Genomic DNA, 66,240 nt, shown 5'->3' with positions numbered 1-66,240 from the left:
ATTTATTACACGATTTTGATCCAAACACAATCCAAGATCCAAACTTTAAACAAAATTGAAACCCTAATAATATCAACCCTGAGATAATTTACATAGCATAGTGAAAACAAAGCATATCATTGAATTACCAATTAAGCTCCTAATCCGAACCAGGACCCAGACCTCAAGTTCCGCCACTAGATCGGTGGTGGTACAGCTTGCCGAACACATGAAGAGCCGTGATGAAGCCAATGAAGTAGAGGCTCATGACGACAACAGTTGGGGCACTAGCAGGGAGATTTAGAGCGATACTAGCAGATTGACGAAGATTGTTAAGTACAAACTCAGAGGGCTGAGAAGCTCACCATTATTGCAGTTTTCTCAGGAAAAAAATTAAAATAAGAAGTTAGAAGGAGAGAGAGAAAAGGAATCTTCCAGAACAATTACGAAAGGGAAAAAAGAACAAGGGGTAAATGAGAGGGAAAGGGTGAATAGAAAAACCTGTAGATGGCGAAGAACCGATGGGGAGTTTTCAAGTCGCCAATGGTAGGTGGGAGTCTGCCCAGAGAATAAAGAGGAAGCCACAAGAAATAGGAATTGAGAAGGATTTCACTTAAATTTTGAGAAGGGCGGGAATATTATTAAGTTTCATATATTTCAAATTTTGGGAAATTTGTAATCCTGCTTTCTGAATTTTTTTTTTTAATAATGTGTGTAATTCTACCGCACTTAATGATCGTAGTAGATAAAAAGAATCCAGAGTGGTTACGAACTATATACCACCTTGAAGGCCCGTGGTGGTTTAATATTTTTACTTGGTATTAGATTATTTTATCATAACGGGTCACTATTTGCTCGTTGTAAAATATTATTATCCACAACGTACTCACTAAGCCCGTGATAAATATTCACTTTTTATCACGCGCACTTAAAGTCCGTGGTAGAATTGTCGTGGTAGATGAGCTGCTGTGTTCTAGTACCTTCAAACTCAACCACATCAACAAGGTTTCGTTGGGTTTAGCTTAGAAAAACCTACAACTCGCCGGAAAACACAGTGGACTAGGAAATCGTCTATGTGTTCACCAAAACATGCATGCATGCATGAAACCTTGTTAGAATTTGAAGAAACCTTGAGAAAGAAGATCGAAGCTTACCGAGATGGAAGTGGTTTGATTCGTCGGGGTTTTGTCGAGTTACGTAACAAAAAGTTCATATTTTTCCCAAGCTAGCCATAGCCACAAGGTTTTGGACGAGTTATAGAGATTATTAGGAAGCTTTTGGGTGAGACTGAAATTTTTAGGAGTGGTGTGATGGTGTTTTGGTGTGTTACGGAGAGGATGAGAGTGAGGAAAGAGCAATGGGAGAGAGAACTGGGAAATGTGAGAGGGAGAGAAAGTTTAATGGGTGGAGAGAGAAACGGATAGATGTGAGGGAGAGAGAGAGAGAGAGAGAGCCGGCTAAGAGGGGAAAAGAACAGAGTGATGAGGAGTTATGATGTCTGATGGAATTGAATGAGGGGAACGGGGTTTTAAAATCTTTTAAAACTATTGTTTTAATGGCACTTGCATGCTTTTGGATTTCCAAAAGGAAACATGAGCAGGCCTTCACCTTGCACAAAGACACTCACACACTCAAATTTATTAAAATAATAATTAAAACCAACTTGCTTCTCTTTAATCACATCAGTCAATTCATGCAAGTTTTTACACTGTACGAATGGTGATTTCGTGTTCTAAATAGCACCCATGCACTGGTGACTGGTGTCTGTTGCATAAGAAGGAAATCCAGGTTCTGAATTTGTCTCAAGTATTTTTACACAACTTCAAACGTAATTTGTTCGTTATAACTCCGAATTGAAATCCGTCAGCGCTCACGTATTCATAAAAATAAGTACTGTTCAGAAATAGTAATATAAGAGTGGGAAAGTGAAAGGAAAATTGAGGTCCACGTGAAAAGCTTACATGGCATCTCAAGGGCATTTTAGAAATTTCATTGCTACTGGGAATAATATACATTAAATTTCAGGACGTGATGTCACAAAATATGTGATAAAGAAACAAAAAGATAATTCCACTTTGAAAATGTCATCACACAAACTAGATATTGTCTAATCAATACTTCAACAACATAAATAAAAATTTAACACAAATTACTTTTCTCACTTCAAAATTTAGGCACAAATTCAACGGAGATATGCATTCTACGAAACTAGTGAATAAATATCTAATCGTTATTATTCATTAAATTCAAGTTTTGTACATCTTCATACCAATTATACGGAAAAAATATATTATTCAACATGAATAAATATTTATTCGATAAAAAAAACATAAATAAATATTTGTTATATTAAATATTAACTAGTTTAACGAATATATTTAATTGACAATCTTTGTGACGACCCGTCCCTACTTTCATTGTGATTTATTTTCCGTTGTTGTTATATATAGGTATTTTCAACGGGACGTTAGTACATATAAATATTTTTGACGCTTTGTTTTTGTGAAAACTATTATATTATAGCACGGTACAGAAGAAGAGGGAAAGTATGAGTTGGAGGCATGAAAAAGGAATTAATGCACTCCGATCATGACAGAGCCGCATTTTCCCTTTTTGTACAACACTCTGACTTGATTTCTTCGTCACGTGCATATATTTTATTCTTCACATCTTTGAGTTTTGTGTAGCAAATGATTTTAAATTTCTGGGATGAAATTTTCTTAAGGGGGAAGATTGTGACGAATCGTCCCTATTTTCACTGTGATTTATTTTCTGTTGGTGTGTTTTGACATTTTTACCCTTTTTGGACAAAAGTGGAATCTGATGTGGACGTGGCTTTCAACTTTTATTTCTTTTTCCTGGTTCCGTACTTAATTAGTACTCGTCTTTACGAACCCATAAGCGAGTGTTAGACTTGAAACGGATCTGTAACGAAAAAGTTATGCTCTATTAAAGTATGTTAACCACATGTATTTTTGTACAAGCGCGTACAAATTCTCAGTGCTTGGAACATTGTCAGGAGGACAGATTTTGTGCATTTAAAATTGTGCAAAATCCATCCCTTCCTTAATTGGTGGATCCAATTCCCTTCACCAATCAAATCCCTCCAATCCCTCTCCACCACTCACATCTCTTCCCTCTCTTACCTCACCAATCAAAAAGCAACTCTCACTCTCTGACACACCCCGATCGAGATCAAGGCATGCTGGCCGTCACGTGGAAGTAACGTAACCATGTGCACAGTGCGGAAGCTAATAAAATAATAATATATATAGTACGAATAAATAAAAACTAGCTTTACACAAGGTAATAACGAACAAGTGCAAGCGTAGGTGTGAACGCTAGGTTCAGAGCAAGAAAGCCTAATGCAGTCCAGAAGAAAACGATACAACAAAAGCACAGCCGAAGGTGGTCCTACACTGGTGGTGGTCTGTCAGATATGCCGGGGAAATCCTCAGGGAAGCCACCAAACGTGCTAGCCAACTAGAACCTGGAGGGGCGCAAAACAAAAGCGTGAGTGGGCAAAAACAAAGCTCTTCGAAAACCATTTAATAAATAAATTCTAACCCCTCACCGTAAAACCTGTATACTTCCCAGAAAATATAACATACATACATATATATATATATATATATATATATAAATCATGCTCAGCAATATACTATGCCAAAACTCAAAGTAAAATGCAAGTGCTCCGGTAATATCGCATCACTATCATATAATCTGTCAGCCGGAGTCACCTAACGTGACCTGTACAGCTGAATCTAGAGCTCAAATCTCCATCTCACTAACTAGACCTGCACACGAGTCGGAACCACCTAAAGTGGTTTGTACGACAAGCCTGGGTGTAATATATATATACGCTAAAGTGCTACGATCACGTGAAGGCTGGGCGAATAATCGCGGGTCACCTACGAGTTGGAACCACCTAAAGTGGTCTGTACGACAGGACTGTGCACCTAACTTGGATCTAAGCTGAGCGAGTGGTGCGGGAGGTGAACATCACGTGAAGGACTGTGCCCAACTCTGGACGGGAGCACTAACACCGAGGGTGCAAGTTATGAGCTCTCTATGCATCTCAAATCACTACTGAATGTAAACATAAATCATAACTCACCTGGCACTTACCTGTGCGTCCACAGCACCAATACACACACAAACACACACATATATATATATATATATATATATATATATATATATGCAACTAACAATGCATAAACAAACGGCAATATAATGCATGGCATATAAACGAATAAACGTTTCATTTAACTTTATGGGAAAAGTATAAGTATAGAGGTATATACGGAAAACCAAAAGCCCACTCACTGGTACGTGGAAGGGTCGTAACCCCCCTGCCTCGAGTGACCACGCTCGTCCTCGGGATAGGTATCACCTATATGCGAAACAACTATAAAAACGTTAATTTTAAAGCACATAACCAACCTTAAGAAATAACGTCTCATACAATGCTCAAATGGGGTGTATGAATACACCAATGTGATCTACTCAACCTCAGGAACATCCCCATATTTTTAGAAAAAAATTTCACCGCCGCACGCGCCCCCACGCGCAGGCCAAGGCACGGCCACACGCGCCGCCCACGCGCAGGCAAGTGCCTGGCACGCTGACGGCGTCAGTTAACGCCGTCAGGAATATTCCGTTAACTTTAACGGAATCCGTCAACGGCGTTAGGAATATTCCGTCCAAACTGACGTAATATTCCGTCGTCTTCTCCGGCGAGGCTCCGGCGCCGTCGCCGGCGCCGAAAAATGGGGAAATCTTTAAATCGTCCTATCTTCTTCGTTTTTCAATCAAATTTCACAAAATTGGTACCAAATTGAAGCTTACAACGAGAGGAACAAAATCATACCACTTTCAAGTGCTAAAATCCACGAAATCCTGCCGGGAAAATACCCCCAACTCCGGCCAACCTCGAAACTCACGATCCCGACGTCCAAAACCTTCAAACGAACCACCCCGAGCCTTCTAAGGACCTCACCAAGCTTCCTACAAGCTTGAAATTCCCAAAAACATAAGAAATTACGTGTGCATGAACAGTGCCAAAAATCGGGTATCCCGAGTTCGACGTGAAAACGAAGGTATCCTTACCTGAAATGGGTATGGTTGAACTCCTACGGACCTCACGAGCATGGATATGTACTTTGTTTCTTCGATCTGTGAAGATTACATGGGTTTTGGAGTGTGTCCGTACACATGGATATGAAAATGGGAAGGGAAATGGCACGGGATAGGTGCAGGGATAGGGGGAAAGGGTGAGGGAAATTATGGGAGTGTGTGTGTGGTCCACAACCAGCCACACCAACTCAAAACAACCACACAACGTAAAAATCACACTAGGGGCAAAATCGTCTTTTCACGCGTACGTTTTAAAATTTTCGGAACGGGCTGTCACACTCTCTCTCTTCTCTCTCTCTCCCTGAAGACTTTCTCTCTTACCCACTCTTTGCAACTCTCTCACCAACGTCTAAACCACCCAAACGTGACTTGTAACCTACATCTTTGAACTCCCATCAACCCCACGAACACAACTTGGTAACCAAATCTTGATTTGGTTGAGGTTTGACTCACCAACTCGGAAGCTCCGACTCGGTGAGTTTTGGATCGATGATTTTCAAACCGAGTCACGGCATTTTAGGACTCGGGGAAGCTACTACTCAACTCCTTAAGGATCCTAGACTAGTTTTGGTGAAGAGTTAATGTAAAAAAAACACGAGGGTTCAAGAAGTTCCACTTTGGCCGTACCTTTCGAGCCATTTTCAGGCCACTTCCGTCCACTTTTTGGACCTTTGAAAGGTATAACGTGATTCCACCCTTCATAAGCTTCATTTCTATATAAATTTTGTGAAAAATGGTTGAGAAATGAAGAAGATATGAAGGTTTGAAAATTACCCAGTTTTCGACGACATTTTTCCAGATTCTGGCGAACCAGACGGCGGCCAGTGGTGATCAGCGAGGCTCGATGGAGAAGACGACATAATATTCCGTCAAAGTGAAGGAATATTCTAGCGGCATCAAGTAACGCAGTTAACTTCTTTTACCTTTTAACGAAATATTCCACAAAATATTCCTAACGGCCGTCAGGGTTAGCCTGCATGTGGTGGCGCATCCGGCCTCCAATTGACCTTCTATCAATTTGTATAGGTCCGTGACGTCGAGTGTATCAATTTCATATATTCAAACCCTATGTTTGAGCAATCTATGGAGGTTTTATTTAAGTTTCCATATATGTGTTATTAAACTAATTAAATTAGTAATTTCGCATATAGGGGAAACATATCTCGAGGGCGTACGGGATCAAGTAAGGTTTAGAGGCTTCATTTCGACTGCGTATTTGTGAGTGGGCAGTTTGTTTTTATACCTATACATAGTTATAGTTCCCATAAATACGTATTTACTTCATTTTTACGCTTATATTGCCAAGTATCGTTATTGTGCTATTAATTGTGATACATGCTCCTATATGGTTGGGATATTATTGTCATGACATTCATACATATTTGTACATGCTCATCTTGCTGCACCCTAGTGTTAGTAATCGCCATAGGGCCAAGGCTAGTCCCTCATATGTATGTTCACATCTGCACCGTTTGCTCGCCTTGGATCCAAGTTAGGTGCTAGTCCTGTCGTACATGTTGCATTAGGTAATTCTGACTCGTAAGTGATCGTGCTTCGGCACCAGCCTTTACATGATTGTAGTACTAGAGCGTATTGATTACACCCAATCCTATTCGTGTCATAAATTATCTGTACGAACTCTGTGTGTCAGCTTAGATGGATGAGCACTTAGTTATATTTGATTATCACATGATTATATTACTGCGGCATTTGATAGATCATGGCTTGGCATATTTTTGGTTATATTGTTGTTGTACTTTTGTTTACATACTTACATAGTATGTTTTACGGAAACTATACTTGTTTTACAGCGAGGGATTACTATATTGGAAAATAAAGGTTTTCTTACAAACGCTGTTTTGCTGACCCACTCAACTTTTTTTTTCGCCCCTTCAGGTTTAGTAATGGTGCTTACGTTTTCAAAGTAGATCTTTAGCAAGGTCTTTTCCAACCCTGGAACTTTCTAACCAAACGTTGATCCCATATTTTTCCTTTCGATGTTGTACTCGTCATTTGAGTGAGCATAAGCTTGTGAGTATAAGTTGTCATATCCTGGGAGTAACATAACTCCCCAAAAGCAGTAATCAAATCCTCCTAGAATCAACAAACTACTTCACTTGACCATCTCCTTTCCAATCACCTGAAGCTTTCTACTTGAACGGGCTCTAACCCGTAATCAGCCTATGGTGACACTACTAATTAACGATGCTGTCCGATATCCAGAGACCGTTGACAAGCATTCGGTGGTATGATTTCTGATACCAGACACATGTGCTAGTATCTAGGAGTGATACTTTTATGCCAGAATGCTGGTTCACAGTTTCAGGGTAACGAACAAAATTAAAATATCTTAAGCGCATTAATTAGCGGCGCTACTGATGTTGGAAATGTGCCCTAAAACCAATCATATGATGATACTTTACGAACATTTCACATGTTAAACTAATCTAGTTTAATATATAGGGCAAATATTATTGTTTAAAGGCGTCTCATATAAATGTTTTATGCTTAAACGATAAGTCCAAGGAATATGTAATTGGGAGAATGTGATCTAAAGAAGTTAGATTCATGGGACCATTCTCTTTCTTATACATATCCTAAAAGTTCATGATCATAGGATTACAAATTGGGCATTCACAGTCCATTAAGATCAGTACGTGCTATGTCTTCTCTTTGGGAGAATGACTGGTCTCGAGTCATTGGTGTGACTAACACCAAGACAAGCATGTAGGTGCTTAATAGAGAATGAGTCCACTGAACGCGATCAACAAGGAGTTCTCATACTCATGTCACATGAGAACTTATGGTTGGGATAATGCAAAGTAGTCCTTTGACCTGAGGCATCATAGTTTTCTTGTGGTTAGGTCCTTGATCTTTGACTATGTCAAAGTCACTCTGTCAGAGGGTGTCCACGGCATAGTTGGGGTTAAGCCACTTAGCCATGGAGGCAAATAAATGCACAACAATGGATCTCTAACCTTCAAACCGTTTAAGGGAGAATAGTCTATGATATGATTAAGAATCTTTGGCCAGAGTATGAATGAGATTTAGGAAGTCGTTCCAAATCACATTCAAGCTAATCATATAAGTAAATGAATCACATTGGATAGTAGACATAAATAAACTATCAAACCAAACAATGTGGTTAAGAGTATTGTATTAGAGAAAGACCGTATTGCATTGTAATCCCAAACTGAATAGGTTCTCCAACCTCTTCTGATTAGCTTGGGTAGCCATGACAAGCTGCTAGGTGTCACCCATGGTTTTTGGAAGCCCTAAAGGTGTATAATCGCTAAAGGGAGAATTGAAAATAAGTTTCAATTCACAATTGATTTGAAGAGTTCTAATCTGCCTCGCTAAAAGGAACCTAATGGATCGCACATCGTGTAAGGTAATGATTGAATGATATAACGAAGATGAGTAAGGAAAATTAAATAGTTTAATTGTATATGGCAAGGAGTGATTAAAAGTTAATTAATCTAGAACGAAAGGTTCGTTTTAGGCCTTAAGTTAGTTTTGTGTTTCGGGACACAAAAGGGTTTTGGTCCACAAGGCACATAAGGTTTAAATTGTATGACAACTAAAACAAAATGGGCAATTAACCCACTAACAATAGGGAGGCCGGCCATGCTTAGAGAGGGATTGGGTTTTGGACTTATTACAAGTTTGCCACTCCAATGAAGGTAGGTATAAATGTGACTTTATAGCCTTTCTTCATTAGTTTTTTCTTTGAGGAAAGATGATAGAACTTTGGCTCTTTCTTTTTCTCTAGAGAGGCCGGCCACCATGGGGGAATTTACTAGCATCTAATTCTTCCATGATCATTCATCTTCTTTCTCAACCATCCTTGGTGTCGGAACTTAGAGGTCTCCAACTTTGGGGACTTTTGGAGAAACCAATTCTTCCATCCATATCCAAGAAGACATGGAGCCACGAAGCAAAGTTCCTCCATCCACATCCATGGAGCCAAGGAGCAAGGTGACAAAGGAAAGAAGGCCCTCACATGGATGATTAACCTTTGCTAAGAAAAGAGGTGCTTCAAAGGTATAAAGAAATCTCAACTCTTTCTCTTAGATCTTGAGTTGAGTCTTGGTTCACCATAACTACTAGGCTTTGAATTTCATGGGCAAAGTTTTGTTTTTGAGTGCATACAAGCATGATTCCGCCTTTAATTGTTAATTACATGCATAGATGTTGCTCAAATGAACTAGTTTGCACAAATACTTCCTTCAAGTGGTATCAGAGCCTAGGTCTAGTAGTTGGTGAATCCTTTTGGGTTTTGTATTTTCATAGTTTATGATTTGAATGTTGTAATTGTTACAAGCTTTATTCTTGCTTCTTTGATTGTAGATTTTGTTAGAAAATTTGCCATCTCAAATGTTGTAGATGTGGTTCATATGAACATGAATTTTGGAGCTAAAATTAGGTGCCTTTTGTTTGGGGAAATTCGGCCAAATCCATGGGTGGATTTTTTGGGTTCTTGTTTGTCTTGTTAAAAGTGTTTTAAAGTGACATAAGGAAACCCTAAGTACCCTAGTATGCTAATTGATAGGAGCATATTTACGCACCTTAGTTTAGCTTGTTTTTGTGCATTTATAGTGTTTTTCCTTAGTAAAGTAGTCTTTTAAGCTAGTTCTATGTGTTTTCAGGTTTTAAGGGCAAAGTATGCAAAATGATGCATTTTGGAGCCTTTTGGAGCAAATTAGAGCTTGGAATGGACATCATATGCTTGGAGCCAAGATGATGGACGAAATTGAAGATTTGAAGATGATGTTTCCTACTTGAACAAGGTTTCCTAGTCGAAGTAGGAAAGCGCCTAATTAAAAGATGAAATCCTAGTCAACAAAGGATTCTTAATTGAAGAAGGATTCCTAATCAACGAGGGATTCTTAGTTGAAGATGGATTCCTAGAAGAATGAAGATTCCTACTCAAATAAGGTTTCCTACTTGATGAAGGAAAGTCAAAATCCAAATGGTCTCAAGTGAAGCAACAAAGAAGTTTTCCAAGTCCAAGAAGGAAAAGAAGTCCAAGATGAAGAAGGAATGATGAAGACAAGGTTTCCTAATCCTAATAGGCAAAGTTTCCAAGTGCAATGAGGAGTCCTTATCCATTTGGGGCACTTTATCCATTTAGGATACCTTATCCTTGTTCTAGAAACCTTATCCATCCTTGCCGTGAGTTTTCCTTGCATTAGAGGCATTCTAGAAGCCTTATCACCTCATCTCCTTACCTGCCGCACCTAGGAAGCATTATCCCTTTTTATTTCTGATTTCTAAGCCTATTTCCTTGTGGATTTGGGTTATTCAAGTCCATATCTGATTACCCTAGGGTTTTAAGTGCCTATATATACTCATATTAACCCCTAGATTAGGATACCACCTCTCATACACATTCATTCATTCCAGAAATTCGTCCAACCCTCTCCACACCCTTGCCGCAGCCACCAAACACCTTTCTCCTTAGTTTGAAGCTTTGCCGCACCATCCCCTTCCCCTAAACACTACTACATCCCTCCATGACCATGCATCCATACACCTAAGGCCCTAAACCTGTCCCTAGACCTTTGCCGCACCAAGGAGGAGGAGAAGGAAGCTCGGAAGTTCATGCAATTCGAGTTCGCGTCGCTGGAATTTCTAGGTGTTTCTTTTCCTTTGATTTCAATGTTTAATTTCAATTCTCTTTGTTTTGTGCGTATGAGGAACTAAACCCCCCCCCTTGGCTAGGGGGGATTCGAAATACATGTTTATGCTTGCGATATGATTTGATTACTTCTAATTGCGTTTCATAAGTTGTGAATTCAATTTACTTATCTATGTGAATTACATTGATTTGTGTGTGTTGGTTGAGAGTGCACGCTAAATTATCATGCATAAATTGGATGCTAGGATATAAGGAAATTTCACCTAATCGTTATGGAATTATATTCACAAGTAGTAAAAGTTGATGATCTCAATTGCGTTAAGTAAATTCCTGGCATAAGTTTCATGCAATTCATAGTAACGAGTGCTTCGTCAATGCTTATGGTTTTCAAAGAACTTAATGATTCTTGCTTGTATCTCTATTATGCAATTCATGTAGGGAACTTGTGGGGAATGCTTTGGGTTGTCGTGTGCAATCATCCAATTCAATAACGTTAGGAAAATCTGAGGGTTAATTAGTGCAATTCACGGTTAATCTGGGGCGTTGAGAATTCATGGGTTATTGAAAAACAATTGGAAATCGTTTTATATGCAAGTATAACATGTGTGGAGATGAACCCCTTAGCTAGCTTCCCATCCATTCAATTCCATCCAATTCGTTTTTACAATCTGTTCTAATTTAAAAAGTTTGTTTTGTTTTTAAATTCGTCCAAAACCAATCCCCCTTTACTTTGTTGAGTCATAGTAGTTAGAAATCACTTTAGTTTGTGTTTTTAAGTGTCTTAGGTCAAGTTAAAACCAATTTTCGTCCAAATTCTTCTCTAGTGCTCAAAACTGCTCAGAAAGTAGTTTTAAGGCAGTTTTGAGTGTTTTCTTGCTGTTTTGAGTCTTTTGGTTTGTCTTAGTGTTTTAAACTTTAGTTTTGCATTCTTTGGGTCTAGTTTGGTGTTTTATATTGTGTTTTTACGTTTTTGAGTCAAATCCAAGTGATTAACAATCCCTCCTAATCCCCGGTCCAGAACGATCCCTACTTACATTCTTCACTACAATTGATAAAAAGAGGGTTTAATTTGTGTGCGTATAATTCTCGCATCAAATTTTGGCGCCGTTGCCGGGGATTAGCAAAGTTGCTAATCCCTTGGAGTGTTATTTTCGTTTTCTTATTAGATCAGATTCTTATGTTATTTTGTTTCTTGTTTTAGGTACTTGTTTATGACTCGGAGTTCTAATCCGGTTCACGAACATATTTTAGACTTTGACGACGATTTTGAGCGTGAGTTGAGACGTAAGAGGAAGAACCCGGAACCTAGTGAATCAAGTGCAAGTTCCGAGTCCGTTTCTGAATTTGAAGAAGAAGTGGAAGTCATGGCAGCGGACAACCGAACAATCAAGGAGCTTTCCGCTTCGGGATTGGCCAATGCCGCACCCTTGTGCATCCAATACCCAAGGGCGGCTCAAGACAAGACTGCCGAGTTCAAATTGAAGTCAAGCCTGTTACATCACATTCCGAAGTACCATGGGCTATCCATGGAAGATCCGAACAAGCACTTGAAGGAGTTTGAAGTCGTTTGCTCAAGCATGACTCCGGTGAACGTGGATGAGAGCATCTTGAAGATGAAGGCCTTTCCCTTTTCTCTCCAAGAGAAAGCGAAAGATTGGTTGTACGAATTGGCTCCCGGAACTGTCACATCATGGGAGAGCATGAAACGAGCTTACTTGGAGAAGTTTTTCCCAACTTCTCGAGTCATCCTCCTACGAAAAAGGATAAGTGGAATTCAACAAGATGAAGGTGAATCCTTTCCTACTTATTATGAACGTTTTAAATCTCTTGTTGCTTCATGTCCACAACATCAAATGAAGGAGGAACTACTTCTACAATACTTTTACGAGGGACTTCTACCTATTGAACGTCAAATGCTAGATGCCTCAGTAGGGGGAGCATTGGTGGACAAGACCCCTACGGCTGCAAAGATGTTGATTGCTAATCGAGCGTTGAACGCTCAACAATACGAAGGTGTTGGACAAAGAAGCATGCCACGACAACATCAAGTCAATGAGGTAAGTGCCATAACCGAACTTCAAAATCAAATGGCTAACCTTACTACGTTGCTTTCTCAGGTGGTGGAAGGTCCAAAAGTCAAAACCGTAGCTTCTTGTGGCGTATGCTCCATGCAAGGACACCCTACGGACAAGTGCCCACAATTGATCGAGAATGGAGGGTGGGAGACACTCAATGCCGTGGGATATGGCAACCAATACCAAACACATGGTGATCCGTTTTCTAATACTTACAATCCTGGTTGGCGTGATCATCCGAATTTCAAATGGCGAGACCCCCAACAAGGTCAACAACAAAGCGGATTTAGGCAACAACCCCCGGGTTTCTATCAAAAGCCGTTGGCACCACCACAAGCCCAAGCACAACCTGCCCAAAGCAATATAGGTAATTCAAGTGATAATGATAAGATTTTTCAATTACTTACTACTTTGACGCAGGAAGTCCAAACTCAAAACAAAGAGAGGCAAATCCAAGACAAGAGGGTGGACAACTTGGAGAAGCAAGTGGGACAAATTGCCGAGTTCATGGGGCAATTTCGTGAGCAAGGAAGGTTGCCTAGCTCAACGGTGGTCAATCCGAAAGGTGGATTCGAATCTGCAAAAGCTATGCATTTGCGAAGTGGAAAGCAAGTCGGATCTGACCTCAAACCATCCAAATCACGTTCCAACTGGGAGGACGAGTTGAGAATTGAAGAGGAGGAGCAAAGGCCACTCACGGCCAAGGTGGAACCAAATGTGCCGCAAGTTCCCAGTGATCCCAAGTCGTCCAATTCATCCAATAAAGGTAAAAACGTGTCAAGTTCGGTTCCTACTAATGATTTTCCTGCGAATGTTCCTTTTCCTAGTAGGTTTAAGCAAACAAAGAAAGAAGAAGCGGAAAAGGACATTTTGGAGACGTTTCGGAAAGTTCAAGTCAATATCCCCCTTTTGGATGCAATCAAGCAAGTCCCGAGGTACGCCAAGTTCTTGAAGGAACTTTGCACCAATAGGAGGAGGATTTCGACCAAGGAGGTGGTCAAAGTAGGTGAAAACGTCTCAGCCATCTTACAACGCAAGCTGCCCCCAAAATGCAAAGATCCGGGTAGTTTTACAATTCCGTGTGTTATTGGTAATTCTAGGTTTGAATCTACCATGTTAGACCTAGGTGCATCTATAAATGTCATGCCATATTCAATTTATGCATCTATGAACCTAGGAGCGTTGAAAAACGATGGTGTGATCATACAATTAGCCGATAGATCTCATGCCTATCCAAAGGGAGTTTTGGAAGATGTGTTAGTGCAGGTTAATCATTTGATCTTCCCGGCGGACTTCTACGTACTTGAGATGGATGAATCGGACCATGCCCCTTCATTGCCCATCCTCCTCGGAAGGCCATTCATGAAAACTGCTTGGACAAAGATTGACGTCTATAATGGCACGTTGACGATGGAATTTGATGGGGAAGTTATTAATTTTAATCTTTATGATTCTATGAAGTACCCTAGTGAGAATCATTCATGTTTTGCTATTGATGTAATTGACTCTTTGTCGCAGGACTATTTTGACAAATTGAACAACGATGCACTTGAATTGGTCATTGCACAAGGCATGGACAAGAAAAACATTGAAGCCACAACCATGGGAACCTACGGCATGCATGATCATTCTTTTGCCGTGCCCCCTAATGATGAGGTCATTGAGATGGTGGCTGCCCTCGAGTCATTGCCATCACAATCGGGTAAGTATTCGGACCCTATTTTAAGTTCAGTTTCGGCTAATAAAATGCTTCCCTCAGTTGTGCAGCCACCCACACTTGAACTTAAGCCGTTGCCTAGTCATTTGAAGTACGTTTTCTTGGGCGAGGATGACACGTTGCTCGTCATTATTTCATCCTCACTCACGGCACAAGAAGAGAGCAAATTGGTGCGAGTGCTTAAGGAGTACAAAACGGCAATTGGATGGACCTTGGCCGACATCAAGGGAATTAGCCCTACTACATGCATGCATCGCATACTTCTAGAGGAGGGGTCCAAAACATCCCGAGAGGCTCAACGCCGTCTCAACCCTCCGATGATAGAAGTTATGAAGAAGGAGGTAATCAAGCTTTTGGATTGTGGAGTAATCTATCCAATCTCAGATAGTAAGTGGGTCTCACCCGTTCAATGCGTTCCGAAGAAATCTGGAGTGACTGTGGTTGCAAATGCCGAGAATGAACTTGTTCCTCAACGCATTCAAACCGGTTGGAGGGTGTGCATCGATTATAGGAAGCTAAACGCCGCAACAAGGAAGGATCACTTCCCATTGCCGTTCATCGACCAAATGCTTGAGAGGTTAGCCGGTTATGCTTTCTATTGTTTTCTTGATGGTTATTCTGGTTATAATCAAATTGTCATAACACCCGAAGATCAAGAAAAAACCACTTTTACATGCCCCTTCGGTACTTTTGCATATCGTCGCATGCCTTTTGGTTTATGTAATGCACCTGCTACATTTCAACGTTGCATGATGAGCATATTTTCTGATTATGTTGAGAAAATCATTGAAGTGTTTATGGATGATTTTAGCGTGTTTGGTGATTCTTTTGATGGTTGCTTGCATAATCTTAGTTTAATCTTAAAACGTTGCGTTGAAACTAACCTTGTTCTTAATTGGGAGAAATGCCATTTCATGGTTAAACAAGGCATAGTTTTAGGTCATATAGTCTCTGAAAACGGTATTGAGGTTGATAAGTCGAAAATAGATCTTGTACGTCACTTACCCTCTCCAACTTCGGTTAGAGAGGTTCGTTCTTTTCTTGGCCATGTAGGATTCTATCGTAGGTTTATCAAGGATTTCTCGAAGGTTGCACAACCTCTTTGCCGTCTCCTACAAAAAGACGTGACGTTTGAATTCACCAAGGAGTGCACGGCATCATTCAACCAACTTAAGGAGTTGTTGACCACGGCACCCATCATTGTTCCACCGGATTGGAGTCTACCTTTCGAGCTCATGTGTGATGCGTCCGACTATGCTTTAGGAGCAGTTTTAGGACAAAGAAAGGACAAGAGGCCGCATATCATCTACTACGCCTCACGGACATTGAACGATGCACAATTGAACTACTCCACTACGGAAAAAGAACTTATTGCCGTTGTCTTTGCTTTAGATAAATTTCGATCATATCTAATTGGTACTAAAGTAATTGTTTTCACTGATCATGCAGCTCTGAAGTACTTGCTCACTAAAAAGGAGGCCAAGCCACGGCTAATTCGATGGATGTTGCTACTTCAAGAGTTCGACATAGAGATTCGGGACAAGAAGGGAAGTGAAAACGTGGTGGCTGACCACCTAAGCCGAATGGTGCACAATGAAGAGGCCCTACCCATTGCCGAGACATTCCCCGATGAACAATTGCTGTCCATTAAGGTTAGTGCACCTTGGTATGCCGATATTGTTAATTTTTTGGTGTCAAAACGTATTCCAAGTGAGTTCACTAGGCACCAACGTGATAAACTTAGGCATGATGCACGGTTTTATGTGTGGGATGATCCGTACTTATGGAAATTTTGCCCCGATCAGATTATACGTCGTTGTGTGCACGATTCTGAATGTCATTCAATTTTGAGTTTTTGTCACACATATGCATGTGGAGGGCACTTTGGCACACAACGCACGGCCCTCAAAGTGTTACAATGTGGATTTTATTGGCCTAGTATTTTTAAGGATGCTAGAACGTTTTGCTTAACATGTGATAAATGCCAAAGAATGGGTGGTATTAGTGCAAAGGACCAAATGCCGCAGGTTTCTATCCTAAATGTTGAAATTTTTGATGTTTGGGGTATTGATTTTATGGGTCCCTTCCCTTCATCGTATGGTTTCATGTATATTTTGCTTGCGGTTGATTATGTGTCAAAATGGGTGGAAGCCAAGGCCACCCGGACTAATGATTCTAAAGTGGTTGCAGATTTTATTAGAACTAACATTTTTGCAAGGTTTGGAATGCCACGAGTGATCATTAGTGATGGAGGGTCACACTTTTGCAATCGGACCATTGAAGCGTTATTGAGGAAATACCATGTCACCCATAAGGTTTCTACACCTTACCATCCTCAAACGAATGGCCAAGCCGAGGTTTTCAACCGAGAGATCAAGCAAATACTTGAGAAGACCGTTGGGCCAACAAGGAAGGATTGGAGCTTACGGTTAGATGATGCACTTTGGGCGTATCGTACGGCGTACAAAACCCCCATTGGGATGTCCCCCTTTCGACTTGTCTATGGCAAGGCGTGCCATCTTCCCGTTGAATTGGAGCACAAAGCACTTTGGGCCATCAAGAAGTTTAACATGAACCTCGATGAAGCGGGAAGTCAAAGGAGATTGCAATTAAATGAGCTTGATGAGATAAGGCACGAGGCGTACGATAATGCAAGCATTTACAAGCAAAAGACCAAAGCTTTCCATGACAACATGATCCGTGGGAAATCATTCTCAATTGGGCAAAAAGTGCTATTGTTCAATTCCCGTTTACGTTTGTTTCCCGGTAAGTTACGTTCTAAGTGGATTAGACCATTTGTTATTACTAATGTTTTTGTTCATGGTGCAGTCCAAATCCAAAGCTTGAAAACGGGACACGAATTCAAGGTGAACGGGCATCGTTTGAAGCCCTATTATGACACCTTTGTGGAGCATGCCGTGGATGACATACCCTTGGAAGCCGTGGGCCCTAGTAAGGAGTGAATAAGGTCTTCGTCCGGCTGTACGACGTTAAAGCAAGCGCTACTTGGGAGGCAACCCATGCATTCAACAAAGGAAGACCGAGAAAGCACTCCAATTCCAGATTTGCGTTCCTAAACTCTTCTCTTTGTTGTTGATTTTGTTTCTGCCATGTTAGGTTGTTAGATGTTGTTTTGTTTGTTTGTTTGTTATTTGTGTGAGTCTATGCTTGAAACATTGAGGACAATGTTTGATATAAGTGTGGGGGGGGTAACCAAAGTGTTTTGATGCAAATTCGTAGGGTTTTATCACCCATAATTTCAAATGTTGTTTCTTGCTGTTTTTAGGTGTTTTTAGGCTGTTTTGGTGTGTTTTAGTATTTGTTGTTCTAAAAATCCGAAAATCCCAGAAAAAATTGAAAAAAAATTGTTTTGAAAACCCAAAAAAAAAGTTGTTTTTAAGTTGTTTTTGTGTGTTTGTTTGTGTCTTAGGGTACCTTCCAACACAATGATGAGGATTCAGTTTGTAATTGCATGACTGTTAAAGAGAATGATTAACATGGATGAAAGTTTGATTTACTCTTTGTTTATGCTTGGTTGTGGTTATAACTTATGACTTCACATGTAATAAAAAAAAAAAAAAAAAAAAAAAAAAAAATTAGTTTTTGTAACATGCTTGAAGGAAGGAACTCAAACAAATGCTACAACCTTGTGAGACTTGAGCCTAAACGTTTATTTGGAGAGTTAAAATCTGTGCATTCTTGTTTTCTAAAGTCGTTGCATGATCTCATTATTCTTTGCTTGGTTACTACTTAGAAGGCGTTTCATCATTTAGTTCCAAATACTAGAACTCATGCCAATTTCATTCAAAACATGTTATTGAATTGCATAACACATATTCAAGATGAAGTTAGTAGTTACCACCATAGCCCAAAAGCCATCATTCCATGCATGTGTTTTTGTAGGTTTAACCCCGTTGAGCCTCGTTTAGCCTATGTTGTTTGTTAACCCACATTATCCTCACCTAGCCTAGATTAGGATTATCCATACCCTTGTTCTTAGAACGTAGTTAAGAATGACTCATGATGAATTCCTTTGGATCATGGTATTGCAGAAAGCTAAGTGTGGGGGAAGGATTCTTGATATGGGTATGTGCCAAAACTCATATTGAGGCACGGGTTAGGAGAAAAGAAAAAAAAAAAAAAAAAAAAAAAAAAAAAAAAAAAAAAAAAAAAAAAAAAAAAGAGAAAAATTCGTGCAAAATAGAAAGAAAAAAAAAAAGAAAAAGTTGTGAAAAGTATGAAAAGGAGTTGGAAGAGCATAAAAGGAGCTCTAAGTTGTTGGTTATTGAAGAAAGGGTCCAAAACGTTGCATTTGACCCTAAGTATGCATGTGTATTCCCCTTTGTGTTTAAAGTTATTTTCTGCACTCTAAAGTGAATTCTAAGTATCAAGTTCATTGCTTTGCTTACTATTGTTTAAAGAACGTTTGTTTTATCCTTTACCTTTCTTTGTTAGCCAATACCCCTAGCCCCGTTACAACCCTTGACTTTAATCTTGAGTGTTATGTGTTTCAATTTGTGGAGTTTAAAATTGGTACGAGCATATGGTGTCACTGGTTCTCGCATCTAAGTAGTAGCATTCCATTCATGAGATCATATTGATAAACATGCTTTTTCACTCCGAAAAGTGCTTTCTTTGTCATACATATATGTGAGCATTCGTTTTCATATTTACATCTATCTTCTCACATATAACTAGTATAGGGTGTGTAGTCAGAAAATCTGTGTGAAAATTGAGTGCATATCTAGTAAGGAATTGAGGAAATTCTCTAAGGCATGTTACTACATTCAAAATCATGTTTTAATTGGTTATTTGTGAACTAATGAGTAGTGACCATGATTAAGTAAATGCTTAAGCGTAAAGATGGCTAAAATCTGTGGGAATGATGATTTTTAACATGTCATGTGCATTGGAAATCCCTGAGGCGATTGTTGGAAGGTGTAGGTTGTGTTTTACTCGTTTTACTTCGTTTATTTACTTTGTTTCATTTTGTTTTGCTCGAGGACTAGCAAAAGCTAAGTGTGGGGGAATTTGATAGGAGCATATTTACGCACCTTAGTTTAGCTTGTTTTTGTGCATTTATAGTGTTTTTCCTTAGTAAAGTAGTCTTTTAAGCTAGTTCTATGTGTTTTCAGGTTTTAAGGGCAAAGTATGCAAAAGGATGCATTTTGGAGCCTTTTGGAGCAAATTAGAGCTTGGAATGGACATCATATGCTTGGAGCCAAGATGATGGACGAAATTGAAGATTTGAAGATGATGTTTCTGTTGGAAATGTTCCCTAAAACCAATCATATGATGATACTTTACGGACATTTCAGAAAGTTAAACTAATGTAGTTTAAATGTAAAGGGCAAAGATTATTGTTTGAGCCGTCTCATATAAATGTTATATGCTTAAACGATAAGTCCAAGGAATATGTGATTGGAAGAATGCGATCTAAAGAAGTTAGATTCATGAGACCATTCTTTCGTTGACACATCCTAAACGTTCCTGATCATAGGATTGTCAATTGGGCATTGACAGTCCGTTAAGATCAGTATGTGCTATGTCTTCTCTCAGGGAGAGTGACTAGTCTCGAGTCATTGGTGTGTGTGACATCAAGACAAGCACGTAGGTGCTCAATAGAGAATGAGTTCACTGAACACGATCAACGAAGAGTTCTCATATTCATGTCACATGAGAACTCATGGTTGGGATAATGCAAATTAGTCTTTTGACCTGAGGCATCACAGTTGTCTTGTGGTTAGGTCCTTAATCTTTGATTATGTCAAAGTCACTCCATCAGGAGGGTGTCCATGGCATCGTTTGGGTTAAGCCACTTAGCCATGGAGGCAAGTGAATGCGCAACAAGGGATCTCTAACCTTCAAACTGTTTGAGGGAGAATACTCTATGATATGATTAAGAATCTTTGGCCAAAGTATGAATGAGATTTAGGAATGTGTTCCAAATCACATTCAAGGTAATCATATAAGCACAAGACTCACATTGGATAGTATACATGAATAAACTATCAAACCAAACAATGTGGTCAAGAGTATTGTATTAGAGAAAGACCGTATTGCATTTGTAATCCTAAAACTGAATAGGTTCTCCACCTCTTCTGATTAGCTTGGGTAACCATGACATGCTGCTAGGCGTCAACCATGGTTTGTGGAAGCCCTAAAAGTGTATTATCACTAACGGGAGAATTGAAAGTAAGTTTCAATTCACAATCGATTAGAAAGAGTTTTAATCGCCCACTGCCTCGCTAAAAGGAACCTAATGGATCGTTCACCGAGTAAGGTAGAGTTTGAAGAAACAACGGAGATGAGTAAGAATAATTAAATGGTTTAATTATTTATCTAAGGCTAGGATTAATTAATATGTTAATTAATCAAACGAATAAGTTCGTTAAAGACCTCGGGTTAGTTTTGGGCCGCAAGGCCCAATGGGATTTGAATGTCAAGCCCATTAACTCAAGTTGTATGACAACTTGAATAAACAAAGGGCTTGAAAGCCCAATAAACCCTATAGGCTTGCCATGTTAGAAGAATAGGGCTTTTGGTCCATTAGGTCACTTATTTGAAGGGACTATATAAAGGACTTTATAGCCTAAAATTTAGATATGGTAATTTTTGGGGAAAGGATGAGAACACAAGCTCTCCTTTCTCTCTAAAATTTAGGCCACCTTGGAGGGATCATCTAGCAATCAAACTCCTCAAAGGTCACTCATTTCTTCTTCATTATGCCTTGGTGATGAATCATTAGAGGTTCTCAATTTTGGGAACTTGGAGAAACCTTTTCATCCATCCAAATCCATGGATCTAAGATGCAAGGAATGAAGGCCCTCTCTTTGGGTGATTAGCCTTTGCTTATGCAAAGAGGAATCTACAAAGGTATTGATTTCTCAACTCACTTTGTTTTGAGTTGAGTCTTGGTTCACCTATCTACTAGGCTTTGAATTTCATGGGTAAATGTTTTGTTTTAAGTGCATACAAGTATGATTCCGCCTTTAATTGTTAATTGCATGCTATTGATGTTGCTTAAATGAACATGTTTTTCACAAATTTTCCTTCAAGTGGTATCAAGAGCCTAAGTCTAGTAATTGGTGAATCCTTTTGGGTTTTGTAGTTCATAGTTTGTGATTTGAATGTTGTAATTGTTACAAGCTTTATTCTTGCTTCTTTGAATGTAAATTTTGTTAGAAAATTTGCCATCTCAAATGTTGTAGATGTAGTTCATATGAGCATGAATTTTGGAGCTAAAATTTGGTGCCATGTTTTTGGGGAAATTCGGCCAAATCCAAAGGGTGGATTTTTGGGTTCTTGTTTGACTTGTTAAAAGTGTTTTAAAGTGACTTTTGGAACCCCTATGTACCCTAGTATGGTTGTATGTTATTTCCCTTAAGTTTGAGTGGTTTTGGTATGTTTTTGGGTGAAGAATGTTCATGGAGCTCTTATGGGTTTTCATGGATGTTCTTCATTGTTCTTGATATGTTCTTGCCAAGAACAAAAGGTTTGGTGTTTTGATTCAAAGTTTTGATTTATTTCATAAAGTTTTTGTTTTGAAATATTTCTTATGTTTAAATATATTAGATATTTATTTTGAAAAATTAAAGAAATTTAAGTGGGTTGGTGTGTAATGATTTATTCCATTACACACACCCACTTACAAAAAACTTTGAAATTTTTATACACTTTGTTTCAAAGTGACCACCCTACTCAATTAGGGTCCTTGTGGGGCTTTTATGCAATTATATAAAGTTTTGATACTTTTGTGTATTTGCATTTTGACCCAAAAGTTTACGTTTTTACGTAAAGGTCCAAAATCACTAAAAGGACAAATTGTTTTGCTCCTTTAATGAAGTTTTATTTTTTGTGGAAATTTTTGGGTTCTAGTTGTAATTACATGAAGTAGTGGACTTTTGTGTTTTTACAAAGTGACCCCAAAAGTTTAAGTTTTTGCAAAATAGCCCAAACGTTGAGGTTAATTGCACTATGGCCCAAACAAGTTGAGGTCATAGCATTTTGGCCCAAATTAGGTAGAGAACAAAAATTGTTTTGTCTCTTTAAATGAGAATTGGATTTTCATTTCATTTAGCTCCATCTAAATCAATTCTATGGATACAAAAACCAAATGAAAATGTTGCATTCAAGTTTAATTAGTTAAAGCGTTAATTAATTAAAGAAAGGGTGATTATGAACCTAAGCCTACGATAATTGAGCTATGTGAATGGCCGTTTCAAATTTGTTTGAACCATGGGAATGAGTAGATTAAATTTTGGTTGTAATTTGATATGATCAATTGTTGTAAAAGAGCATAAGCTCTTCTTTACTTTAAAGTAATTTGATTTGATCAATTGTTGTAAAAGAGCATAAGCTCTTATTTACTTTGAAGTACTCCTTTCTTGTTTTATTCGATATGCATGAAATTGGAGTAGTTGGGTCCAACGCCCAATAAGACAACACGCCTTAATGTGATTAAACGCGTAACTAAAATCAATCACCATCCCTAGACCAAGATTCAACACTAGGCTCGTGTTGAATCGAATCAAAGGTTCATAGTCATCCTAAGGCCCTAAGGCAACTATATAGTCCATCAATGAATGCAAATCTTATGTTAGTAGTACCATATAGTCTTGCTTTAAAAACCGTTTTAAAAGCATAGTGGGAGTATTATATACTACTAAATCAATCATATGGACCAATAGTTGTAATAGGACCAAAATGTTTTAATTGGATTAAAATGTATGTTTATATGTGATGAGACCTAAAACCCTCAACAAACCATTATTAAGTTGATAAACGAGAGATGTTTTGAACATTTCTTCGTAGGCCTTCCACCGTGGTGGGCTCCAATCGTTTGTGACTCATGCACCGGCTTCACCCTATAATGGGGAAGTACAAGTATGTGCTTACATCCAAGAGGAGTCCATAAACATATGATGAGGTGAGTGTAGACAACGAGTATGACCAACATGATATAATTCTGAGGTTGTGCTTGAACCTCTACATAAACTAAGCATGGTGGGAATAACTTAACTAAGTGCAATGGTGCCAACATGATATAATTCTGAGGCATTCATTCTCTAGAGGCCAAACTAGATGGGTAATTACAAGAGTTGTAAATGACTAAAGTGTTATTCTCTCATCATTATTTTTGCTAACCAACATGATATAATTCTGAGGTGGGCTTGGTAATGGTGAGTCTCCCATACCCCGCTAAGAGTTCAACAAAACTCTCGAATTCCGATGAGGGATATGGAATTTGCCAAAAATAGTGGGTGGTGCTATTTGATTTAAAGACCCGAATCAAATGGCTTAAAATCAATCAATTTATATTCGTTATGTATTTGTTTACCAATATATTTGCAAACGCTATCCAAAACTTGACAAAGAAAAGCCGAATGCTTTAATTTCCGGACTTAGTTCTACAATCCCATAGATTGTCTTTAATGGCTTGTAGATGTAACTAAGTAGTCTCATCCTCACAATCTTCCTATTGATAATGTATCATTGGAAGAAAATGTTAGATAAGTCTAACATGAGAAGGACAACACTTTTAATGTCATAATTCTTCAAATACAAATTGTTGTATGAAGAAATAAGAGTTGCTTTGAACAACCCTTAATCAACACAAACTATTAGTGCTTGTTTCTTTGTTACATAAACAAGGAACTTTTGAAGTAAGCACAAAGGCATGGACGCTTTATGTGCCATGATTCTTCACTTACAAATTGTTGTATGAAGAAATGAGAGTTGCCTTGAACAACTCTTGAAAGTTTGTTATTATGTTTAGAACATAATGGTTGGTTGACAAAAATAGTCCATTTATATGGACTTATGATGATTTTGAATCATTGAGTGTTGAAGTGTTAAACCACTTAACGAGACGGAAGCTAGGCAAGGACTTCACCTTTGTGTCCCTATCCTAATGGTTCACTAAGTTTATTGTAAACTATATAGTGAACAATAACCGCACGCTCTCCAAATCGTTTGATGTGTATAACACATTTGAAATAAGTTTCAAGAGAGATAGTGGGAGTTTAGGGACCATGACTATTGTAGTCAAAAGGGAAGTCAAATGAAGAAAGCAAAAATAACTCCAAGGGAACAAACTTTCTTTAAGAAAGGATGGACATTGGAAGGGGTATTTGCAAGAAATGTCTTGCAAGTGTCAAGAACACACCTTTCGAAGGTGTTGTAATATGTTCTTGAAATAGTTCAAAACAGTTGGTTCTTCTACTTAAATGCTTGATTCCGTATTAGTAACTATGTTTTACAATTGTTGTAAAAGTGTGCTAATAAAAAGTAGAAGATTAATGAGAGAAGAGAAAGTACTTCACATTCGGAAAGTGAATAAAATATAGATCTCTGCGAAAGCGGATTGTACTTACTTCCTCATATGAACTACCAAAGAAATTGGAAAATACTAAAGATTGTCTTTACATTCCAATTTTAAGGAACTTAAATCCGTCACTATAGTAGAGATGGATAAATGTTTTGTTTGACAAAACATTGTTCTTTGTTAATCAATAATTAGATTATTGTAATTTAATTGGTTGTCTCTATAGTAGAGATGATGTGGTAGTTTAACTGTTTAGAATATAACGATGCTTAAAACCCAAAAGGTTGCAAGGTAGTGACTAATCCCAACTGAGTTGTGACACCTCTAAAACATAAGTTACGAGTTGGTCATAGATGGATGCTTTGGATCGTTAGATCCGGATCCAATACCTTCTTGTTAAAATTGTATAGAGGCGAAATGTTCGAATCTTTATTCTTTTGGAAAGAAGAAAAAATCACAAAGTTGTTGAGGTTAATTCACTTAGATGTTAGTGGCACTTGTCCACAACATAATACTACTCATGATGTATGACATTCACCGAAGATCACTCTCGGTTGGACTATAGTTTATTTTGAATAAACACAAGTCCGAATACTTTGCAAAAGGTTTCAAAGAATTCAAGAAATGTAAGTAGATGAGTAAGACGTCTAAAGTATTTACCTCCTTAGATTTGATCCAAGGAAAAAGTAACACTTTAGATTAATTTCCTTGAAAATATCAAAGAAAGTAGCATCGTAAGATAATGAATTTCTCCATTAGGAGAAGAATGAACATAAATAAGATTTTGTTCATTGGACATTATCAATTACCCATATATATATGATATATACTTCTAAGACATGTTAGTTGTAGAGATCCATCCATCATGGATCTTAGCAAGCTAGTGGGAGCTATAAGCGTCTTATGAGAAAAGATCAATTGTATGATTTCTCATAAAGATGTAAATGAATCTTTTGTTTACTAGGTTTACAAAAGATTAGTGGGAGTTGATCATATTCCTAAATTTGAATATATATACATGATATATATTAATTTTGAAAATGAAAGGAATTCTTCATCGTTAAAGTTATGACTTTAAACATTCTATAATGATAGAATGTATATGGGAGACATAGTCTATATACATGGGATGGAAATCTATAATGATAGATTTCAAGATATAATTGGATTATATCAATCCCTAAAATAGACAAGAGATGCTAGGAAGTTTCTCATATGATGATAAACTTCAATTAGAATGACAATTCTAGTGAGACTAGGAAGTTGTTCTTCTCAAAGGGAATGTACCCTTTGACTCCCAAAGAAATAATGCGTAAATAGAATCCTTTATGCATATGCAGAAAGGTGATTTATGTATTTCATATTGTATGAAAACATTGATATAAGTTGTACCTAGAACGGTACAAGATGATATCAGTGCAAGCCCAGGATCAGAACCATGGCAACTGTCAAGTGAATCCTTAGGTATTTAAGAAATACTAAGGATGGATTCCTCAAGAATGAGGAAGAATTAGAGTAACGTAAATGTATTAGATTATGAATCTAATCCATCATAGAATATCTCTTCATTATGAATGAAGTGATAATGAGATATCTCTTTATTATGACTAAAGAGATATTTGGGTGGAAACGTTAAAAGTAATGACTTTAATGTGTTCCATCATGTATGCAAAATATATTGCCATATAGAAGCTTACAACATTGTTGTTTGGATGGGAAAGTTCAGTTATGAACTCTCCATTCGGTTCCAACCAGAAAGTGTATGACACTAATGGGGCGATAGCTCAAGCCAGGGAATCAAGGTTTCATCAAGGTCCGAACTCAAATGAGAGACTGAACCACATGATTGAGAATCATGTATAATGGTGACGTCGTTATTCTCAAGGTTGCTTCTATGGATAACATATAGATATCCATTGTCTAGGCCTACTACTCAGCCATTTATGAAATGACTACAGAAGAGGTATCATCACTGATGACTAAGCTGATTGGCTCTAGTGCAAGTGGGAGATTGTTGGAAATGTGCCCTAAAACCAATCATATGATGATACTTTACGGACATTTCAGAAAGTTAAACTAATGTAGTTTAAATGTAAAGGGCAAAGATTATTGTTTGAGCCGTCTCATATAAATGTTATATGCTTAAACGATAAGTCCAAGGAATATGTGATTGGAAGAATGCGATCTAAAGAAGTTAGATTCATGAGACCATTCTTTCGTTGACACATCCTAAACGTTCCTGATCATAGGATTGTCAATTGGGCATTGACAGTCCGTTAAGATCAGTATGTGCTATGTCTTCTCTCAGGGAGAGTGACTAGTCTCGAGTCATTGGTGTGTGTGACATCAAGACAAGCACGTAGGTGCTCAATAGAGAATGAGTTCACTGAACACGATCAACGAAGAGTTCTCATATTCATGTCACATGAGAACTCATGGTTGGGATAATGCAAATTAGTCTTTTGACCTGAGGCATCACAGTTGTCTTGTGGTTAGGTCCTTAATCTTTGATTATGTCAAAGTCACTCCATCAGGAGGGTGTCCATGGCATCGTTGGGGTTAAGCCACTTAGCCATGGAGGCAAGTGAATGCGCAACAAGGGATCTCTAACCTTCAAACTGTTTGAGGGAGAATACTCTATGATATGATTAAGAATCTTTGGCCAAAGTATGAATGAGATTTAGGAATGTGTTCCAAATCACATTCAAGGTAATCATATAAGCACAAGACTCACATTGGATAGTAGACATGAATAAACTATCAAACCAAACAATGTGGTCAAGAGTATTGTATTAGAGAAAGACCGTATTGCATTTGTAATCCTAAAACTGAATAGGTTCTCCACCTCTTCTGATTAGCTTGGGTAACCATGACATGCTGCTAGGCGTCAACCATGGTTTGTGGAAGCCCTAAAAGTGTATTATCACTAACGGGAGAATTGAAAGTAAGTTTCAATTCACAATCGATTAGAAAGAGTTTTAATCGCCCACTGCCTCGCTAAAAGGAACCTAATGGATCGTTCACCGAGTAAGGTAGAGTTTGAAGAAACAACGGAGATGAGTAAGAATAATTAAATGGTTTAATTATTTATCTAAGGCTAGGATTAATTAATATGTTAATTAATCAAACGAATAAGTTCGTTAAAGACCTCGGGTTAGTTTTGGGCCGCAAGGCCCAATGGGATTTGAATGTCAAGCCCATTAACTCAAGTTGTATGACAACTTGAATAAACAAAGGGCTTGAAAGCCCAATAAACCCTATAGGCTTGCCATGTTAGAAGAATAGGGCTTTTGGTCCATTAGGTCACTTATTTGAAGGGACTATATAAAGGACTTTATAGCCTAAAATTTAGATATGGTAATTTTTGGGGAAAGGATGAGAACACAAGCTCTCCTTTCTCTCTAAAATTTAGGCCACCTTGGAGGGATCATCTAGCAATCAAACTCCTCAAAGGTCACTCATTTCTTCTTCATTATGCCTTGGTGATGAATCATTAGAGGTTCTCAATTTTGGGAACTTGGAGAAACCTTTTCATCCATCCAAATCCATGGATCTAAGATGCAAGGAATGAAGGCCCTCTCTTTGGGTGATTAGCCTTTGCTTATGCAAAGAGGAATCTACAAAGGTATTGATTTCTCAACTCACTTTGTTTTGAGTTGAGTCTTGGTTCACCTATCTACTAGGCTTTGAATTTCATGGGTAAATGTTTTGTTTTAAGTGCATACAAGTATGATTCCGCCTTTAATTGTTAATTGCATGCTATTGATGTTGCTTAAATGAACATGTTTTTCACAAATTTTCCTTCAGTTTCCTACTTGAACAAGGTTTCCTAGTCGAAGTAGGAAAGCGCCTAATTAAAAGATGAAATCCTAGTCAACAAAGGATTCTTAATTGAAGAAGGATTCTTAATTGAAGAAGGATTCCTAATCAACGAGGGATTCCTAGTTGAAGATGGATTCCTAGAAGAATGAAGATTCCTACTCAAATAAGGTTTCCTACTTGATGAAGGAAAGTCAAAATCCAAATGGTCTCAAGTGAAGCAACAAAGAAGTTTTCCAAGTCCAAGAAGGAAAAGAAGTCCAAGATGAAGAAGGAATGATGAAGACAAGGTTTCCTAATCCTAATAGGCAAAGTTTCCAAGTGCAATGAGGAGTCCTTATCCATTTGGGGCACTTTATCCATTTAGGATACCTTATCCTTGTTCTAGAAACCTTATCCATCCTTGCCGTGAGTTTTCCTTGCATTAGAGGCATTCTAGAAGCCTTATCACCTCATCTCCTTACCTGCCGCACCTAGGAAGCATTATCCCTTTTTATTTCTGATTTCTAAGCCTATTTCCTTGTGGATTTGGGTTATTCAAGTCCATATCTGATTACCCTAGGGTTTTAAGTGCCCTTATATACTCATATTAACCCCTAGATTAGGATACCACCTCTCATACACATTCATTCATTCCAGAAATTCGTCCAACCCTCTCCACACCCTTGCCGCAGCCACCAAACACCTTTCTCCTTAGTTTGAAGCTTTGCCGCACCATCCCCTTCCCCTAAACACTACTACATCCCTCCATGACCATGCATCCATACACCTAAGGCCCTAAACCTGTCCCTAGACCTTTGCCGCACCAAGGAGGAGGAGAAGGAAGCTCGGAAGTTCATGCAATTCGAGTTCGCGTCGCTGGAATTTCTAGGTGTTTCTTTTCCTTTGATTTCAATGTTTAATTTCAATTCTCTTTGTTTTGTGCGTATGAGGAACTAAACCCCCCCCCCCCCCCCTTGGCTAGGGGGGGATTCGAAATACATGTTTATGCTTGCGATATGATTTGATTACTTCTAATTGCGTTTCATAAGTTGTGAATTCAATTTACTTATCTATGTGAATTACATTGATTTGTGTGTGTTGGTTGAGAGTGCACGCTAAATTATCATGCATAAATTGGATGCTAGGATATAAGGAAATTTCACCTAATCGTTATGGAATTATATTCACAAGTAGTAAAAGTTGATGATCTCAATTGCGTTAAGTAAATTCCTGGCATAAGTTTCATGCAATTCATAGTAACGAGTGCTTCGTCAATGCTTATGGTTTTCAAAGAACTTAATGATTCTTGTTTGTATCTCTATTATGCAATTCATGTAGGGAACTTGTGGGGAATGCTTTGGGTTGTCGTATGCAATCATCCAATTCAATAACGTTAGGAAAATCTGAGGGTTAATTAGTGCAATTCACGGTTAATCTGGGGCGTTGAGAATTCATGGGTTATTGAAAAACAATTGGAAATTGTTTTATATGCAAGTATAACATGTGTGGAGATGAACCCCTTAGCTAGCTTCCCATCCATTCAATTCCATCAAATTCGTTTTTACAATCTGTTCTAATTTAAAAAGTTTGTTTTGTTTTTAAATTCGTCCAAAACCAATCCCCCTTTACTTTGTTGAGTCATAGTAGTTAGAAATCACTTTAGTTTGTGTTTTTAAGTGTCTTAGGTCAAGTTAAAACCAATTTTCGTCCAAATTCTTCTCTAGTGCTCAAAACTGCTCAGAAAGTAGTTTTAAGGCAGTTTTGAGTGTTTTCTTGCTGTTTTGAGTCTTTTGGTTTGTCTTAGTGTTTTAAACTTTAGTTTTGCATTCTTTGGGTCTAGTTTGGTGTTTTATATTGTGTTTTTACGTTTTTGAGTCAAATCCAAGTGATTAACAATCCCTCCTAATCCCCGGTCCAGAACGATCCCTACTTACATTCTTCACTACAATTGATAAAAAGAGGGTTTAATTTGTGTGCGTATAATTCTCGCATCACTAATATGGTATTTCCCTTAAGTTTGAGAGGTTTTGGGTGTCTTTTGGTGAAAAATGTTCATGGAGCTCTTATGGGTTTTCATGGATGTTCTTCATTGTTCTTGATGTGTTCTTCATGTTCATAACCAAGAACATAAAGTTTTGGGTGTTTGATTCAAAGATGTTTTGAATTTGTTTAAAAAATTTGTTTCTAATAGTTGATGTGAGATGATTTGAACTATTCACATCACTATTCATGTCAAAACTTTTTCCATGTTTCATGGACATCACCTATGTAACATCCCACATCGCCTAGGGGAGTGGATCCTGTAAGCCTTATATGTATATTCCCATCTCTACCTAGCTTGAGGCCTTTTGGGAGCTCACTGGCTTCGGGTTCCGTAGGAATTCCGAAGTTAAGCGAGTTTGCACGAGAGCAATCCCAGGATGGGTGACCCAGTGGGAAGTTCTCGCGTGAGTTCCCAGAAACAAAACCGTGAGGGTGTGGTAGGGGCCCAAAGTGGACAATATCGTGCTACGGTGGAGTGGAGCCCGGGATGTCGTGGGGGTTCGGGGCTGGATGTGACAACCTAACACCTTTTGTTTTAAAACTTGCAAAAGTGTCTCAACCCCACTCCTGTATACCAAAGCCGGCCACCCTATTAAAGTAGGGTATTTTGGGGGCTTTTATGCAATTACATAAAGTTTAGATACTTTTGTGTATTTGTATTTTGACCTGAAAGTTTACGTTTTTACGTAAAGGCCCAAAATCACTAAAGGACAAATTGTTTTGCTCCTTTAATGAAGTTTTTGTATTTGCTGAAATTTTTGGGTTCTAGTTGTAATTACATGAAGTAGTGGACTTTTGTGTTTTTACAAAGTGACCTCAAAAGTTTATGTTTTGCAATATAGCCCAAAAGTTGAGGTTGTTGCTTTTTGGCCAGAATTAGTTGAGAACAAAATAGTTTTGTATCTTTAAATGAGAATTAGATTTTCATTTCATTTAGCTCCATCTAAATCAATTCTATGGATACAAAAACCAAATGACAATGTTGTATTCAAGTTTAATTAGTTCAAGCGTTAATTAATTAAAGAAAGGGTGATTATGAACCTAAGCCTACGATAATTGATCTATGTGAAAGGCCGTCTCTCAAATTTGTGTGAACCATAGGAATGTGTAGATTAGATTTTGGTTGTAATTTGATATGATCAAATGTTGTAAAAGAGCATAAGCTCTTCTTTACTTTGAAGTACTTATTTTCTTGTTTTATTTGATATGCATGAAATTGGAGTAGTAGGGTCCAACGCCCATTAAGAAAACACGCCTTAATGTGATTAAATGAGTAACTAAAATCAATCACCATCCCTAGACCGAGATCCAACACTAGGATCGTGTTGGATCGAATCAAAGGTTCATAATCATCCTAAGGCCCTAAGGCAACTATATAGTCCATCAATGAATGCAAAGCTTATGTTAGTAGTACCATATACTCTTGCTTTAAAAACCGTTTTACAAGCATAGTGGTAGTATCATATACTACTAAATCAATCACATGGACCAATAGTTGTAATAAGACCAAATTGTTTTAATAAGATTAAAATGCATGCTTATATGTGATGAGACCTAAAAACCCTCAACTAAAATTGTTACTAAGTTGACAAGCATGAGAGTGCTTTGAACACTCTTTCGTGGCCTTCCACCATAGTAGGCTCCAATCGTTTGTGACTCATACACCGACTTCACCCTATAATGGGGGAGTACAAAGTATGTGCTTACACTTAGGAGGAGTTCTATATACATACATGATGAAGTGAGGTAGGCAACGAGTTTAGCCAACATGATATAATTTTGAGGCTATGCTTGAACCCTTACACGAACTGGCACGGTGAGAATGACTTAACTAACTGCAATGATGCCAACATGATATAATTCTGAGGCATCATTATCTAGAGGCCAAACTAGATGGGTACTTACATGAGATGTAAATGAGTAAATGTCTTCTCTCATTATTATTAATGCTAGCCAACATCATATAATTGCGAGGTGGGCTTGGTAGTAGTGAGCCTCCCATACCCTACTAAGAGTTTCCTCCAAAACTCTTGAATTCCAATGAGGGATATGGAATTTGCCAAAAATAGTGGGTGGTGCTATTTGATTTAAAGACCCAGATCAAATGGCTTAAAATCAATCAATTTATATTTGTTATGTATTTATTTACAGATATATTTTCAAACGCTATCCAAAACTTGACAAAGAAAAGCCGAATGTTTTAGTTTCCAGACTTGGAACCACAATCCCATAGATTGTCTTGAATGGATTGTACATGTACCTAAGTAGTCTCATCCTCACAATCTTCCTATTGATAATGTATCATTGGAAGAACATGTTAGATAAGTCTATCATGAAGAGGACAACACTTTTAGTGTCATAATTCTTCCATTACAAATCGTTGTATGAAGAAAAAAGAGTTTCTTTGAATAGCCCTTAGTTAACGCAAACACTAGTGATTGTTTCTTTGTTAAATGGACAAGGAACTTGAGAATTAAGCGCAAGGGCATGCACACTTTATGTGCCATGATTCTTCATGTACAAATTGTTGTATGAAGAAATGAGAGTTTCCTTGAACAACTCTTGAAAGTTGGTAATTATGTTTAGAACATAATGGTTGATTGACAAAAATAGTCCATCAACATGGACTTATGATGATTTTGAATCATTGAGTGTTGAAGTGTTAAACCACTTCTAGAGACGGAAACTAGGCAAGGACTTCATCTTTGAGTCCCTATCCAAATGGTTCACTAAGTTTATTGTAAACTATATAGTGAACAATAACCGCACGCTTTCCAAATCGTTTGATGTGTATAACACAATTGAAATAAGTTTCAAGAGAGATAGTGGGGAGTTTAGGGACCATGACTATTGTAGTCAATGGAGAAGTCAAATGAAGAAGATGAAATAGCTCCAAGGGAACAAACTTTCTTTATGAAAGGATGGACATTGGAAGGGGAATTTGCAAGAACCATCTTGCAAGTGTCAAGAACACACCTTTTGAAGGTGTTGTAAATTGTTCTTTAAAAGGTTCAAAATAGTTGGTTCTTCTACTTTAATGCTTGATTCCGTATTAGTAACTATATTTTACAATAGTTATAAAAGTGTGGCTAATAAGAAGTAGAAGATTAATGAGAGAAGAGAAAGTACTTGACGTTCGGAACGTGAATAAAATATAGATCTCTGCGAAAGCAGATAATACTTACTTCCTCATATGAACTACCAAAGAAACTGGAAAACCAAATATTGTCTTTACATTCCAATTTGAATAAGGAACTTAATTCCGTCACTATAAGAGATGGATGAATGTTTTGTTTGACAAAACATTATTCTTTATTAATGAATGATTGGATTATTGTAATCTAATTGATTGTCTCTATAGTAGAGATGATGTGGTAGTGTTAACTGTTTAGAATATAACGATGCTAAAAACCCAAAAGGTTGCAAGGTAGTGACTAATCCTAACTAAGTTGTGCACCTCTGAAAACATAAATTATGAGTTGGTCATAGATGGATGCTTTGGATAGTTAGATCCGGATCCAATGCCTTGTTAAAACTGTATAGAGGCGAAATGGTTCGAATGTTTATTCTTTTGGAAAGAATAAAGAATCACAAAGTTGTTGAGGTTAACTCACTTAGATGTTAGTGGCACTTGTCCACAACATAATACTACTCATGTTGTATGACATTCACCAAAGATCGCTCTCGGTTGGACTATCGTTTATTTTGAATAAACACAAGTCCAAATACTTTGCAAAAGGTTTCAAAGAATTCAAGAATGTAAGTTAACGAGTAAGACGTCTAAAGTATTTACCTCCTTAGATTTGATCCAAGGAAAAATAACACTTTAGAAGAGTTTCCTTGAAATATATCAAAGAAAGTAGCATCATAAGATAATGGATCTCTCCATTGGGAGAAGAACGAACTCGAATAAGATTTAGTTCGTTGGAAGTTATCAATTACCCAAATATAGGATATATACTTCTAAGACAATATGATTGTCATTTAGAAGATCTTCCAAAAATGTTCATGACTCCATAAACCAACTAATAATGTTGGAAACCAAAAATTTTCATGACTCCATAAAAATTTAGTTGGAAAGAAAGACAAGTCTTAATCATGTTGAGATTTGGGGTTGTGAGCTAATAAGCAATATTTGTTTGAGAACAATCTTGTGGGATATCCTTAAATTAACCTTTGGATATCACTTCTATAAACCAACTAACAAATGTAATTTGTTGGGTAGTTCATTTTAATCCTACAATAGGATTTGCCTAAGATAGCGCAAATGAACGAAAGATAGAACTCAAAGAATGGGTTCTTTGAGGGACAAGATGATAATCAACAAATATAAAAAACCTAGTTCCTACACCACTAGCTCCAAGGTAGTCAAGGAATTATAAACCGTCTCAGTTGAATGGTTTGAACTTTATGACTATGTCATAGAGTTACACCTCCTAATTCGAAAGAAATAAGAATGAAAATCCTTATGACTACATTGAGTGTATATAGAACATATACTCAAGGAAATGGTATAGTACCATTTGACCCAAAATAATGGAACCTTCATAGCTAAATGGTAGCTTAAGGTGACTACAATGAACGAAATTGGTTGACTTGGAAGAAACCATCCTTGACTTAGTCTTGGATTATGTGAATTCGAAGATTGCTAGCTACAACTAAATAATGATTCAATGTTAGGACATAATATGGGTTTCTGAAACCATTATCAAGATAGTCTTGATAATATATGTCTAAAACTAGGAATCACAAGACGTGTAAGTTGTAGAGATCCATCCATCATGAATCTTAGCAAGCTACTGGGAGCTATAAGCATCTTATGAGAAAGATCAAATTGTTTGATTTCTCATAAATATGTAAATGAATCTTTTGTTTACTAGGTTGACAAAAAATTAGTGGGAGTTAATCATATTCCTAAATTTGAACATATATATATGATATATTAATTTTGGAAATGAAAGGAATTCTTCTTCGTTAAAGTTATGACTTTAAACATTCTATAATGATAGAATGCATATGGGAGACATAGTCTATATACATGGGATCTATAATGATAGATTTCTAGATATAATTGGATTATCTCAATCCCTATTGATAGATGATAGATGAAGGAAGTTGCTCTACTAAAGGGGAATGTACCCTTTTGACTCCCAAAGAAGCATAATGCGTAAGTATAATCCTTTATGCATACGCAGAAAGGTGATTTACATATTTCATATTGTATGAAAAATGTTGATACGAGTTGTACCAAGATCGTTACAAGACGATATCAGTGCACACCCAGGATTAGAACCATGGCAACTGTCAAGTGAGTCCTTAAGTATTTAAGAAATACTAAAGGATAGATTCCTCAAGAATGAGGAAGAATTAGAGTAACGCAATGGAAGCGTAGATGTATTAGATTATATATCTAATATCGTATCCATCATTGGATGTCTCTTCATTATGAATGAAGAGATAATTGGATATCTCTTTATTATGACTAAAGAGATATTTGGGTGGAAACGTTAAAAGTAATGACTTTAGTGTGTTCCATCATGCAAAATATATCGCCATATAGAAGCTTACAACAATGTTGTTTGGATTGGAAAGTTCATTTATGAACTCTCCATTTAGTTCCAACCAGAAAGTGCTTCTAGTGTACCGACACTACCACACTAATGGGGCGATAGCTCAAGCCAGGGAATCAATGTTGAAGGAAAATTTTTGTTCTAGCTAAGAGCATGTGAGAACATTTGAACACATAGGCAAACTAATAACACTTTAAAGTAGGCGTGCATTAAAAAACAATTCTAAAACCCATGACTTTCAAAGCCTAGCGAATGGTGAACCACAAGACTCTTTAACAACATTAAGGAGAAGAAAGGATCTTGAGATTCATTACCCTTGAAGCTCATCCTTGTTTACACAAGGGATTCACCCAAGTGGAGGGCCTTCAAGTCACCACCTAGCTCCTTAGATCTTCCTTGTGCTTTTCCTCCATTTTATACTCCTTTGCTCCTTGAGGATGTGAGGAAAGAATCTCCAACAACACCAAAGGTTTAGTGTCTCTAAGTCTCCACACCAAGGATGAGGTGTGAAGATGAAATGGATGACTTAGAGGAAGAAAAGACTGCTAGCTATTTTTCCCCTAAGTGGCTAGCCTCTTTAGAGAAAAAGAGAGAAAAGGTTTCTCTTCTTTGTCTCAAGAAAACCCTAATGAGGGAATGGCTATAAAGTTGCCCTTATACCACCTCACAAGTGAGTAATAAGTCAATCAACTCACTCTCCCTAAGTGGCCAGTTTTAGCTTTGTTTTTGGGCTATTTTTACATTTAGTTTTAGTTGCCACACAACATAAACTCAATGGGCCTTATGGACCAAAAACACTTTTGGGCCCTGAAACCCGAAACTAAATTAAAAGGCCCAACACGAACCTTTCGTATAATTAGTTAACTAATTAATTAATCTTGACCATTCTCAATTAAACCATTTAATTGCTTATCCATCTATTTTACATCTTCACACTCATCCTTACTCGGTGTACGATCCATTAGGTTTCATTTAGCGAGGCAGTGGGCGATTGTTACTCTTAACGATTGATTGTGAATTGAAACAACATTTCAATTCTCCCTTTGATGAAGATTAGTGTTTGCTAATCTTCAAGGCTTCCATAAACCATGAGTGACACCTAGTAGTATGTCATGGCTACCCAAGCTAAGTAGAAGTGGTTAGAGAACCTATCTAGTTACAATTACAATGCAAAGAGGTCCTACAAAAATTTGATAGGATTAAATTTACACCACAAAGTAGCACACAAATGTCCTATTAATTTTCCTTATTAACAATAAGATTTATCAATTGTAGCATATGAAAATAAGGGTCTTTCCCGCATAAGATTGTTTTATCTAACTACTTAGAATGTCACAAAAACTGGGCTGTTGTTTTCAACTTAACATAGTCCCTAACATGCAATCTCGAATGGTGGTTCATAGATTTAACAAGTAGAAATCATTAAGAACGAAAAGAGTTTGAGTCATCACAAGGCATCGTAAGTACTAGCGTTGTCTTACTTATCCTAGAAATTGATTCACATGTTAATTGCAATTACCAAGCACTACTCTAGAACATATGTAGGTCCTCATTCGACAAGGGCAGGCACACACATATTCATAGCATTAGAATCCTAGATATGCTTACTAAGTATGCATCCATAGAAAACACATAAAGAATTCATCAATGAGACAAGTAGTGAACCAATTTTCATCCATTCGTAAAAGTAATTCAAACGAAATGTCATAACAAACTTGCAATCATATTCGGGGCTTCAAAACAGCCCCTAACTACTAAAAATTAGTTACACATAATTCTCAAATTAAACCAAAAGAAAAACATGAGTTTGAGAAGATAAAACCGAGAGAAGAGAATGCCAAGATTTTCTCCTTCCTTTCCTTCCTTCCCCAACGCAGCAACCTTGCCTTTTTTCCTTGCTTTCCTTCTTTTTTTTCTACCTTTTTTTTCACACTTTTTCTCCCTCTTTGCTGCTTCAACCTGTAGGTCTTTTCTTCTTTTCTGCTGCCACAGTTTTTTCTCCATAACTCACCCCACTAACAGACATTTAGTGACGACAATAAGTGAGAGGAAATGCTAAAACAATTGTAACTCTTTGGGCAGCCTTTATGCCCATTACTCTCACTTAGTTGTCCATTTCCTCTGATATTTGAATAGGTGTTAGCTGGCTTGTTCTTGGCTGCATCAGTTTTGGCTGTTAGTTTTATTGGATTTATTGCTTTCAATGTTTTCTTGTCAGTTACAAACTGCTCAGCCTCTTGGGAACCATTCAGTGTTAAAACGGCCATAAATTTTTCTAGAAAAATAATATTAACAATCCGCAAAATGCTCCAGAAAATAGACATCCGTAGCTTTCCAAGAATATATGGCTCATTCTCTAATTCATTCTGAGCTGTCCGAAACTTGCTTCCAAAGTCAGCTGACGTGCGCAGGCAGTTTTGACGAATTTGTTACTTAAAATTCCACTTGTGCTATTTTTCTTTTCTTTACTTGACAAATCCTACAAAACACAAAAACAAAGTAAATAGCTCAAAAATATAAGGAACTAACTAAGAAAAGACAAGTGAATTTGATGTAAAATATATATAGATATGAGCTTATCACCTTTTCTAATACAATACTCTTAAACACATTGTTTGAGTGATAGTTTGTTTCATGTCTACTATCCAATGTGGTACTTCTCTATATGATTCAATTAAAAATGATTTGGGACAAACCTCCTAAGTCATATTCGTATTCTTTGGCCAAAGACTCCCGAATCATATCTCAGATTATTCTCCCTCCACCATGGAAGGTTAGAGATCCCTTGTTGTGCATTCACATGCCTACATGACTAGATAGCTTAACCCCAACAATGTTGTGGACACTCTCGATGGCATGCCTTTGACATGATCAAAGATCAAGGACCTAACCATTAGACATCTACGATGCCTTAGGTCAAAGGACTACTTTGCATATTGCAACTTATGAGTTCTTACATGACATGTATGTTCGAACTCCATTTTGATCGTTGTTTAGTGTACTCAATGATAACCAGGGGAGTGGATCTTGTAAGCCTTATATGTATATTCCTATCTCTACCTAGCACGAGTCCTTTTGGGAGCTCATTGGTTTCGGGTTCCATTGGAACTCCGAAGTTAAGCGAGTTGGGGGCCAGAGCATTCCCCTGATGGGTGACCCACTGGGAAGTTCTCGTGTGAGTTCCCAGAAACAAAATCGTGAGGGCGTGGTCGAGGCCCAAAGCGAAAAATATCATGCTACGGTGGAGTCGAGCCCGGGATGTGGTGGGGGCTCATGCCGGGATGTGACAATTTGGTATCAGAGCCAATCCCTGGGCGGAAGTGTGCCGATGAGGACGTCGGGCCCCTAAGGGGGGTGGATTGTTAGATCCCACATCGCTCAGGGGAGTAGATCCTGTAAGCCTTATATGTATATTCCTATCTTTACCTAGCATGAGGCCATCGGAACTCCGAAGTTAAGCGAGTTCGGGCGAGAGCATTCCCAGGATAGGTGACCCATTGGGAAGTTCTCGTGTGAGTTCCCAGAAACAAAACCGTGAGGGCGTGGTCAGGGTCCAAAGCGGACAATATCGTGCTACGGTAGAGTCGAACCCGGGATGTGACGTTATTTGTTTACAAAGACTCATTCCCATAAAAGGGTGGACAAGAAAGATTCAACCAATGAATTCAAATGCACAGTTCAAGTCAGTCCTTACCTACTAACACTCTATGATGTTGTTAAGGAGTGGTTGAGTTTGACGGATCAAATGCCGTGATTGCCAATTTCCTTCTAATCCATCTAGCTATAAACGTTAACTAAAGCGCTAATTAGGAGGTAACCCAATTTTTCGAACTCTTTTCTTTTTATTTTCTTGTTTTTATTTCAATTATAAAAAATCACAAAAGCAATTTTTAATTCTTGTTTTTTTTTTTTTTTTTTTTTTTTTTTTATTTTTAAATTGTGATTGCAGGTTGCATTTGGAACTGATTCGACTCAACCTCAACTAAGGGCGTGCAATCAACATTCATGATCCATTCCTCTATATTTATGAGATTAGGCAGTGCGGAAACAAAAACAAAGTTGAGATTCAAGATGCTTACAGTGGGATTTAATAGGAAGCTTCTGCACATTTGGATTCACTCACTCCACTCTCTCCCATGAAATTAATTTACATACCATTCAACAACTTTTTGTGTACACGGTTCTACAATCAGGGATCCAAGATTGGTTGGTAAAGCTAATCTATCTTACCATCAGTCTTCAAGACATTACTTTTGCTGTCAGCTTGGTCAATCAATTCATGCATGCACCCATAGTTGAACATCTCAATATTGTTAAAAGGATCCTTCGTTATCTCAAGGGGTCCATCGATCGGGGTATTCTTATGCGTAACAATCATTCCATCAAAATTCATGCATACACTGATGCTGACTGGGCAGGCATTGCAATTGACAGAAAATCCACCACTGGTTATTGCACATTTGTTAGAGGCAACATTATTACTTGGAAGAGGAAAAAACAAGAAGTCATTGCCCACTCGAGTGCTGAAGCTGAGTACCACGCCATGGTTGCTACTGGTTGTGAATTAATTTGGCTCAAACGTCTATTGTTTGACCTAGGGTTCTCGAGTACCACTCCCATATCTCTCATGCGTGATAATCAAGCAGCCATGCACATCGCTGCAACTCTAGTTTTTCATGAAAAGACCAAGCGTATTGAAGTTGATTGTCTCATCATCAGGGCTCAAGTTTAGTCACAACTCATTCAAACAATCTTCACCCACAACTATGATCAATTGGCAGATGTGTTCACTAAGGCTCTATCATTTGCACATTTTCAGCGTCTTCTAGGCAAGCTTGGCTCGACTATACTACTCGATCCAGCTTGAGGGGGAGTATTGAGAGTTACTAACTAACCCTATACATATTATGTAGATTTTGTAATCCGGAAATCATGGCATTTCTTTGTCAACTTTGGCTGCCCAGTTGCAGCATGGGCTGCTATGTTTTCCTTGACAAAAAAGTGTAAATCACTCCTTACTTGTGGTTGGTTTCCTCCAATTAAGGAGTATAGCAGGTCACTAGTATTTGGTGTAATTTCCTTCAATTAGGAAGTATAGCCGGTCTCTAGGGTTAAGTCTAAGGATAACTGATTGTAACTAGTCCTTCTTTCTCATATATATATATATATATATGTATCCTTTTACATTCAATACTCATGAAATATACAAGAAAACGTAAAACCAAACTACGACAACATTCATTCTCAGGGGAGACATGCAAGCACACACAAGTATAGATTCCTGAGCATGCAGAAGTCATATTCGTAGAGATAAATCACAAAGATGCAGTACAAAATTTCACATATCTAAGGGCTACATTCTACATATCAATGTTGATTTCAGAATTATACCTTTAATTCTGACAATAAGGGTTTTGAGACATCTGCTACTTGGCTTCCCTAAGGATTTGGGCACCATCGCCATTTTTGTATCCACACCTTTTCTTATGGGATTTGCACCAAATCTGAACCACATGCATGAGATTTTCAGATTAATTAAGTAGTAAGAACATGTAGTGAACATGGAGATTGCTGAAATTTGCCTTTTAGCTGTCAACGAACTGTCCAGTGCAAGGATTTAGGCTCAGATTTGTTGATGAGATCTCTCGAAAACTCAAGAAATGATAGCTCTGTTGTGACATTAAAGTTAAGGGGTGAAGCTTTGGGTTGCTGACAAAGAAGATTTGAGAAAAAAATATGATATGTGAGGCTGAAGATTTTCGAGAGAAATGAGAGACATCTCTCATTTTCTAGAGAGAGAGAGGGCTACGGTTTCTTAGAAAAAATTATTCAGAAAGGAGTGTCTTGTGTAAAAAATCAATGAATAGTCAACGGTCAACTCTAAAAAGTCAACCGAGACACCCTAGGGGTCAACTATGTTAAAACTTTGAAATTTCACAACATGGATGCTAAAAACGGACTCTGGCGTCGAAATTTACCTATGAGGGTTTCTAAGAAAATTTTGAAAAAGTTAACAAAAGTCAATTAACATTCAACAGTTAACTTTAATGGAATATTCCCACAAGGCCACTCATTTGATGTAATAGCTTTTGGAATACTTATTGTGTTAAACTTTTATATGTTTAATGAAGGGCAAAGCTTATTGTTAATCACAATTTATTGTATTATGTGTTTAAGCAATAAGGGAATCCAAGGAATGTATTTAACCTAAGAGAGAAGTGATCTAAGTAAGTTAGATTAACGAGACCTTTCTCTTATGTTCATTCCTAAAATGTTCCTAGCCATAGGATTGCCAATTGGGCATTGACAATCCGCTAAGGTTAGTATGTGTTATGTTAACTCAAGCGTGAGTATGACTAGTCTCAAGTCATTTGGTGTTGGACACTAAGACAAACACATAGGTGCTCAAAAGGTAATTGAGTATATTGAACCATGATCAAAAGAGAGTTTGAACATACATGTCATGTAAGAGCTCGTAAGTTGCAATATGCAAAGAAGCCCTTTGACCTGATGCATCATAGATGTCTAATGGTTAGGTCCTTGATCTTTGATCATGTCAAAGGCATTCCATCAAGAGTGTCCACGACATTGTTGGGGTCAAGCTATCTAGTCATGTAGGCATATGAATGCACAACAAGGGATCTCTAACCTTCCATGGTGGAGGGAGAATACTCTGTGAGATGAACCAAAGGCCTCGATAATTGAGCTATGTGATTGGGCGCTTTACATTATGAATGTTTGGGTTAAGTAGTTTAGATTTGAATGTAACTTGATTAGTTCAAATGTGTTGTAAAAGAGCATAAGCTCTTCTCTTTATTTCAAGTTTTCATTTTTGTTTAATTGCATGCAAATTGGACAACAGAAAATAACGGTTTAATTAGATTAAACACGTAACTAAAATCAACAACTACCTACTTTAGACCCAAGGTCCAACACAAGGCTCGTGTTGGATTAAATCAAACGGTTCATAAAAACTTGGAACAATGGTTGTGATAGGCCCAAGTTCTTTTAATTAGATTAAAATGAAATTGATGTAGCCCAACACTACTCCCACAACAAAATGAATATTAAGTTGATAAGCAAGAGATGCTTTGAACATCTTTTCGTAGGCCTTCACCATGATGGGCTCCAATTGTTTGTGACTCATATGTCGGCTTTACCCTATCATGGGGAAGTTCAAAGTATGTGCTTACATTCAGGAGGAATTCATATGTACATACATGATGTGGTAAGGTAGGCAATGAGGATGGCCAACATCATATCATTGTGAGGCTATTCTTGAACCCCTACATGAACTAGCATGGTGGGAATGACTTAACTAAGTGCAATGGTGCCAACATCATATCATTGTGAAGCATCATTCTCTAGAGGCCAAACTAGATGGGTAATTACAAGAGTTGTAAATGACTAGAGCATTATTCTCTCATCATTATTGTTGCTAATCAACATCATATCATTGTGAGGTGGGCTTGGTAATGGTGAGCCTCTCATATGCCCCTAAGAGTTCAACATAACTCTCGGATTCCATTGAGGGATGTGGAATTTGCCAAAAATAGTGGGTGGTACTATTTGATTTAAGACCTAATCCAGTAGTTTTAAAATCAACAATGTAATATGATTTCTTTTATGTTATGTAGTAAACGACATGCCTAAAATTACACCTACCATTGTACTTGACCAAAGGGGCCTTAGGGGCCAATGTTTCCTTGCTTGGTATCATCACCTTGAGAATGTCTCAAAGATGAATGACATATCATATGTACTCAAGCAATCCCCTCCTCATGTACCTCCTTCAAAACTAGCTTCAAAGGAGGAGTTTCAAAATTATACTAGACACTTTCAGGATGACTTACAAGCCAAATGCTTAATCCTCATTTCACGTAGTAAGGAGCTTAAGAAGCTACATGAGCACATGGACACTTCTTGTGCCATGGTTGATAGCTTGCATAAGAGGCATGACATTGAGACTAGTAACATACGATTCTCAAATGTTTGTAGTCTATTGAATGCCAAAATGGCAAAGGGGATATCGGTCCAAAAACATGGACAAAAGATGGAAAGGATCTTTCAACATCTTGAGAGTTTAGGAACTTCCATCGATGGGAAAATGGCCCAAGATTTTTTCCTTGCATCTCTCTCGGATGATTTCACTAAGTTTATAGTAAAATATAAAGTGAATAGATTCGATCATACTTTTACCAAGATGATTGACATGTGATGTAAGTTTGAACAAAGTTTCAAAAAGGATAGTGGGAGTGAGAATGCAATCATAAGGAAAAGGTTGCATAAGAAGAAGGCAAGAAAATCCAAAGGAACATGCTTTCATTGTGGAAAGGATGAACGTTGGAAGAAGAAATACAGGGTGCGCATTGCGAGCCTTATGACACGAACTTTTGAACCGACTATTTCTGTCATAGAGAGTGCTATTATAGTAAGCTCAAATTCTTGGATATTTGATTCAGGCACTAGTCAACATATCTACAATTCATTGTAGGGACTAACAGGGAGCAAGACACTGCGTAATGGGGAGATGATTGTGCTAGTTGGGAATGGCACTAAGATCTCTGCAAAAGCAGTAGGCACCATTATGCTTAAACTACCCTCTGGGGAAGTCTTGGAACTTAAAAATTGTTTATATTTTCCTTCATGTATAAAGAATTTGATTTCTATCTCTATGCTTCTACGAGATGGGCACTCAATATTGTTCGACAAAATGAGTTGCACTTTATACTTGAACAGTCGTATTATCTCTCATGGTAATATGATAAAGGGACTTTTTCACCTAGAGACAAAGTAGTGGAATGAACTGTATTGAAAGCGGGAATACCTCAAAAGAGACAAACACATAGGTGTTCAAAAGGTAATTGAGTACACTGAACCACGATCAAAAGAGAGTTCGAACATACATGTCATGTAAGAGCTCGTAAGTTGTAATATGCAAAGTAGTCCTTTGACCTGAGGCATCATAGATGTCTAATGGTTAGGTCCTTGATCTTTACCCTTCCATGTTGGAGGGAGAATACTCTGACATATGATTCGGGAGTCTTTGGCCAAAGCATACGAATATGACTTAGGAAGTTTTTTCCAAATCATATTCAATTGAATCATATAAGAGAAGTATCACATTGGATAGTAGACATGAAACAAACTATCACTCAAACAATGTGATTAAGACTATTGTATTAGAGAAGGACCGTATTGCATTATAATTGTAACTGGATAGGTTCTCCAACCACTTCTACTTAGCTTGGGTAGCCATGACATACTACTAGGTGTCACTCATGGTTTGTGGAAGCCTTGAAGATTAGCAAACACTAATCTTCATCAAAGGGAGAATTGAAATGTAGTTTCAATTCACAATCGATCGTTAAGAGTAACAATCGCCCACTGCCTCGCTAATTAGAACCTAATGGATCATACACCAAGTAAGGATGAAAGTGAAGAAATATAAATGAGATGGATAAGAAATTAAATAGTTTAATTGAGAATGGTCAAGATTAATTAAGTAGTTAATTAATCTTACGAAAGGTTCGTAATGGGCTTTTAAGTTGGTTTTGGGTTTCGGGGCCCAAAAGGGTTTTTGGTCCACAAGGCCCATTGAGTTTAGGTTGTGTGACAACTAAAACTAAATGGAAATTAACCCAAAAACAAAGTCAAAACCGGCCAAGGGTGAGTGGTAGCAAACTTGGGCTAATTGCAAGTTTGCCACTCACAAGTGAGGCAGTATAACGTTATCTTTATATCTTTTTCTCTATAAAGGTGGCCACTTAGGGAGACTTTTACTAGCATAAAAAATCTCTCTAAGTCATCCATCTTCTCTTCACACTACATCTTTGGTGTGGAGACTTAAAGGTACCAAACCTTTGGTACTTTTTGGAGTTCCTTTCCTCACATCCTCAAGAAGCAAAGGAGATTCAAAAGGAAGAAAAATCACAAGGAAGATTCAAGGAGCTAGGAGGTGACTTGAAGGCCCTCCACTTGGGTCAATCCCTTGCATAAACAAGGATGAGCTTCAAGGGTAATGAATCTCAAAAACTCTCTTCTCTTTAACGTTGTTAAAGTCTTGTGGTTTACCATTCACTAGGCATTGACAGTCATGGGTTTTAGAATTATTTTTGAATGCATACCTACTTTAATGTGTTAATAGTTTGCCTATGTATTCAAATGTTCTCACATGTTCTTAGATAGGACAAAAATTTTCCTTCATCCGAGAAAGGTTTCCAGAGAGCTCGGGGGGAAGGAGACATGGCAAGAAGGAAGTGGAGATGTGACAACCCGTCCCGAATTATAATATATTTTGTCCTCGATAGCATGGAAATGACTTTTATGCCCTTGAACGTTAAGTGTGTTGTGTGAATGAGCTTAGGATTTGGACCAATTCATTTTTCTTCCTAAGTAGTTGGACCCAATTAGAACTTAAGATTTTTTTTTTGTTGTTTATTTTGTTTGGTTGGCCAACCTAGACCACACACACACACACATCTGTTGGCCTCTTTCTCTCTCCCTCTCAGATTTTCTTCCATTTTCCATACAACCCGTACAGTCACTCTCTCAAACACTTCATCACTCACCGATCGAAGTTGTGGATCTTATCTTCGTGCTCCTTTCAAGCTCAGGAGTCGAACTATAGCTTTGGTTGGATGTGATGACTTCGGAAACTCGAGAACCAGGGAACTCCGATGAGGTGCACTGTTACTCCATTGTGATCGCGGATGTTTCATTGAGTTTTAGGGTCCTAGGGAGTCTTAATACTTCTTCGCGAAGCTCATAGAAGAATTTTGGAAGGTTTTGGATGTCAGGACACTCGAGTTCTCGAGTTGCAGGGGTGGCCGAACTATCGAGATTTTTCCGGCAAGATTTAGTTGGTTTTAGGTCCTAAAAGTGAATCCGGCGATAGCAGCGGTGGTCGGCGTCGGACTCCGGTGAACCAAGGAAGAAGGAGGAGAATATTCTGTCAAAGTTAACGGAATATGCTAACAGCATCAGGTGAGACTTTTCCAAAGGACGAGCGCAGTCAAGCGAGACTCAGGGGCTACAACCCTTCTACATATCAATGAGTGGGCTTTTGGTTTTTAGTATGTATATATATATATATATATATATATATGCTTGGTATTTTCCTAGGAAACGTGTTTAAATGGACTTAGGTTTTAAAATGCCATGCCAAATGTTTTATATTTAGAATATGCATTTAGTAGTTACATATATTTATGTTTGAAGCTGTGGATGCTCAGGTAAGTTCCAGGTGAGTTTATAGATTGTGGATGTGAGTTGCATGATTATGCTGAGATGTATCTATAGCTCATAACCTGCACCCCGGTATTAGTGTTCCTGCCCATAATCAGGGCACAGTCCTTCACGTGATGTTCACCTCCCGTACCATACGCTCACCTTGGATCCAAGTTCGGTATCAAAGCCTAGGGTTGGCAGTCCTGCATATCTTGTGAATATTTTAATTATTTTGGTGTCTTCTGTCAGAACTATGCCCCCTCTTAGAGAGCTATGTTCCTCGGCTAGGTCTAGTTTCCCCAATATTGCTCAGTTAGGGGAAGCTATGGCCAATGCTATTCAGTCCTCGCTTCGCCCTCCCCAGAGGACTCCCCTGGAGACTATGTATAATTTGAAGTTGGATAAGTTTGTGGGTAATGAAGGACATGAAGGAGCTGAGTGGTGGCTCAATCATCTTGAGAAGACTTTCCGTTTGATGCAGAGACAAGGAAATCTCCCTGAGGATAAGTGGGTTGAGACGACTACCTGGTTTTTAGGTTTAGAACCTGCATCTTGGTGGAGACAAGAGTCTTATCAGTTATCACCAGAAGAAACTGCTGATTGGGAAGTTTTTAAACAGTTATTTCAGAAGACATTCATTCTTCCAGAGCATATAGATCGTAAGAAGCAAGAATTTACACACCTGAAACAGGGAAAGATGACAGCTGATGAGTACTATAGAAGGTTTATTGATTTGTCTCGCTATCACCCGGAGATTGCTGCTAATCCGGTGGAGATGCTCCGTCATTTTAGGTTGGGTACTCGAAAGAAGTGGTGTTCTATGGCGACCATGACTCCCTGTGCTACTTACCAGGAGTTTTATGAGATTTTGATACGAATTGAAGATTCAGAGAATATGCCCACTGATAGTGAGGAGGAAGAAGAAAAAGATGGTAACCAGAAGAAAAATGATAATGATAAGGGTCAATCGTCTCAGGGACCTTGTAAGACTCAAAGTTTTAAGAGAAGTAGTGCCAGTTCCAGTTCTTCTAGCTGGGGTTTGAGTTCTGATAGGAGCATATTCATGCGACTTAAATAGCTTGTTCTCGTGCATTTACGTTATGTTTCTTTAGTTATTTTAGTACTTTAAGCTATTTTCGTGTGTTTGTAGGTCCAAAGGGCTAAAGGAGCAAAAAGATGCATTTTGGAGACTTTTGGAGCACTTTTGGGCTAAGGATGGATAGCCTATGCTTGGAGCCAAAGTGTTGGACGAAATTGAAGACCTAATTGAAGACCAAAGTGTTGGAACCTTGTTCCCTTTAGTTCTAGGACATTTAAACCTTTCCTTTATCCTTTGCACATGCATCTCCATAAACCATCAACACATTCACACATCACCCATTCACCTTTGTGCCGTGACTTCACTCCTTCATCTCAGCCACACCTCACACATAATCATTCAACCATGCACTCCACATGCATTTCCACCCTTACAAGACCCTAATCATTCATCCACCTTTCTCCCTTCATCATTAGTCACATGCATTCATCATAACCATGCCGTGCATCCCCTTTACATTTCAGCCATAACACATGCATCCACTCACCAAGAAATCATTCATTCCACATGCAACCAGAAATCAACCAAAACCGTGCATATCATTCCCCCTTTAATCAACACATGCATCCATAATCATTTCTACAACCTTGCCGTGCACTCCTATCCCATTTCAGATTGCATTTCATTCATTTCACATGCATTCCATCCTTTAATTCACTCACATACACTCATAATCATTCACATTTTGCAATCACATGCACTTCCTTTAATTAATTCATCCTAGCTGTCAAAGCACATGCACACTCACCCTAATCATTCACATAGCTTTAATTCACATGCAAACACATTGCATTACCATTCACCACAGAAAAACACCATCATTGCCGAGCCTAATTCCCTTTGCATCCATTCCACATGCATTCACTTCCTCATTGCAGCCACATTTCCACCCACATCCATTTAATTCACATGCTTTCACATGCATTTTCAGCCATGCACATTCACCTTGCATTTGCAGAAAATCCACTTCCTTTGCACATGCATTCATCATCATCACTTTAGTTTTAATTCACATGCATTTCAGATTTCATTCCATTCATTCCACCCTTTAATCACATGCATTCCATCTTTGTTCCAGCAACCCACATGCACAATCCACTCCACAAACAACCCATGTCGTGCACATTCATACACTTTCACATGCATCTTGGCAGATTTCACATGCACACACATGCATTTTCAGCACCAACAACACTCATTGCCGAGCACATTCACTCACCATACCATTCCAGCATTAGCACATGCAACCTAGCTGTCATGTTCCCCCCATTTCACCTATAAATACTCATTCATTCACACTCATTCATTCAAAATTCATTCACAACAGAAATTGGTCCCTTGGGGCCGTGCCCTTCACAAAGTCCATCCATTCCATTTATAAACTCATCCATTGCAGAAATGTAGACCATCAAACCATCTTTGTGCCGTGCTCTCCCTTACAATCCAAACACCATCCTTCCATTTCCACCACTCCCCAAACCATTCACACCATCAAACTATCCCTAGACCTTGTGCTACAACGAAGAGGAAGAGAAGAGTGCCTAAACGTTCATACAATTCAAGTTTGAGTTGTTGGAATGTTTAGGTGTTTCTTTGATTTCAACGTTTAATTTCAATACTCTTTGTTTTGTACGAATGAGGAATGGAAGATAAGAGGGCCTAAACGTTCATACAATTCAAGTTTGAGTTGTTGGAATGTTTAGGTGTTTCTTTGATTCTCTTTGTTTTGTACCATGAGGATCTAAACCCCCCTTGGTTAGGGGGTGATTCGAATATATGTTTATGCTTGCATTTTGATTTGAATACTTCTAATTGCGTTTCATAAGTTGTGGATTCAATTCGTTTAACTGTTTGATTGATAACTTATTTATGTATGTTCATTGAGAGTGCACACTTAATTTTCATGCATGAATATGACGCTAGAATATAAGTGAGTTTCACCTAATCGTTATGAACTTATATTCACAAGTAGTGGAGGTTGCTTATAAACAATCGCGTTAAATGAATTCTTGGCATAAGTTTCATGCAATCCATAGTAACGAATGCCTCGTCAACACTTATAATTTTCATAGAGCGTAATGATTCTTGCTTGTATCTCTTCTATGCATTCATGTTGAGGACTTGTGGGGAATGTTTTGAATTGTTGTATGCGCTAACCCATCCAATTCAATAACGTTAGGAAGATTTGAAGGTTAATTAGTGCATCACGGTTAACCCGGGGTGTTGAGTTTCATGGTTTATTGAAATGCAATTGGAAATCATTTTATTATGCAAGTATAACATGTATGGAGATGAACCCCTTAGCCATTATATCATCCATTCATTCCATTCCATCAAATTCGTTTTACAATCTGTTTAGTTTATTAACTTGTTTTGTTATTTCAATTTTCGTATAAATCTAAATCCCCCTTTACTTTAATGTCCAATTTAGTTAGAAATCAATTTAGTTTGTGCTTTTAAGTGTTTTGATTCATTTTATTTCCCAATTTCGTCCAAATTCACCAAAGTGCTCAAAACTGCCCAGAAAGTGATTTTAAGGCAGTTTTGAGTGTTTTGGGTGATGTTTGAGTCTTTTGGTTTGTTTTAATGTTTTAAGTGTTTAGTTTTACATTCTTTGAGTTAGTTTAGTGTTTTATATTGTGTTTTTACATTTGAATCAAGCCATAATCTTAAATTCATCCAACATTGGATTTAAGGTCAGAAACTGCCTAGTTAGTGTTTTTAGGCAGTTTTGAGTCTTTTGAACTTGTTTTGAGTCCTTTGAGTCTTTGTGAACGTTTTTAACTTTGTTTTTACGTTTTTGAGTCAAATCCAAGTGATTAACAATCCCTCCTAATCCCCGGTCTAGAACGATCCCTACTTATACATATACTACAATTGATAAAAAGAGGGTTTAATTTGTGTGCGTATAAATCCCGCATCAAGTTCCACTGGGCAAAGAAGAGGTGGTAGATTTTCTGGAGGTCCTCATTTTCAGAGATAGAGGGATTCTGGTAGCATAGGTGTTCCCTTATGCCGCAGATATAATAATAGGAATTTTGGGGAATGTAAGCGAGGCAGTAGCAGATGCTATAGTTGGGGTCAGATAGGGCATAGGGCTATTCATTGTCCACAGAACCAGCAGAAGCCCCAGTCGCTTTCCTTACCATCACCAATTTCGATCCAGCAAGTTTCAGGACCTAGTAGTTATGCCCAGACTGGTCGCATAGGTGCTTATCATTATCAGGGCGATGTAGCTCCTTATTCTACAGGACAGTATCAATATCCACATGATCCATATTATCAGAGTGGTTACCCTCAATATCCTAGAGGGTATACGTCGTATCCTCCCTATTCAGCTGGTAGGTCTCAATGGTATCCTGGACGATAGCCCCATCACGTGGAGGTTGTTTCTAATAGTGCAGGACCATCGAGGTAGCCTAATCATCCAGGTCAGGGGCATAGTGTGCAGGGACGTGGTAATCAAGCTAGCAGAGGTCGAGGAGGATGACAACAGGCTTAGGGACGTATTCACCACATTACATTGCAGGATGCTCAGAATAATCCTGATTTGATCATGGGTACGTTGAATATTCTTGGTCATTTTGCTAGAGTATTAATTGATTGTGGTGCTACGCATTCTGTTATTTCTCATACATTTGCTCAGACGACATAACCTCATTTTACACCTCTTGGGTATGATTTAGAATTTGCAATGCCTAGAAGGAAGAGATTTATGTTAGTTGTGTATATCCAGGATGTCCCATGTTGGTGGAGGATGTTGTTATGCCAACTAACCTCATTCCGTTAAATGTTGTTGATTTTGATGTTATTTTGGGCATAGATTGGTTACATTACAATCGTGCCAATATAGATTACTACGGAAAGACAGTCTTTTTTCATCATCCTGAATTGCCTAAGGTTACATTCGTGGGCGAACATAGTGGAGTGAGGCACATAGTTATTTCTGCCATGAGGACTAAAAGGTTGTTAAAGAAAGGTTGTCAAGGATATTTGGCTCATGTGGTGTTGAATGACAATACTCCTAGTAGTGTGGAGGATGTACGAGTAGTCAGGCATTTTCCTGATGTTTTCCCTGACGATTTACCTGGATTGCCGCCAGACCAAGACATGGAGTTCACCATTGATTTATTTCCAGGTACAGACCCTATATCTTTAATTCCTTATCGAATGGCTCTTGCTGAATTGAGAGAATTGAAAATTCAATTACAGGAACTAGTTGATAAGGGTTTTATTCAGCCTAGTACTTCACCCTGGGGAGCTCTAGTTTTATTTTTGCGTAAGAAAGATGGGACTTGGAGGCTATGTTTTGATTATAGGCAGTTGAATAGGGTAACAATCAAAAACCGTTATTCGTTGCCGCGTATAAATGATTTGTTTGATCAGCTTCGAGGCGCCTGTGTGTTTTCTAAGATTGATTTGAGGTCTGGTTACTATCTGATATGAAAATTAACTTGACACACAAATTAAACCCTATGGATGACAATTGTAGTATATGAGCAAATAGGGATCGTTCTAGACCGGGGATTAACTAGGGATGCTAACCAATGTGAAATTGACTCTAAAACGTAAAAACAATATTTAGAACACTAAACTAGACTTAATGAATGCAAACCTAAAATTTAAAATACTCAAACAAACTAAAAGACTCAAACATCACCCAAAACACTCAAAACTGCCTTAAAAACACTTTCTGGGCAGTTTTGAACACTTTGGTGAATTTGGACGAAATTGGGAAATAAATTTAATCAAAACTCTTAAAAACACAAACTAAGATACTTTCTAACTAAATTGGACAATAAAGTAAAGGGGGATTTAGATTTTTACGAAATTAAACTAAATGTACAGATTGTAAATTAAAGCAAAATGTAAATGTGAATGTGTGATAGAATTTGAATGAAATGAAGGCTAGCTAAGGGGTTCATCTCCATACATGTTATACTTGCATAATAAAACGATTTCCAATTGCGTTTCAACAAACCATGAATTCTCAATGCTCCAAGTTAATTAGGTCCGCTTAAATTAACTTTCAGATTTCCCTAGATTCATTGGATTGAATGGAATACGCATTACAACCAAATTATTCCTAATCAAAGTCCCTAACTATGGAATACGCATGATAGAGACAATCAACAAAGATCATTAAGTTCAACGGAAATCATAAACATCGACGAGGCATTCGTTACTATGGAATACGCATGAAACTTATGCCAAGAATTCGTTTAACGCGATTGTTTATAAGCAACCTCCACTACTTGTGAATATAAGTTCATAACGATTAGGTGAAACTCACTTATATTCTAGCGTCATATTCATGCATGAAAATTAAGCGCGCATTCTCAATAAACATACATAAATAAGTTATCAATCAAACGGTTAAACAAATTGAATCCACAACTTATGAAACGCAATTAGAAGTAATCAAATCAAAATGCAAGCATAAACATATATTTCGAATCCCCCCCTAGCCAAGGGGGGTTTAGCCACTCATGATTACAACAAACTTAGAGAGTAATAACAAAGTAAACATTGAAAACAAGAACGAAGAACACCTAAAAATCCCAACAACTCAATCTTGAATTGTATGAACGTTTAGGCCTCTTCTCCTCTAGTTGCTGCAGCACAAGGGGTTTTGGTGAGTTTTGGGGGTTATGGATGATGTAGAATGATGTGTTTAGGGTAGGGATGGATGTAGGGGAAGGCAAGGAGTGTTTTTGGGCAGAAAATATGAAGAATGGTGAAGTATGGCAGTGTTAGAGAGAGGGAATGAATTTCTGGCGTGAATGAATGTGTATGAGAGATGATTTTCTGAATATGGAAGAGTGTGTGAATTATGGCTGCAATGGATGCTTATTTATAGGTGAAATGGGGGGAACATAACAGCTAGGAGGGAATGTGGCTGCATGTTTGAATGATTAAAGGATGCTTGTGGGTTGGAAATGCATGTGCAATGAATATGTGGCTGCATGTGCAAGGGGACAATCTGGAAATGAAGGTGAATGTGCATGGCAAAGGGGAGTGTTGGGTGATGGGTGCATGTGGCTGATTTGTGGTTGCAATGATGAAATGAATGCATGTGGAATGGGATGGGAATGCAATCTGAAATGGGAGAGAATGTGGGTGGAAATGCATGTGGGTTAAAGTGGAATGACAGCTAGGTTGTGATGATGAATGCATGTGGCTGATTTAATGGAGGAACAAGTGCATGTGCATGGTTTTGGTTGGAATGCAAGGGAATGCAATCTGAAATGGGAGAGATAAGTGATAAGTGTATGGTTATGATAAGTGATAAGTGTATGGATATGATAAGTGTATGATATGTGGTGATGATAAGTGTATGATATGTGATTATGATAAGTGATAAGTGGTGATGATAAGTGTATGATATGTGATTATGATAAGTGATAAGTGGTGATGATAAGTAATGATATGTGGGAGTGTGGCTGAAATGAAGGATTGAAATGTTGGAATGTTATGCACGGCTAAGGATAAAGGAAAGGTTTAAATGTCCTAAAACTAAAGGGAGCAAGGTTCCAACACTTTGGTCTTCAATTAGGTCTTCAATTTCGTCCAACACTTTGGCTCCAAGCATAAGCTATCCATCCTTAGCCCAAAAGTGCTCCAAAAGTCTCCAAAATGCATCTTTTTGCTCCTTTAGCCCTTTGGACCTACAAACACACGAAAATAGCTTAAAGTACTAAAATAACTAAAGAAACATAACGTAAATGCACGAGAACAAGCTATTTAAGTCGCATGAATATGCTCCTATCAAATACCCCCACACTTATCTTTTGCTAGTCCTCGAGCAAAACAAAACAACAAAAGAACACGAAACTAGACAAAACGAACAAAACACACCCTACACCTTCCAACAATCGTCTCACGTATTTCCAATGCACATGACAAGTTAAAAATCATTATTCCCACATATTTTAGCCATCTTTACACTTAAGTACATTCTTAATCATAGTCACCACATACTAGTTCACAATTAAGCATTTAAAACACATTTCGAATGTAGTAACATGCCTTAGAGAATTTGCTCAAATCCTTACAAGATATGCACTCGTTTTTCACACAAATTTTCTGACTACACACCCTACACTAGTTATATGTGAGAGATTGATGTAAACATGAAAGACTAGTATCTCACATATCTTATAAAGAAAGCATTTTCTGGATTTACGATAATGACATGAATATGATCTCATGAATGGAATGCTACTACTTAGAATGAGAACCAGTGATTCCATAAGCTCATACCAAATTCAAACACCACATATTGAACACATAACATCAAGATAGAAGTTGAGGGTTGTAACGGGGATAAGGGTAATGGTTTAACAAAGAAAGGTAAAGTAAAACAAAGGTTCTTAAAGTAATAGGAAGCGAAGTATTGAAATTGACATTTAAACTCACTTTTAATGGCAGAAATCAACTTTTAAACACAAGGGAAAATTCATGCAACAACTAGGGTCAAATTCACTCTTTTGGACCCTTCCTTCAATAACCAATGCTTGTGAGATCATTCTCACTTATTTTTCAACTCTTTTTCTTTCTTTTCAACACTTTTCTATTTTTTTTTATTTTTCCACGAATTTTTTTTTTTTTTTCTTTATTTCATTCTTTGGCCGTGCCCTATTATCTTCCCCCACACTTATTTTCTGCAATATATTGATCAAAAGGAGTTCATTCTAAGTCATGCTTCACTATCCTTTAAGAACAAGGGTATGGAAAGTCCTAATCTAGGCTAGGTGAGGATAATGTGGTTAACAAAGAAAATAAGCTTGAAAAGGCTCAAAAGGGGTAATCCTACAATACATGTGAAAAGGGATAGGCTTTTTGGCTTTGGCTTGACTAACAACTTCATCTTATTGTATGTTATGCAATCAATATCATGCTTTGAATGAAACGGATATAAGTTCTAGCATTTAGTTCTATCATGATACAATTGCATTCTAAGTAGCAACCAAGCAAGGAATATTGAGATCATGCAACAACTTTAGAAAACAAAGAATCACAGAATATAACTCTCCAAAGAAGGTAATGGCTCGAGTCTCACAGGGTCGTAGCGTTTGTTTGAGTTCCTTCCTTCAAGCATGTTACAAAAACGAATTTTTCTTTTATGATTGCATGTGAAGTCATACATTATAACCATAACCAAGCATATACCAAGAGTAAATCAAACTTTCATCCATGTTTATAACTCCTTTTAACAGTCATGCAATTACAAACCAAATCCTCATTATTGTGTTGGAAGGTACCCTAAGACACAAACACACAAAAACGACTCAAAACACTCTTTTTAGGTTTTTCAAAACATGTTTTTCAAATTTTTATGTGATTTTCGGAGTTATAAAATCAAAACATACTAAAACACTCTAAAACAACTTAAAAACACCTTAAAACAGCAAGGAACAACATGTGAAGTGATAGGTGATAAAATCCCACGAATTTCATGCAAAAACAGCTTGTTTACCCCCCCACACTTAAACCAAACATTGTCCTCAATGTTTCAAACTTAGATTAACACAAAAACAATCAACTAACACAACTAGCAAACATAACACAAATGGCAAAGTAATAGCAATAAAGAGATAGGTTAGGGACGCAAATCTGGGTTTGGAGTGAAAGTTCTTTCTTCTCGTGTTTCAACACATGGGTTGCCTCCCAAGAAGCGCTTGCTTTAACGTCTTCCAGCCAGACGGTACCTCCGTTTAAGCTTGACTAGGTTCCACGGCATGGAGGGGTACCTCCTCCACGACATGCTCCTCAAACGTCTCGTAATAAGGCTTCAATCGATGCCCATTCACTTTGAATTCTTGCTGCGTCCTTGAACTTTTGATTTGCACTGCACCATGAGGGAAAACATTAGTGACAATAAAAGGACCAACCCATTTGGAACGCAACTTACCCGGAAACAACCGAAGGCGAGAATTGAACAACAACACTTTCTGCCCAATAGAGAACGTCTTGGCACGAATCATCTTGTCATGGAATGCCTTCGTTTTCTCCTTGTAAATCCGGGCATTCTCATATGCTTCATTTCGGATTTCATCAAGCTCACACAATTGAAGCTTCCTATGTAAACCTGCGGCATCAAGGTCCATATTGAACGTTTTGACGGCCCAATGTGCACGATGCTCTAGTTCGACGGGAAGATGGCATGGCTTCCCATAGATGAGCCGAAAAGGTGACATCCCAATGGGAGTTTTGTAGGCAGTGCGATACGCCCACAATGCATCGTTTAAGCGCAAACTCCAATCCTTCCTTGTAGGCCCCACAGTCTTCTCAAGAATTTGCTTGATTTCCCTATTCCAAACCTCGGCTTGCCCGCTCGTTTGAGGATGATAAGGTGTGGCCACCTTATGCGTGACATTGTATTTCTTGAGCAACGCCTCGATGGTTCGATTACAAAAATGGGAACCTCCATCACTGATTAGCACTCGTGGCATTCCAAACCTTGCAAAAATGTTAGTTTTCACAAAATCTGCAACCACTCGAGAATCATTAGTTCGGGTGGCTTTTGCTTCCACCCATTTCGACACATAGTCCACAGCAAGCAATATATAAAGAAACCCATGTGACGAAGGAAAGGGACCCATAAAATCAATACCCCAAACATCAAAGATTTCAACACTAAAAATGGGGGTTTGCGGCATTTGTTGTTTAGGACCAATATTGCCCGTTCTTTGGCATCTATCACAAGACATGCAAAATGTTCTAGCATCCCTAAAGATGGTAGGCCAATAGAAACCACATTCTAACACCTTAAGTGCTGTTCTTTGAGTGCCAAAGTGTCCCCCACAAGCATAAGTGTGACAAAAGGTTAGAATAGCATTAAACTCAGAATCGTGCACACACCTACGTATAACTTGGTCAGGGCAATATTTCCATAAATACAGGTCATCCCACACATAAAACCGTGCCTCTTTCTTTAATTTATCACAATGGTGTTTAAGTAATTCACTAGGAACATGTTTAGACACCAAATAATTCACCAAATCAGCATACCACGGTTCACTTACCTTGACGGACATCAGTTGCTCATCTGGGAATGTCTCTATGATAGGCACGGCATCCTCCTCATGTACCATACGGCTCAAGTGGTCAGCGACCACGTTTTCACTTCCTTTCTTGTCCCGGATTTCGATATCGAACTCTTGGAGAAGAAGCATCCAACGAATGAGTCGTGGTTTGGCCTCCTTCTTGGTGAACAAATACTTCAATGCTGCATGGTCAGTATAAATAATAACTTTAGTACCAAGCAAATAAGAACGGAATTTATCTAAAGCAAATACAACAGCAAGAAGTTCTTTTTCAGTGGTAGAATAATTCAATTGTGCATCATTTAAAGTCCGAGAGGCATAATAGATAACATGCGGCCTCTTTTCCTTCCTTTGCCCCAAAACAGCTCCTAATGCATAATCGGAAGCATCGCACATAAGCTCGAAAGGTAGGCTCCAATCCGGTGGAACAATGATGGGTGCCGTGGTCAACAACTCCTTAAGTAGGTTGAATGATGCCGTGCACTCCTTGGTGAATTCAAACGTCACGTCTTTTTGTAGGAGACGGCAAAGAGGTTGTGCAACCTTCGAGAAATCCTTGATAAACCTACGATAGAATCCTGCATGGCCAAGAAAAGAACGAACCTCTCTAACCGAAGTTGGAGAGGGTAAGTGACGTACAAGATCTATTTTCGACTTATCAACCTCAATACCGTTTTCAGAGACTATATGACCTAAAACTATGCCTTGTTTAACCATAAAATGACATTTTTCCCAATTCAAAACAAGGCTAGTTTCCATGCATCTTTTCAAGATTAAAGTAAGATTATGCAAGCAATCATCAAATGAGTCCCCAAAAACACTAAAATCGTCCATAAATACTTCAATTATCTTTTCAACATAATCGGAGAATATACTTACCATGCATCGTTGGAAAGTGGCCGGTGCATTGCATAAACCAAACGGCATACGACGATATGCAAAAGTACCAAATGGACAAGTAAAGGTGGTCTTTTCTTGATCATCCGGCGCTATGACAATTTGATTATATCCCGAATAACCATCAAGAAAGCAATAAAAAGAATGACCGGCTAACCTTTCAAGCATTTGATCGATGAATGGCAAAGGGAAGTGATCTTTCCTTGTTGCCGCATTTAGCTTCCTATAGTCAATGCACACCCTCCAACCGGTTTGAATGCGTGTAGGCACAAGTTCATCTTCTTCATTTTTCACCACCGTGACTGCGGACTTCTTGGGAACCACTTGGACCGGTGAAACCCAACAACTATCCGAGATGGGATAGATGACGCCACAATCAAGCAATTTGATGATTTCCTTCTTCACTACTTCCATCATTGGTGGGTTGAGTCGACGTTGGGCTTCCCTTGATGGTTTGGCGCCTTCTTCCATGAGAATTCGATGCATGCACGTGGTAGGACTTATACCCTTGATGTCGGCCAAAGTCCACCCTATGGCCATCTTGTGCTCTTTGAGAACCCTCACCAACTTCTCCTCCTCTTGTGCCGTGAGTGATGAAGCTATAATGACGGGCAATGTGTCTTGCTCGCCCAAAAACACATACTTCAAGTGATTTGGCAACGGTTTGAGCTCAAGTGTAGGTGGTTGTTCTATAGAAGGAAACAACTTATTAGTTGAAATTGGAATTGAAATTGGACTAGGGGACTTACCTTGGAGCCGTGGCAATGACTCTAGGGCTGCCACGGTCTCAATTACATCTTCATCAAAGGCCACGGCATGGGTGTTCAATTGTGTGTCGTGGTTTGTTATGGTGACATCCATGTGATCCTTCATTTCTATGCCATTTGTAATGACCGTTTCAAGTGCATCGCCATGTAATTGATCAAAGTGTGCCTGCGCCAAAGAATCAAGAATATCAATAGAGAAACATGAGTGATCATCATTAGGAAATCTCATAGTTTCAGAAATATTAAAATCAATCACTTCCCCATCGAATTCCATTGTTAAAGTGCCTTTAAACACGTCTATCTTAGTTCGGGCCGTCTTCATGAATGGCCTCCCAAGAAGAATCGGCAAGGATGGAGCATGGGTGGTTTCCTCCATTTCAAGGACATAGAAATCCGCCGGGAAGATCAAATCATTCACCTGCACTAAGACATCTTCCACTACGCCCTTTGGATAGGCATTAGATCTATCGGCCAACTGAATAATCACACCATCATTTTTCAATTCACCAAGGTTCATTGAAGCATAAATAGAGTATGGCATGACGTTAATTGAAGCTCCTAAGTCTAACATAACATGTTCGAACTTAGTTTGACCAATAATACAAGGGATTGTAAAGCTACCTGGATCTTTGCACTTTGGTGGTAACTTTCTTTGTAAAACAGCGGAAACGTTCTCACTTACCCTTACTACCTCTTTATGTGACGCCCTCTTCCTTGTAGTGCACAATTCCTTCAAGAACTTAGCGTATTTGGGCACTTGCTTTATGGCATCTAGGAGCGGGATATTGACTTGAACTTTTCGAAAGGTCTCTAGAATGTCCTTCTCGGCTTCTTCCTTCTTTGATTGCCTAAACCTGCCAGGAAAGGGCATGTTTAGTGGAATAGAACTTGTCAAAGTCGAGTTTGGACTTAACTTAGGCGTGTTGGACGGTTTTGGCACAATAGGGGGCTGCGGCAAAGTTTCTTTCACCCTTGCCGTGGCCTTTATTCCTTGTTCCTCCTCTTCTTGCAGCAACATGTCCTCTTCTTGACTTGTTTTGGACGGCCTTGAGGTGGTTCCGACCTCCTTACCACTTCTCAACATGATTGCCTTGGCAGATTCGAACCCTCCCTTTGGATTGACAATGGTTGAGCTAGGGAGCTTGCCTTTGTCTCGGAATTGTCCTACAAACTCCGCAATCTGCCCAATTTGTTTCTCCAAGTGATCCACCCTTTTGTCTTGGTTTTGCATGGCTTTGGTTTGATTCTCGTGCCCCTGAGACAAACTAGTAAGCAACTTAAGAATAGTAGCATTATCTAAAGACGTACCTTGATGGTTTTGGGTGGATTGGGGTTGGGTTTGGTCTTGGCCGTGGGTTTTGGTGTAAAACCCCGGGGGTTGCTGCCTAAAGCCTCCTTGTTGGTAAGGTTGTTGAGGCTCCCTCCACTTGAAGTTTGGATGGTCTCTCCAACCTGGATTGTATGTATTGGAATATGGATCATTCCTTGGTTGATTTTGGTTTGGAAAGCCAATGGTGTTTGCACTCTCCCACCCACCATTCTCAATCAATTGAGGGCACTTTTCCGAAGGATGACCTTGAATAGAACATACGCCACATACAATTGGACTATGGATCTTCATTCCTTCGGCCATCTGAGACACAAGAGAAGTAAGATTAGCTAATTGAGTTTGAAGGTCGGATTGAGAACTCACCTCATTAACTTGTTGCCGTGGGGGGTCCCTTTGCCCAAGTCCTTCATATTGTTGTGCATTTAGAGCACGGTTTGCAATTAGGGTCTTGGCTGCCATAGGAGTTTTGTCCACCAATGCACCTCCCGCCGAAGCATCGAGCATTTGCCTTTCAATGGGAAGAAGGCCCTCATAGAAATATTGAAGGAGAAGCTCCTCCTTCATTTGATGTTGAGGACATGATGCAACAAGGGCTTTAAAACGCTCGTAGTATGCCGGAAAAGATTCTCCTTGACTTTGTTGGATTCCGCTAATTTTCTTCCTCAAGAGAATGACTCTTGAAGTAGGGAAGAACTTCTCCAAGAACGCTCTCTTCATGCTCTCCCAAGAAGTAACGGTCCCGGGTGCCAATTCATAAAGCCAATCCTTAGCCTTTTCCACAAGAGAGAATGGAAAAGCTTTCATCTTCATAATATTCCCATCAACGTTAATGGGTGTCATGCTTGAGCATACAACTTCAAACTCCTTCAAATGCTTGTTTGGATCTTCCATGGACAGCCCATGGTACTTCGGAATGTGGTGCAACAAGCTTGACTTCAACTCGAATTCATCGGTCTTGCCTTGGGCAGCCGCGGGGTATTGAATGCATAATGGTGCGGCATTGGCCAATCCCGAGGCCGAAAGCTCTTTAATGGTCCGATTGTCTGCTGCCATAACTTCTTCTTCCACACTTTCAAACTCAGATTCAGCCTCTGAACTTGAACTAGGTTCACTAGGTTCACTAGGTTCGGGATGCCTCCTCTTTCTTCTCAAATCACGTTCAAAATCGTCGTTAAAGTCCAAGATATGTGCATGCACAGTTTGAGAACTCCGCGTCATGCACTAGTACCTAAACCAAGAAAACAAAACAAAATAAGAAAACTAGGTAAATTACACTAAAAACATACGGCAAAAACACAAGGGATTAGCAATTTTGCTAATCCCCGGCAACGGCGCCAAAATTTCATATGAAAATTAACTTGACACACAAATTAAACCCTATGGATGACAATTGTAGTATATGAGCAAATAGGGATCGTTCTAGACCGGGGATTAACTAGGGATGCTAACCAATGTGAAATTGACTCTAAAACGTAAAAACAATATTTAGAACACTAAACTAGACTTAATGAATGCAAACCTAAAATTTAAAATACTCAAACAAACTAAAAGACTCAAACATCACCCAAAACACTCAAAACTGCCTTAAAAACACTTTCTGGGCAGTTTTGAACACTTTGGTGAATTTGGACGAAATTGGGAAATAAATTTAATCAAAACTCTTAAAAACACAAACTAAGATACTTTCTAACTAAATTGGACAATAAAGTAAAGGGGGATTTAGATTTTTACGAAATTAAACTAAATGTACAGATTGTAAATTAAAGCAAAATGTAAATGTGAATGTGTGATAGAATTTGAATGAAATGAAGGCTAGCTAAGGGGTTCATCTCCATACATGTTATACTTGCATAATAAAACGATTTCCAATTGCGTTTCAACAAACCATGAATTCTCAATGCTCCAAGTTAATTAGGTCCGCTTAAATTAACTTTCAGATTTCCCTAGATTCATTGGATTGAATGGAATACGCATTACAACCAAATTATTCCTAATCAAAGTCCCTAACTATGGAATACGCATGATAGAGACAATCAACAAAGATCATTAAGTTCAACGGAAATCATAAACATCGACGAGGCATTCGTTACTATGGAATACGCATGAAACTTATGCCAAGAATTCGTTTAACGCGATTGTTTATAAGCAACCTCCACTACTTGTGAATATAAGTTCATAACGATTAGGTGAAACTCACTTATATTCTAGCGTCATATTCATGCATGAAAATTAAGCGCGCATTCTCAATAAACATACATAAATAAGTTATCAATCAAACGGTTAAACAAATTGAATCCACAACTTATGAAACGCAATTAGAAGTAATCAAATCAAAATGCAAGCATAAACATATATTTCGAATCCCCCCCTAGCCAAGGGGGGTTTAGCCACTCATGATTACAACAAACTTAGAGAGTAATAACAAAGTAAACATTGAAAACAAGAACGAAGAACACCTAAAAATCCCAACAACTCAATCTTGAATTGTATGAACGTTTAGGCCTCTTCTCCTCTAGTTGCTGCAGCACAAGGGGTTTTGGTGAGTTTTGGGGGTTATGGATGATGTAGAATGATGTGTTTAGGGTAGGGATGGATGTAGGGGAAGGCAAGGAGTGTTTTTGGGCAGAAAATATGAAGAATGGTGAAGTATGGCAGTGTTAGAGAGAGGGAATGAATTTCTGGCGTGAATGAATGTGTATGAGAGATGATTTTCTGAATATGGAAGAGTGTGTGAATTATGGCTGCAATGGATGCTTATTTATAGGTGAAATGGGGGGAACATAACAGCTAGGAGGGAATGTGGCTGCATGTTTGAATGATTAAAGGATGCTTGTGGGTTGGAAATGCATGTGCAATGAATATGTGGCTGCATGTGCAAGGGGACAATCTGGAAATGAAGGTGAATGTGCATGGCAAAGGGGAGTGTTGGGTGATGGGTGCATGTGGCTGATTTGTGGTTGCAATGATGAAATGAATGCATGTGGAATGGGATGGGAATGCAATCTGAAATGGGAGAGAATGTGGGTGGAAATGCATGTGGGTTAAAGTGGAATGACAGCTAGGTTGTGATGATGAATGCATGTGGCTGATTTAATGGAGGAACAAGTGCATGTGCATGGTTTTGGTTGGAATGCAAGGGAATGCAATCTGAAATGGGAGAGATAAGTGATAAGTGTATGGTTATGATAAGTGATAAGTGTATGGATATGATAAGTGTATGATATGTGGTGATGATAAGTGTATGATATGTGATTATGATAAGTGATAAGTGGTGATGATAAGTGTATGATATGTGATTATGATAAGTGATAAGTGGTGATGATAAGTAATGATATGTGGGAGTGTGGCTGAAATGAAGGATTGAAATGTTGGAATGTTATGCACGGCTAAGGATAAAGGAAAGGTTTAAATGTCCTAAAACTAAAGGGAGCAAGGTTCCAACACTTTGGTCTTCAATTAGGTCTTCAATTTCGTCCAACACTTTGGCTCCAAGCATAAGCTATCCATCCTTAGCCCAAAAGTGCTCCAAAAGTCTCCAAAATGCATCTTTTTGCTCCTTTAGTGATAGGAGCATATTCATGCGACTTAAATGGCTTATTCTCGTGCATTTACGTTATGTTTCTCTAGTTATTTTAGTCCTTTATGCTTCTTTTGTGTGTTTTCAGGTTCTAAGGGCAAGGTATGCAAAAGGATGCCTTTTGGAGCCTTTTGGAGCAAATTAGAGATTGGAATGGATATCATATGCTTGGAGCCAAGAGGATGGACGAAATTAAAGACTTGAAGTAGGAAAGTTAAATCCTAAAAGACCTCATGTTTAAGCATCATTGAAGACTCCTACGCATTTTAGAACACAAAAACAACATTCCTTGCAACCTTAGGACATTGTCGTGTGTTTCCTTGTGTCTCCCTTCCTTGCCATGCAAGGAAGGGCTTTGTTCCCTATTTTAAACACTTAAAACATTCACTTATCATATCATTCACTTATCATATCATTCACTTATTATAAGCATTCACTTATCACTTCCATTCACTTATCACTTATCACTTCCATTCACTTATCACTCACCACATATCATTCATTTATCACTTAACATATCATTCATTTATCACTTAATACATCATTCACTTATCACTTATCATACTCATAATCATCTACACATTTCAACCATTTAAACATATGCATTTCAACTCACATGCATCATCATCATGCAACCAACCTTGCCACATGCTTTCCAAGCTTTCCCCCTTCATCATTAAGCCACATTCACTCCCATTTCTCTCCCCTTAACAGCCCTAAACCGTGCATAATTAAAGGACACCATTCAACACACACATGCACCAAAAGACAACATTGGCATGCATCACATGCATTTCCAACACTTCCCCCTTTGTGCCGTGCCTTCCCTTCCACTTTCCAACCACATTCTTTCAATTCCCACTTCATCATTACACCACCTAAGCCACATGCACTCCCATTCTTTAATTCAGCCACTTAATCATTCAACCACAAAACAATCACACAACACACCAACACACATGCATCCTGAAATTCTTTGCCGTGCAATCACATGCATTTC

General features: G+C 38.3%; 2 protein-coding genes and 1 long non-coding RNA gene across 6 annotated transcripts in view; 2 read left to right on the top strand and 1 right to left on the bottom strand.

The window, feature by feature from the left end:
• The window catches only part of LOC148699382 (uncharacterized), a 1,755-nt gene extending 1,085 nt beyond the window's left edge, over nucleotides 1–670 (bottom strand). For all 4 annotated transcript variants that reach the window (XR_015956242.1, XR_015956258.1, XR_015956306.1 and 1 more), the window contains exon 1: nucleotides 129–670. This is a non-coding gene — a long non-coding RNA (uncharacterized LOC148699382). The remainder of the gene's footprint in view (nucleotides 1–128) is intronic.
• Nucleotides 671–11,970: 11,300 nt separating this feature from the next.
• Nucleotides 11,971–41,024, top strand: LOC148699381 (uncharacterized). Its single transcript, XM_088698746.1, has 2 exons — nucleotides 11,971–15,370; nucleotides 40,486–41,024. Exons 1-2 carry the CDS (start codon nucleotides 11,971–11,973, stop codon nucleotides 41,022–41,024), a joined length of 3,939 nt encoding a protein of 1,312 aa, XP_088554872.1.
• Nucleotides 41,025–47,705: 6,681 nt separating this feature from the next.
• LOC148699380 (uncharacterized) lies at nucleotides 47,706–51,990 on the top strand. The gene is made up of 2 exons (XM_088698661.1): nucleotides 47,706–48,558; nucleotides 51,623–51,990. The coding sequence occupies exons 1-2, from the start codon at nucleotides 47,775–47,777 to the stop codon at nucleotides 51,988–51,990; spliced, it is 1,152 nt and encodes a 383-aa protein (XP_088554787.1). The 5' UTR covers nucleotides 47,706–47,774.
• The last annotated feature ends 14,250 nt before the right edge of the window (nucleotides 51,991–66,240 follow it).

This window comes from Pyrus communis, chromosome 1 (assembly GCF_041283825.1).
Source record: "Pyrus communis isolate YQ-2024b chromosome 1, ASM4128382v1, whole genome shotgun sequence".
NCBI lineage: Eukaryota > Viridiplantae > Streptophyta > Magnoliopsida > Rosales > Rosaceae > Pyrus > Pyrus communis.
This window is presented reverse-complemented; position numbering and strand designations above follow the sequence as displayed.

Coding starts and splice junctions, on each gene's coding strand:
- LOC148699381 (XM_088698746.1), top strand. CDS start 11,971: ATGACTCGGAGTTCTAATCCGGTTCACGAACATATTTTAGACTTTGAC. Junction 15,371..40,485: donor GGATGATTTTAGCGTGTTTG/GTGATTCTTTTG, acceptor TTCTACAATCAG/GGATCCAAGATTGGTTGGTA.
- LOC148699380 (XM_088698661.1), top strand. CDS start 47,775: ATGCCCCCTCTTAGAGAGCTATGTTCCTCGGCTAGGTCTAGTTTCCCC. Junction 48,559..51,622: donor TTCCAGTTCTTCTAGCTGGG/GTTTGAGTTCTG, acceptor CTGGTAGCATAG/GTGTTCCCTTATGCCGCAGA.